At 43.7% G+C, this 60,948-nt stretch overlaps 1 protein-coding gene across 1 annotated transcript; it reads right to left on the reverse strand.

Annotated features, from left to right (window-relative positions):
• Positions 1–16,866: 16,866 nt before the first annotated feature.
• MYL7 (myosin light chain 7) lies at positions 16,867–60,742 on the reverse strand. The gene is made up of 7 exons (XM_078665825.1): positions 60,630–60,742; positions 47,766–47,870; positions 45,347–45,422; positions 42,843–42,947; positions 41,539–41,617; positions 24,321–24,369; positions 16,867–17,056 (listed from the first exon to the last, which is right to left on the reverse strand). Exons 1-7 carry the CDS (start codon positions 60,630–60,632, stop codon positions 16,952–16,954), a joined length of 522 nt encoding a protein of 173 aa, XP_078521951.1. The 5' UTR covers positions 60,633–60,742; the 3' UTR covers positions 16,867–16,951.
• Between the last annotated feature and the right edge of the window lie 206 nt (positions 60,743–60,948).

The following is a 60,948-nucleotide window of genomic DNA, read 5'->3' on the forward strand; positions in this document are numbered from 1 at the left end:
CCTCAACAGCTTCCGTGGTAAGCCTAGGTATAAGGCATTGCCATAATCAAGTCTCGAGATGACTGTGGCGGATACGATGGATTGCAGGGTGGAGGCAGATAGAATGGGGACTAGCTTTCGCAGTTGCCGCAACGCACCTATGCATGATCCGACCACAGCAGAAACTTGAGGGGCCATTGAGAGATCTGCATCGATCCTTAACCCCAAGCTTTTTAATACAGAGCCAGGAGACGGAGTGGTTCCTAGCTCGGGGGGCCAGTACAGGTCACTCCAGGGATCCTTTTTGTTGCTAATCACCAGCACTTCCGTCTTGTCAGCATTCACTTTCAACAGATTGTTAGTCATCCAGTTGACTGTGAATGAGAGCAGGTTCCTCACTGATTCCTGGGCCTCTTTGGTGTTGTCCAGCCGAACTAAGAGCTGAGTATCATCTGCGTAATTAAAAATTTCGCAGTTCATACGCATAAGCTTCTCCACCAATGGTTGAAGATAGATATTAAAAAGCAGGGGGGATAGCGCCGACCCCTGGGGCACTCTCCAGGTCACGTCGCGGATCTCAGACAGTTGGACTCCTAGCTGCACTCTCTGGGTTCGACCTGTCAGGAAGGATTCTAGCCACTTTAGCACCTGGCCTGTGATCCCCAATTTCGCGACACGGTCCAGCAAGATGGTGTGGCTGACCGTGTCGAAGGCCGCCGATAAGTCTAATAGAATCAAGGCGCAGGGCTGTTTGTTGTCTGCCCTGATTCTCAACTCATCGGCGACCGAGGCCATAACTAATTCTGTGCTGTGTTGGGGCCGGAACCCAGCCTGCCTGGTGTGAAGGAGATGGTGTTCTTCCAGATGGCCGGCTAGAGTGTTGAGAACGTGCTTTTCTAGGATCTTGCTTAGAAAAGGTAGCTGCGAGATGGGCCTATAATTTTTTAAGGCTGTCGTGTCCGTTCCTGCTTTCTTCAGAAGTGTGGAAACCCTGGCTTCTTTCATCTGAGTCGGCAGATAGCCTGAATTAAGTGTGTTATTCAGTAGACTCAGTACCTGGGGCTGAATGCCTGGCAGAGCCATTTTATAGATTTTGGGGGGACATGGATCCATGCTAGAGCCTGATTTAGTTTGACCGACCAGTTGCGCTAAGCACTTGTCGTTAATGGGAGGGAAACCATCCAAAGTCATAGATGGCACCTGAACATTCTGGCTAGGCAGCATGGTTGTGACTGGCCGTGCCCTGATGTCAGTAATGATGTCCTGGACCTTCCGGAGTCTGACCCTGTGCCTCATGGGAACAGTCCAGCCCGAACTGCCAAGCCATGCCTTCCCTGGACCGGAAACAAGCTTCCGAGGACCGGTTTCTGGCATTACAGCCGTCTTCAGCCCGGTTTGCTTGAATCCAGTGGCAAAGTGAGCAAGGGACTCATGTCTGAGCATACCCTGCCACACTTATGGCGGCCAAAGCGGTACAAAAGGCGGTGGTAATGGACGGAGCATCTGAACCAATCAAACACTCACACCCAGTCAAAAGATCTGGGTTTGATCCATCACCGTTCTTTAGCCCACTCTGCCACCCCAGTTCAGACATGGCTATATGCAAATCAGTCTGACCCTGTGCCTCATGGGAACAGTCCAGCCCGAACTGCCAAGCCATGCCTTTCCTGGACCGGAAACAAGCTTCCGAGGACCGGTTTCTGGCATTACAGCCGTCTTCAGCCCGGCTTGCTTGAATCCAGTGGCAAAGTGAGCAAGGGACTCACGTCTGAGCATACCCTGCCACACTTATGGTGGCCAAACCGGTACAAAAGGGGGTGGTGATGGACGGAGCATCTGAACCAATCAAACACTCACACCCAGTCAAAAGATCTGGGTTTGATCCATCACCGTTCTTTAGCCCACTCTGCCACCCCAGTTCAGACATGGCTATATGCAAATCAGTCTGACCCTGTGCCTCATGGGAACAGTCCAGCCGAACTGCCAAGCCATGCCTTCCCTGGACTGGAAACAGGCTTCCGAGGACCGGTTTCTGGCATTACAGCCGTCTTCAGCCGGCTTGCTTGAATCCAGTGGCAAAGTGAGCAAAGGACTCATGTCTGAGCATACCCTGCCACACTTATGGCGGCCAAAGCGGTACAAAAGGGGGTGGTGATGGACGGAGTATCTGAACCAATCAAACACTCACACCCAGTCAAAAGATCTGGGTTTGATCCATCACCGTTCTTTAGCCCACTCTGCCACCCCAGTTCAGACATGGCTATATGCAAATCAGTCTGACCCTGTGCCTCATGGGAACAGTCCAGCCCGAACTGCCAAGCCATGCCTTCCCTGGACCGGAAACAAGCTTCCTAGGACCGGTTTCTGGCATTACAGCCGTCTTCAGCCCGGCTTGCTTGAATCCAGTGGCAAAGTGAGCAAGGGACTGGCTTTGTATGCTGGCATATTGTAGCGTCCAATCTGAAATATATGCTACGCTTCAGCCCCCCACCTCCAGACCCCGAGACATCTGGTGTGTTTATCGCACGCATTTGCAGTGAACATTACTTGTTTCGCAGGCTGATACTGCATCCCAAGCCATTGAATGACCAGCATACTGGCTCCCTGTGTCACTCACCTGGGCCAGTATACCTCCTACCCATGTTTCCGCACACAGGATCGATGCACCTCAGACACCTGATGTATCGTATTGTATCACATTGAGGTGTAACCAGCACTTCAAACACTGGAACTCAACCTTCATCCGGCTATATTGTGGTAAATGCTGAATGTGATGAATAATTTTTGTTCTTTGTTGTAGTTTTTGAATTGTATATTTTGAAGTCAGATATCATTTATGTTTTTGTTATGTTTGTTCTGTGCTTACATTTTCAATAAAAAAATATATATACATATCAGGCATGTTATCGGTTTTACTCATCAGAATTTTTTACCACACATATAACCTATGGTGTGGTCTCCTAGTTGCAGCAGCATTTAAAAACATATTTCTTTTAAAAACACAACCGAAGTGCCACTTGCGGGAAAAACACACATATGGATACTTATAAAACAAACATAAGTGACAATACACACATGGAAATTAAGGATCACATGCTCATGTAGAGTATCCCCGTGCAACTTTACTTACCGCCCAGGGGCTATTTTCCTCATGGTCTGTTGCAGGGGGCGTCTCCTATAGTCACACACTGAAATGTTGAAAATTGACAAAGGAAAATCATTATGATGCAAATATAAGGTGTAAAAGCCCCTGTTCCCAGAAGGTTGAATGTGGTCATATCCTTTAGAGGAACCGGTCCTTGGGGTGGTGGGGTTTTTAGGGAGCAGGGGTGGATTGGCACTGCGGGCACTCGGGCATGGGTCGAAGGGCCGGTGTCTCAGTACCTTCTGTGGGCCGTTTTTCCCCCATTCCCAGTCCACAGAGAGCACTGACAGGGAGAAGAAAGCAGCTTCGCTGTGTGGCCGTTCAGCGATGATCAGCTGTGGCTCTCCTCGACCCTCTGCCCTGCCAAGCAATCAGGCTGATGGTGGGCTGGGGATGGGTGATTCTGTGCCAGAATCGGCCTTCCAAGGGGCCAGGTGTTGCTCAGGCCATTGAGCCATTTTCACTTCGGCCCCCCTGGGGCCGACGCAGCCCTGAAACAGTGTTTGCATTAACACCTCGCCCACAGCTTTTCTCATTCAGGGCATAGTGGGTGAGGAAGAATGGGTCTCTCTGTGGGGGCAAAGTGATGTTGGGAACTCGCACTATCTTCATCTTAACCACCCCTCCCACTCCCAGGGATGGCCCAGCAGCTGTGTCTTTTGCTTTATCCCCTCTCCTGCCCCAGGCCAGTGCCCTGAGGCAGTGAAGGGCTGAGGAGGGCGGAGTATTTTACAAATAGCTGGGGAGGGCTGGGTAATAACTTTTTAATAGAAAGGGGCCTCACTGTTTTCAGATGCTCCTGCACTGAAGGGCTGGGGAATAATTTTGCAATAGTAAGGGGCCTCGCTCTTTTTCAGGTGCTCCTGCGCTGGAGGGCTGGGGAATAATTTTGTAATAGAAAGGGGCCTCGCTCTTTTTCAGGTGCTCCTGCCCTGGATGGCTGGGGAATAACTTTTTAATAGAAAGGGGCCTCACTGTTTTCAGATGCTCCTGCTCTGGAGGGCTGGGCAATAATTTTGTAGTAGAAAGGGGCCTCACTGTTTTTCAGGTGCTCCTGCGCTGGAGGGCTGGGGAGTGATTTTATAGTAGAAACGGGCCTCGCTGTTTTTCAGGTGCTCCTGCCCTGGAGGGCTGGGGAAAAACTTTTAAATAGAAAGGGGCCTCACTGTTTTTAGATGCTCCTGCACTGGAGGGATGGGGAATAATTTTGCAATAGTAAGGGGCCTCGCTGTTTTCCAGGTGCTCCTGTGCAAGAGGGCTGGGAGTAATTTTGTTGTAGAAAGGGGCATCACTGTTTACAGACGCTCCTGCCCTGGAGACCTGGGGAATAATTGTTTAATAGAAAGGGGCCTCGTGGTTTTCAGATGCTCCTGCGCTGGAGGGCTGGGGAATAATTCTGTAATAGAAAGGGGCCTCACTGTTTTCAGGTGCTCCTGCCCTTGAGGGCTGGGGAATAACTTTTTAATAGAAAGGGGCCTCACTGTTTTCAGGTGCTCCTGCGCTGGAGGGCTGGGGAATAATTTGGTAATAGAAAGGGAACTCACTGTTTTTCAGGTGCTCCTGCGCTGGAGTACTGGGGAGTAATTTTATAGTAGAAAGGGGCCTCACTGTTATTAGATGCTCCAGCGCTGGAGGGCTGGGGAATAACATTGGAGAAGCGTGGCTCAGTGGTTAGAGGCGGCAGATCCGGAAGCTGAGATCGGCCGTGGACCAGGGTTCGATTCCCGCCCCGGCGGGTCTCGGGCTCAAATTTCCACGGACTCGACAATTCTCGCTCCGGTGCCTACTCGACTCACGGGGTCACACTCTGCGACTCTGGGCAATAGCTTGCTTAATCTCCACTACGGCCCCTCGCGGCGGGATGCCTGGCTTTCACCTTGTGGATACCCTGCCGGGGTATCTCACAGGGGAATACCAGGACGGGTTCCCTAAGCAAGCGCCTTGAGACCCCTGGGTGATTCGTGCGCTATATAAATCGAAATACATTTACATTTACATTTACATTTTAATAGAAAGGAGCCTCACTGTTTTTCAGGTGCTTCTGCACTGGAGGGCTGGGGAATAATTTTGTAATAGAAAGGGGCCTCACTGTTTTCAGATGCTCCTGTGCTTGAGGGCTGGGGAGTAATTTTGTAGTAGAAAGGGCCTCACTGTTTGCAGAAGCTCCTGCGCTGGTGGGCTGGGGAATAATTTTGTAATAGAAAGGGACGTCACTGTTTTTCAGGTGCGCATGCGCTGGAGGGCTGGGGAGTAATTTTATAGTAGAAAGGGGCCTCACTGTTTTCAGATGCTCCTGCGCTGGAGGGCTGGGGAATAACATTTTAATAGAAAGGGGCCTCACTGTTTTCAGATGCTCCTGCGCTAGAGGGCTGTGGAATAACATTTTAATAGAAAGGGGCCTCACTGTTTTCAGATGCTCCTGCGCTGGAGGGCTGGGGAATAACTTTTTAATAGAAAGTGGCCTCGCTGTTTTTCAGGTGCTCCTGCGCTGGAGGGCTGGGGAATAATTTTTTAATAGAAAGGGACTTTGCTGTTTTTCAATTGCTCAGCTTGCAGAACATTGTCACCTTTGGCCTGTGTCCTTCCCAAGAACAATATCCTCCCACTTACATTCCTTGTTCATTTCATTAAAGGGCATGCCCGCAAATGTGGGGCATGCCCCGCGAATATGGGCCATACCCCGCAAATGTGGGCCATGCCCGCGAATGTGGGCCATGCCCCGCGTATGTGGGCCACTTTTTTCGTCGGTGCCCGGGCCAAATTGTGATCCCAATCTGACCCTGTTAGGAAGGTATTCACTTTGTCACGGAAAAATGCCCGCTTTGATCCTACCCATCCTGTTTCAGCAGCTGTATAGTAGAATGGAGTGCATGCGTATTTAACATGTCAGAGGGAAGCCGGCACAGGTGGTCTCATGTGTAACACTTACCAGTCCTTCCGACGTTATTTATACTCAAAATCAGGTGCTTTTCATTGTCTGGGGCAAATGGGCACTAACCCGTTCGCCGCCAACAATGAGAGGCGCCTGTTTTTGTGTATAACGTCGGAAGCACTGGCAGGAGGTGTTACACACAAGACCACCCATGCCAGCTTTCTTTCTGCCTCTTTCTTCTCCCTAGGTGTTTATACAAGCCACTTTTCCAGCCAAGGTTCCTGGCACCTTCCTCTTACTGTTATGCTCCCTTTATACAAAATGTATCCCATGTGGGCATCACATAAAACTATTTACGTGTGACTTAACTAATTTAAATGTATGTTTTTCCATATATGAAAAACTGTTTATTTTAACATTTACTAGCTGCAGCATTTTAGGGTTGCAGTTGCAGTCCTGCCATGCTTTTGAAAGTACACACCTGGGTGGTGTAAGATCCTACTATAGCCCACATGTGACATTTTCTTTCCACTCATGTACATTCTGTTCCAATTTAGTGTGGCCTTGCTACAAGATCCGCTATAGCATCTGGAATTATTGAGTAACAGGGGCTGCTGTTTAGCAGTCTCCCCAGACTTAAAATAGGCCAGTAAACCAGTAGTATTCAGCTGGAGACAAGAGGGGATATAGGTGATTTGGGGGACCTGCCACTTAAACTAGTACAGTCACAACAAAAGCCCAGTCAAGGAGCTGCTATAATCTGAATGTGCTCAACCCAGGGAAGAGGGAACCTCCTTCATTATCTGGTACAACTTATATATCAGTTAGAACTTCTGTCTTGCAGACCAATAATTATACTTTAACAAATCAGCAGTACCAATGAGACAATGGAATGTGTGAGGGAGCTACTCCTTCTGGAAGAGACACCTCAAGGAAGCACAACACTATGAATGCACATATGAAGCAGCTGTGGTCTGGGCTTCTTAGCGGTCTCACTGGCAGGTTGCGGCAGGACAAAGGGGTGAAAGGGCTAATAATCACTTTATAGCATTCTGTGTACACCATCAATGTCGAAAGGTGAGGCTTACAACTGATAACTGTTCCTGAACTGATTCTAATTTTGAAGGCCATGGGGTCAACACTCATTCTTGTGATGCATGCCCTCAGAAAATTGCGTGCGGTTACATAAAGTTAAACATTTATCCAGGGAGTGTGGATTTCTAATAGTGTACTCACTGTACATATTAAAACATATGGACATGTTAAGACCATTTATCAAGGAAAGGTCAACATGTCTCATTGTCTGATAGCATGTGGCCATTTCATCAGGAGATGGGGGCTTATGGAAGAGGTATCTTCAGATAGTAATGGCAGCTGGGCCTAATTGGTGTAATGCATAGCAACAATATAAAAAATATGCAGATGGTGCTTTGAATTAATTAGACTAAATTCCAAGAACCAGTAAATCCAGCCACAATTGTGCATACAATCTAGGGAATTATGCAGAAAAGGGAATTTCCCTAAAGTGGTCTACGGCTGAGATGGTGTCTTTATCCCTTATTGCTGCAGAGTAAAGCACCAATGCAATCCCCGTCCCGCCAAGGGACCCAGCATCTGAGAATGTTACTAGGTAAGATTAGGACATTTTTGGGATCTGTGCTTTCAACTTAGTCCAGATTAAAGTTGGAAGTTTAAGCAGAAATTAAGCCCATGCAGGACAAACCTGACTTCATTTGTCTGGCCATTATCCAGCAGGTTTCCCATTTGGGTTCTCACATTTTATTATCATCCAGTAGATTATTTGGCTCTCAAACCTTTGGATAACAAATAGATTATTGGAGCTTGAAGCTAAGCATGGAATGCTGAAGGTCTTGGTAATGATAATGTGAAGGCAATCTAAAATCAACCCAAAACCATCACCTTTTTGAAAAGGAAACTCACCACCCTTACTCTTTTATAATTTATTCTGTAATTTCCTTCTGCATTACAATTTCTCAAGTCTACAAGCCTGGAACAAAACTCACTTATTGATATGGACAATACCTGCTTGGTATGAAAAAGACTAGATACTTTCTCAGAAGCTTTCTTGATCAGTTGTCGAAATGTGTGATTCCACCAAAGAAATATTCCACCAAAAAAGTATCACATGTCTGGATATTTCCAGTGGAGGAGGACTTGTGGTGTCCACAAGCACTGATGGGACAATAAAAATCTGTCAGACTAACAATAGAGAGCCTAGGGTGTGCATGCTCACAGAAACCTTGTAAATACACACTGACATTGACTCACCTATAAATACCACATGTGCATCATAAACTACGTAGGAGGGGATTTTCACGGTAGGGTACAAGATGTGGGAAGTGCATATTTTTAGCTATCTGATCTTTTAACCTCATTTGAAAGGGCTGGGATGATGTGTAGTCTTGTTGACTGACATGCGTGCAGTATGTAACACGCCCTCACCTACGTAATGAGAGCGTAGACACCCACTTTTAAATGTGAAGGAAAGTAGGGTTGCATAATAGACTCACTGGTTTCATTGATATCCACGTGAATTGAGAAATATATTTGCATATCATGGCAAGACGTGCCATCTTTTGTGCACCAACACCCACTGCTAGAAATTCACGAGTGGATAAGACGTTACTCTTCAGTGACTGATTCCGTCACCTGAACAAATGTGCACAGTATGAAATTGTCTCTTACTTGAGGAGACAGACACTGATAAATGTTTATTCTTCACGCTATCACTATACACAAAATTGGGAGAGCAAGGAGCACTCGACCATCCAGACACTACGTTACAGGCACGTAATTTGTTTGCTTGTGATTGTACTTTTGTCTTTGCAGGTTCTTCCTTTCTAATAATTCGACGAAAGGACACCAACTGTAAGTACACGGTTTGGTTTCTGTGATCAAGGGTTGGGTACACCTTAGCGTGTGTACACTGCCCGGGTCACGCTCACTTGGCCCTGACGAAAATCTGGAAATTCCTTCTACAGGTTGAAACATGTAGACCTTTTTTATTGCCCCATCTTTTTCACTTTATGGATACCAGAGGTCAATTAAACCGAAACAGGTATCGAAGCAATTTATTAACATTGTCGGGATTGCTCCAGAATAAATTCTTCCCAGTGAGTTATATCTGGCCAATTGTTAACCCACTTTTTCACTTTCACATACAAAAAAACAACCCGCTCCACTGTAATCAGGTGTCGCAGCACACCCGGATGGCATTCAGCTGTTCGAGTGAGACCCCGATGATGAAGCATGTCGCCAACTAGGTTGGTGAGTGAGGGGTCTTCTAAAGAAAGAATAATTTTCCTTCTTGTGCAACTTCTCCCAAAATGTTGAGACTTTGGTCTCTTGGTGATACTCCTCCTACTGTTTATTTACATGATGTGTAGCAGAACATGTACTCATCGTATATCTTTTTCATTGAGGCACGTTGGATTATGTGTGCACTGGAGCACCAGTCATTGCAGAACATGAGTCTTTAACTGTGTGAGTGAAGATAGGAGCTGGAGGTTGGTGGTGATGCAAAGCTGTTTCTGTTTCTGAAAGCTTGTGTGAAGATAAATGTTACCAGCTCTTTACAGAAACACAGGTGTCTACTTGGGCCCGCAGTGATGAATCATGGGTGTTCTGAGTTGTCAACCCAGAACCTTGAGGCATATGCATCCAGGTCTTTCCTGGTTAACTCAGACTGGGAAAACAAAGCTGGACCATCACTTCTCAGGTTAGTGGTCTGCTTTCCTTGCTGCTGAGTTAGCTTGGGTGGAGAGTTGAAACAGGGATGCCCATGTTGTTAGCTTTTTATGGTTGGAGGTGACAGAGGTGATTGGCAAGTCTGAAGTGACATCACTGCCTACCACCAGAACTTTGATTTTGGACCCTTCAGGCAATATTACCTCTTTATTTATTCTGGTACTAGGATGTTACCCAGAAGACAAGGAATTGGATAATGTCTCTGTATGCACCTACAACTACAGGCAGCTCATTGCTAGTACTTGTCCAAAGATCTGCAGGTAGTCCTTCTGAAGAAGGAGTGGGACCAAAAGAATATCTTTATGTGCAAACAGTTAAATTAATTCTTGGCTTCGGTTGGAGACGAATGTTCCAGACTCCCTCAGCCAATATGGTAACCTCGCTTTCTAGACTTTTAATACAATTACATTTTAGAGATGGGGTGGTAGTTGGTTAGAGCCTTGGAATCTAAATTTGATTTCTTTGAGAATGGGGGCTGCCACATATTCGGATGGATTCAGGACCGATCCATGCCCGAAGAGTAGGTTGATGATGCTTGGTTCAAAGGTTTTCAAATGCTTGTTGGTTAAGTGGCTGAGTAGCGTGTGTTATGAGTGGTTAGAGCCTTTGAGGTTTCTCTATAATTCAGCGCTTGTCCCTTGATGAGTGGTTGGAAAGTTCAGTATGCCAAATGCATATGGAAGAAGTTCAAATGGTAAGGGAACGGGGCAAAGGTCAGGATTGTTAGAGAATATACTGTTCTTCATTAAGAGAGGTTAAATGAGGCTTTACACTCCATTGATAATGCAGGAAATCTCTCATCAGTGATTTTGTGAAAGCCTTTAAACATTCTTTAATTGCTTTGTCATCGATCTGTGTGGTACAGAGCTGTCACTGTTCTTTAGTATTTACCCTGATATTGTTTCTGAGTTTGGACCAGCTCTTTTAGTTTTTTTTCCTTCCCTGGTTTGCCAAAGTCGAGTCTTTCTTGGTTGCTTTGAGTTCTAATAGCACCTTTCACACACAAGAGAGCCAGACCTTTCAGTGATTTAAAAATGTTTGAATGCCAGAGTTGTTTGGAACTGTGGCGATGTGGACTAAATTAAATATTTGGAGGAATACTCGTATTGGGGACCTGTAGGTAGTCCGGGGTTTTTAATGTAGCCCTACTAGGGCAGACTGGGACTTAGGTCTTGGTTGGAGGAAGAATGTGTATACATTGGCGTGGTGGTTCTAGGTCTTTTCAATGGGTTTATAGTAATAATTGTTGGGTCTACACAATTCGGCATCTAAGGGCTAATATGAGTTCTGCGGCTTGAAGAAGTTGGAAATCTAAGGTGGCGGATATAATCCTTGATAGTGCTGAGGAACACTCCTGTTCATTGGTTTTCCCTTGTAAGTTTGCCATTAAGATCGACTGGAGCATGGCAGGGCTTTTACTTGTAGTCACTGTTCCGCAGTGGCGTTGATTATTGTCTGATGCAAACTCTGGTCTAAAAGTAACTTTCCAATGGATGATGTCTTGGAAACTGATTTGGAAGTGCTCCATTAAAAATGTATTGCGAAATACGAGAGTTGTATGATAGGACAGACGACATCTAATTTTTATTTGTAGCCACTTCTTTATGATCCACAGTTTGACCAGGACCACTGGCCCTATATCGGTTGCAGCACATAAACAATATACATCAAGTATATCACAACGAATCAATGAATATTCCCACAAAGAAAAGAGCAGAAAGTAGGCAAAGCTACCCCTTTGAAGTGACATTTAAAAACACTTCAGCAGTAAAAAGTGGTCGTTCTTGTCCTTCTTGAAGTTTCATATATTGAATCTGAACTGTGTATGTTCTAGCAATTGTAGGAGCCAAACTAAACTTCTTTGTGTACGAATTGTTGTTGGTGCAAGCAGCAGACAATTAGCTTGGTTTACCATGTAATTGTTTTATTCCTATTATTGCCTTCTACTGTGATGTTTGGACTTTGTTTCTGGCTGCTGACTTGAGAAAAGGTGGCTGGAATTCTTTATTTGCTTACTAAGGTTGAAGCTTTTATTCGATATGCAAGATATCTTGAAAGCGTACACAAAATACAGCATTTACAAAACTAGAAAAACGACATTTTAAGAGCAGTATTGAATGTACATTTAAAAAAGATAAAAAGACATTGTATGTCGGAATAAATTAGCTAAAAACGAATAAAACCGCTATTGACAATCTCTTGCAACGAATCAACCAAAAATGTTTTAAAAATTTGGCTACACCACAAACAATAGGAGGGGAAGTGTCCGTCATTAGAATGCGAAGGGCTACCAGATAACTACGCGTACCCATATTGCAGCAAAGGGGTTTGAGCCAGAAACCCCTGGGTTTAGCATAGTCTGGACATTCAAACAGTATATGCGGTATAGACTCTATCCTCGTGGTACAAAGGGCGCAAAAAGGGGACATGTGGACACCCGATTTCCACTTTGACACCAGGGCACCAACTGGAAGGGAGCCCACTCTGAATTTAAAATACAGTGCTCGATCAGCTGCCAGGGTAATTAAGTCCAGGTATGGTTCGTAAACTACAACATCTTTTATTGTTAAAAAGGCAGCTGTAGCTTTACAATGGCTAGAATTTGTCACTAGCTGGTCCGCGACCCAGTTCCAGTATAATCTTTTTAGAACATCTTTTGGTGGAGCCGTTTTTGATGACCAACAGTCCCCTAGCCCAAGATCCTCCAAAAGTTTTTTCGTGTCTCTCAACCACTTGATCTTCGCCCAACTGCCCAAGCTCATTATCTCTGCCAACCCTTCTGCATATGATTTTAGCTCTTCACCCCTCCATATACGTGCCCATAAAAGGAGTGGACGAAGCCGGGCTTGATCTTTTATATTCTTACACCCAGTGTCCAACAACACAGGCACTGTAGGGGTGCTTGGAGGCAGGCCCATTAAGGATTTCAAGAGCTTGCTCTCTGATGTTACTAAGGAATCCAGGCAGCAATGCCCCCACAGCTCTGCCCCATACAGGGCTGATGTTACTCCCTTAGCCTTGTAAACGTCAATTGCTGGGGCAAGCGACCTCCTCCGTGAAGCCCGGAATTCCCTCAGAAGGGCCCCTCCTACTCTCTTGTGAGTCAAGACCATTTTAGCAATATGAGGTGACCAATTCATAGTGTCCGTAATCCGTATTCCGAGATAATCGAATTCGGATACTTTCTCCAAGGGAACAGAGTTAAGAATGGGTGGGCGGCCCAGTTTCCTTGGAGGGTTTAGAATTAGGAACTTGGTTTTATCCACGTTGATTACCAAGCCCCTTGAAGCACAAAAGTTCTGGAAGCGGGTGAGCAACTTCTGGAGGCCTTGCGGAGTCTTAGAAATCAAAAGCGTATCGTCCGCAAAAAGTAGAGTTGGAATCCGCACTCCCCCTAGACAAGGAGCGTCTGCTGGTTCTTGCTGGAGATAATCCACCACCCCATTGACATATAATGAAAAGAGGGTGGGCGCTAGAACGCATCCCTGTCTCACACCCCGAGACACTGGGATCTTCTCAGTTATCTCTCCGTTTCTCCCCCAGCGAACCTGAGCAAAGGTATGGGCGTGTAGGCTAATAAGGAGGGACAAGATGTAGGGAGGTAATCCCAACCCATGGAGCACCCTCCATAGCTCCTCCCGAGGAACTAGGTCAAAAGCAGTCCTTAAATCTATAAAGGCCAAGTATAGACTGCCCTTGCCTAGTTCCACCACCTTCCAGCCAAGGAGTGCCAGCCTAAACACCTGCTCAATCGTCCCTGTACCTGCCCGGAACCCTGCCTGGAAGTCTGATAGTATTTTATTTTCCTCCACCCAGTGAAGAATCCTACCAAGGATAGCTTTACCTGCTATCTTTTGGGTGGAGTCGATGAGGCTTATGGGACGGTAGTTCCCCGGGATTTCTTTAGGGCCCTTTTTATAGATTGGGACCACCACCGCCCCTTTCCAGGAATCGGGCACTGGCCCCCCCTTCATAATATCATTGAGGAGTTCCGCAATAACCCTTCCCCAGGCCACTGGATATGCCCGCATAAGGTCCCCCGGTAAGCCATCTGGGCCTGCTGCCTTCCGTGGGGCTACCCACCCAATCACCTTTTCAATCTCTAAAGCTGAGAAGAGATTGTAGCCATGAGGTTCAGATACTGGTGAGGGGAGCATTCTGACATTTAATGCCCCATCCGCCGGAAGGTATAGAGCCCCAAAGTGTTTTACCCAGCTATGTGGGGGGATATTACTTACATCCAGGAGAACCCCGTCTGGATAACAGCTGTATCTCAAGGTAGGTAGAGCTATAAGAGGAAAAGCAAAGCATCAACAAATGCACAACCATATTGTGCTGTTGTGCCAGTGTTTGCAATGCTGTTGTGTGTTATATGCTGCAGTATTATGCATTCCTATCACCTGCAATTGTATGATGAATCCAGATGGCAGTCATTGCCTTACCCTAGATTTCGACCAGTGCTGATTATGTATACTCTAACTTTTCCTTGCAAGTTACTTAAGTCCTGGGAGGAGGGTCTTCTTCTGTTAATTCAATGTGTCCCTCTTTAATGATTACATAAAGTTATGCAGCAGTACTTGAACTCATTGTTTGGGATGCAAAGCTATCTGTTTCTCTGCACGTTGGAAAGCATGAAATTCTTTTTCAAACTTTATACATTCTCAGAGAATGAGATTTCTTGACTTGAGCTTCCTGAGGAGCAATCGGTGCACTCAAACAATGTATGCATTTGAGGAGAGAAACATTTTGAGAAATCATACGAAGTACCACTGCAATCTCAGAAAGAGGAGTACGTAATTTGTTTATTTAATTATTTGAATTCAATAAAAACAAATGTCAAGGATTATATGTATGCACAAGAAAATATTTACATTAGTTTGTATGGGTAAAATGAATGATTCTTTATATTAAAAAATATTAATCTGAATTTACAGTCTCTGTTCATCCTGTGTAAATAGGATGCAAAAGAGATCACGTGTATAGTTTTCTGCCAGGACCTAAGCTGTAGATTTAAATTGGGACATAGCCTGAATGGCAGTTGGGTTTGGAAGTTTCAAGTACTGGAATGGCTTCTTCTCTAACTGATCGCAGACCACATCTCTTTGGTAAGAATCCAAAGAATCCTTTTTTTCCTCTTCTAATCTTCTATTATCCTTCCGAATCCAAATAACTGACTACCCTACCCACCACTTAAATTACTTTCATATTTCACTATACTAACAACACTAATCATTTATGGGTCCCGGAGTAGCGCGCTACTCGCCGAAAAAGTGATTTGACGCCTCGTCAGGGAATAGGAAGAGCTATATAAATGCAATTACAATACAATTGCAGTCTTGTTCCAAGAGGAAGACTTGCTATTGCTTTTCTTGGGTATCTAAATTCATCAGAAATATGGATGATTCGATCTGAGCACTCTTATGTTTCTCAAATGCAATGTAAAAAGGCAACTTTGATAATCCGTTTCACTCATTCCAAATTGTGGCCATGGCTATATTATTCAACTAACTTTACATGTGGATACACGATTCTGAAATTCTGTTGCCCAAAAAGTCAATATTTTACCCACATAAACAATGTTCAGTATGGAATAGCATTCTTAGGTACACATATTCCTTCAGTCATTTTATCTTATTTCATTTTTATAGCTTATTTGAAGTAAAAAAGCCATTTAACCGGGTAATTCCATAGCAAAAATTCTCAACCAAAAATTACTTTAAAGGATCCCCCTGTATATCACAATATGTACACAATATTAACTGTCTCCACAATGTTATTGTAGGTAGATTAACAGTATAACAACATCAGCATAATTGATGGTAACTTGTTATGTGTCCTATACTTCTAAGCATGAACGTCTGCCAGCCTACTTAGGATCATGTGTAACTGTTTAAAAAGGATGATTATATTTATGTGTACCACTGCCTTACAAAGCATAGCACTAACTGATCGGTGAAGGAGTCTGATGGGACGGAAAATGCCATATTGGAAAATTACTACTTAATAAAAGATATTTGTGGCATTTTGCACATTCCTGCTTTTTTGTAAAATCTATGACGTAGTCTTATTCAATAGCTAGGTTGGTTTGGGAACAGAACAAATTAGTTTGACAAGCATCACCTCTAGCTGAGAACAACTACTTGAAGTATTCGGTGTAAACACAAATGCACCTTTAACTGCAAGTCCTGGTATTGGAACTTCATAGAAAAGTGGCCTTGGCCAACTTCACAAAATAAGGTCATTTTAAAGTTTAAGTTATAGTGTTGTAACTAAGGAGCTCACTTGTTAGTGGCAGATTAATTTTTATATCATATGTTTACTACTTTGAAAAAGGTATCCATCATGAGAGAACCTTTTGAAACTATATTTACATCCTCTATCGAGCTTGTATTCTTCGCTTTCAGATAAGCCCAATATTGTCCCTTTTTTCCTCACCAGTAGAGCATTTAAATTTAAGGTGTGTAAAACAGAGGAATACAGCAAGTGCAGCCTTTCCTGTAATTCTAAGGACATGTTCACGCATTTCAGGAAATTTCCTTTTTTACATTTTCTGTGATTAAAAACTCTCCAAGAACAGGTGCTACCACAGGAAAACAGGAAATGAACTTGCTGCTGTTTTTTTTTTTTACACAAATCAAAATGTAAATACATCCTAGATCATTTAAACATATTTTGGCAAAAAAACGCACAGCTGTGTTGAGACACAATAAGTACAGGAAATTATAAGCTCAATATATTCATAAGTCAAAAGAAATGTAAAATATCTCAAGGAAACATCTGCCTGGGATGCACACCACATTTGCCGGAAGTTTTGAAATAGGAATATTTATTTAAAAAATAACGATGTCGAACACGTCTTCTTATAAAGCTTTTTTTTAATTTAATTTTTTCGTTATTTCATTTTGTGTTCCTGAACATGCCTTGAAAAGACACAATGACCGTTTCCCTCCAAACCTCTAGTGTAAATCCCATACAAACATTTTAAGCAAACATTTTCCTGAATATCTTTAAAAAAATCTTCTGTCTGGTTCAAATGCAGAGTGCTGTGGACTCACACATCCTAAAATCATATGCCATAATTCAAAACGACTATTAAATGATTTTATTCGTCAGTCTTGGCTAGTTAAAATGGAGATTTCCAAAGAATGGTTTATAGTTCTTCACAGATTCAGATTTCTACTTTCTGACTAGGCATCTTCCTTCTCATCTCCATGGGTGATGATGTAACAGAGTGACTTGTAGTCAATATTTCCCGCCACATCAATCGGCGTCACAGCATACATCTGCTCCACCTGTAAACGAAAAGATAATGAATGAGCATGCTAGAGTATAAAGCAGCTTTGGGTTTTTTCAGTTTGTTTTGTGCTGAAAGAAGTACTAAGAGCAGCACTGGAAAAATGTTTAATACCAGCCCCTGTGCCAGTTTATAAGCCTTCACTTACTGGGCATTAAGGCTCACCTCATTCCACGGATTACACTTCTTATCCATATATCTCTGCATCCATAAGATGATAGAAGTGAATTTAGTTTAATGTGAGTAAAAGCACTACATCTGGAATATCCACCAGTGGGCTTCCCGCTAAGCATTTGCTTTCAGGATTGGATAAGCATACATGATATGCTCTGTTCCAGCCACAGCCCGCTACCACCACTCATTCAAGGGGCCTTTGTCAGACACCTGTCTGATGGTTAGGGGGGGCACCGAATAGACAGCAACTAGAGGGTCCAAAATATGGTGGCCGAGGTTGTCTGTCACTGGTGTATTGGGGGTCAAACTGATTGCAGCTTGACAATTGGGCCAACTATACAATTTTTGCAGATGACTCTCAGGGTAATGAGGCCGAGCAGTCCAAAGTTTCTGTGGGAGGTAGTGTGGGTGGCAACAGCTGAGAACTCAACAATTAAAAAATAAACTGCTGCAATAATACGCTTTCCGTCCCAATGCTTATCTTAGCAAAAAAGAAAGTGCTTTATTAGCATGGCAAAATGTAATGCAAAACAATGGTAAGGGTTGCTCACCTACAGAGTTGTGATTCAAATTATAACTCCTAGATTAGCTTTCTCAACTTGTATGGCAACCTCTCCGTGTTCTAGGGGCCTTTCGAGTGTCTAGGGTTCTTCTACACAAGCATAGGCATAGCTTAAGCACAGGTGCGGTTCGTAAGGTCTCAACTCGTGTGGAGTATTTCATTGTTCAGTTCAAACCCGAATTGGGATTACTAAAGTAACAGTCAGTGCTCCCATTACAGAACAAGGCCTATGGGTCGAACTCAATCTTTCGTGTGTGAGTCCCCATTACCTACTCACATTGCTGCGGTCATTCAGCGCTGGCGGACTTTCTCCTGGCCGGCATCTTCAGCAATAACTCCACTGACAACCAGGACATTCACGCAGAATTAGGACCACAGTAGGTGAGCTGCATGGGTGGCCTGCTCAGCAGGGAGCAGTCCTAGCAGATGCTGGGAAACAAGGAGACCCCTCACAACACGGGTTGGATCCAGCTTTGCTCCAAAGAACACCCAGCAGCCTCTGAGTGTCCCGCACCCAGAGAATACAGTTGGTGTTTCCTAAACACTGTCCCCTCTGCCGCGCCAGGCACTCTTTTTTCCTCTCTGCTCAGGCATGGTTCTGGGTGCTAGGCAGACCTTCAGCTTCTCCAGCAACGTGTGCAGATTTCAGGTGCTCGGAGACTTGCCATTGTGGAAACACTAGCTCCGGTCACATGCCACCTCTGCGATTACACTGTGGATCACTACCTTTGTTGGTCAAGAAGATCAAGGAACTGGAACAAAGCGGGTCGTTTATACCCCAGTTTTATACACATTTCCTGACTGAATGTGAATCCACTGTCAAATGTTTCAGACCTGGGCTGGGCTTCTTTGAAATTTAATTTTCAGGCTGCTCCTAAGACACAGCCCTTGTACAAAGTGATGGTGTCACAAGAGGAAGCAATGAGCCTGCCTCCAAGCAGGAGTATCTAAAACAAACAAGGGCACAATGAAGTATGAGGTAGCTGCACCTCTTCAGGAGTCACAAAGCAGTAATCAGGGCAGACAAAGGCGAAGGGCATTTCTAGAAATGTCCTTACTTGAAAGAACAGAAACTGTCGTCCCATGCCTCACCTTTACCTGCAGCCAAAAGGCACCGCTAGTGATGAGTTAATGACTGTTATTTGATAAGAAAATCTTCACGGAATTTGTAAAGGCAACCTGGTCTTCATCCTCCTTCACTTACGTGTCTGGATCTCCACCTTCTAGGCACAGGAATGCAGTTTATATCCTTGAACTGTCTGGTTAAGCTGCATCACCCTCCATCCCGTGCCATGCTAAACCAGTTGAATCCAGTTTGGATCCAACTTGTACCAGTACTCCAACTCATACCACAGACAGACTATTACTGCCATACTTATGCTAAACCCTCATTGCATACACTCAACACACATGAAATGTCAGTGCCTAGTTCCACAGTTCGCAGAACAGTAGAGCTTTACATGTGGGGGGTTAGTACACTCTCCTCTCTCTGACAAAGAGAAAAAGGTATTTTCACACTACTGATTGACACAAACTCAGTATGCTGCTGCCACAGCTTTACATTATCCACCCGGGGCATTGTCAGTAATGGTGCTTATATGAGGGCACACTTTGTGCACCCCTCCAGGTCACAGTACAGGTTCTGGAACTCGCATTACCAGGGAAAGACCTAGGCCTAGCGGGCACAGATGCAGCTGGTGTTCCTCCGGAACAGTTGTGTTCTCTGGAACTCCCCCCGCCTGACGCCATTTCAAGCCATATGAGAGAATAAACTCGTAATGGAGTTCCATGTTGGTGGAATTTCCCTCCACGTGGGTCCCCTCTAATAACCAGACTAAGGTAAGAGGGTAGTGTAGGACTGGGCAGATAGATTGTCCTGAAGAAGACCGACGTGACCATTGACATTAGAGGCACACTGAGACGGTCGAAACATGTTGACCACCGCAGTATAAGGAGGAGTGTTTTAGGATCCTGATTTCCTGCCTAAACACTTATTCATCCTTCACTTATTTTTTAATCCTGACCGTGGAACCACTGACTAAAGGTCGAATAGGTATCCACAAGTCAGTTTTAAAGAGCACTATCTTACTACACATTTTTTGTCTATCACTTACCTAGTCCCGCAGGGCAACACTTTTGATTGTGAACACTGTCTGTCACAGTTTCGTTTGTCTTTGTCTTTTGTTTTATGTTTCCCCCTCCCTATGCCCCATCCCGGCTACGCGGGGGCGTTTTGTAAGCAGACTCGATGAGGAAGCATGTCACACACATTTGTGTGTGAGTGAGGGCAGTATTTTCAACAATTGTTGATTTTCCAAAGTCAATTTTGTCTTTGTGTACACTTGATTGATTAGCTCCCCGCCCCTTTAGGTGTTTATATGTATGATTAGGGGGGTCGGGGTGGTGGAGTGTGCTTATTGACCCTCTCCCCTTCTTTGTGAAGAATGAAAGACCTAGGCCTCCCACATAAGCAATATAAGTGTGATGCAAGGGCCGTCAAAAAGTCAGGATTCCAGCTAAACATACAGCCAAGACACACCCATTTACCAAGCCGGGGATATCCCTGTCCCAACATCTTGTGTTTTATCTAATCCTTGCTGAACGTTTTCACAGGTAGCTTTTTTTCCTTGCTGTGAGAAGAAGCAAGTTGTAAATGGTTCTAAAGTGCAAATGATAGACATGACATAGCATAGAATTATGTCTCATTTGCTGATTGCAAGAGCAGGAACTCTACTCACCCTTTAATCACAAAAAAGAAAAGGGGTCAAAATAGAACATAAAAAGTGTCCAAGGATGAGTGGAGGAAAAAGCAAATTGCTTTTAAAACTGCGCTCACACACAGCAAGCTGTGTCATGCTTCATCATAGGTCATGCTAACACACCTCCGTGTTCACCCAACACTGGAGGTGGAGCAGTAGGGAGGGAAAGACAATACAACACACAGTGAAAGGTTAGTGAGACCTCAAAGGTGAGAAGGTGGTGCAGAATCAGTGATGTTAAAAACTGGTACCAAGGGATCCTTATTACAATTTTAATATTAGGTCCCCGTCCAGAATTTAAAAAGAAATCGTGGATGCTAGGTAGAGGAACTATTTATGAAATTCCACCATCGCTTTGTGAAGGGGAACCGAGTTTATTTTAATACAAAACTCGAAATGGCGGGGGAGGGGGGTAGCTTCCTATTAGCACTCTTGCTTACGAGGTAAACCGCCAGCACACCCAGTCGGCTCTCCTCACCGCCGCGTAGTACCACATGCTAATAGGAAGCTGCCCCCCTCCCCCGCCATTTCGAGTTTTGTATTAAAATAAACTCGGTTCCCCTTCACAAAGCGAAGGGCTCTTATTGTAAGGTGATTTTTCCCTTTTCACTGAAAAAATATTTTTGGGAGAAGGGTTGTCACTCAGGGTCACAGAGGTGAGAGTCCTGAAGAAAGCCGGGGCATTTGTTCATTGCCGGCTGAAACATGTCGACACTTATGCAGTGTGGAGAAGGTGGAATTTCATAAATAGTTCCTCTACCTAGCATCCACGATTTCTTTTTAAATTCTGGACGAGGACCTAATATTATAATTGTAATAAGGATCCCTTGGTACCAGTTTTTAACATCACTGATTCTGCACCACCTTCTCACCTTTGAGGTCTCACTAACCTTTTACTGTATGTTGTATTGTCTTCCCCTCCCTATTGCTCCACCTCCAGTGTTGGGTGAACACGGAGGTGTGTTAGCATGCCCTATGATGAAGCATGACACAGCTTGCTGTGTGTGAGGGCAGTTTTAAAAGCAAGGTGCTTTTTCCTCCACTCATCCTTGGAAACTTTTTATGTTTTATTTTGACTCCTTTTATTTTTTGTGATTAAAGTCTGAACAGGAGGCCGAAGGGGGTCCTTTGTTTCCTCTCACCCCTCTTTTCTAGTGTGTTTACTCTACTCACCCTCCCACCAAGCAAAAATGGAAGAACATTGGTACAAGAAGTAAGCGCAGACCTTTGTCTATGCCGCAGTGTGTAGCCGTTTCGCTCTAGGACCATTCAAATGTGGTAAACTCCTTCAGCACCAAGTGTATGTAGTCCCAGCTCAGCAGCTCCTTGCACCCATTCCAGACCGTGTTCAGATCTACATGCAGGGTGAGTAAGGGAGGACAGTGGGGTTTGGGGTTTGTAGTATGACACTGTTTGTCAACTTATGATAAACCCAAAGTCTGTGCCCTAGCTTTAAGATGTACAGTTACCCACAGCACCCTAACACGCTAAACAGCAGCCTTCGCACACTGTGCGGCCCCCACCCACCCAGCGAGCTGCCCCATTGCAATGATGAGAACTGACTTTTGTCTTTTAACAGGGTTGACCAATTCTGGTATTTTGAGCAATACTCTGGTATACCTCATCACCCCTGTTAGTCTGGCCTATTCTAGGATTTTTCCCACTGCGCCATGTATACTCATGCTTAGGTTGGCAGCCCTCAGGCTGAGGCGTCAGGGCTAGATAGGTACCAGCACTGTCTTATATTTGGTTGGCCTTGGGTACCTAGGAACTCTACAGTCACCTGCCTTGCTTATCGGATTTTTTCACCTGTGTGATGTTCACAGTGTCTTTTGACCAGTATTCTACCTTCAGGTTTATAGTGGTCACTATTGGCACATTCCTTTGTGGCTGTCCCTGCAAACCGAGAACTTACAATTTTCACATCACCAATAGTCCAGTTATATTTTGGGGTCTTATTGTTGCTCACTTATTATTGTGCATTTTCATGTCTAAGATTTCATCATCCTCCATTTAGTGTCTGTATTTTTCATTCCTTCCTGTCCACGTTAATGCTATCTAATAAGGCCGAATTTGTGTTTCAGGTTCTGATGTAACTTGTCCTTTCCCTTCCAGGTGATGCATCAGCAATTCCTATTTACAGGACTCATCCTGAATTCCAATGTGTCTCAAATCATCTGTTTCAGATTAAAAATTCCAAAGGCTTTTAATTTCCTTTGTTTTTTCCTCTGCAGGAACTTTGATTCTACAGGGTCTGTTTCTTCTTATGATTCTTCTTATTTGGCAAGCTCAAGGACTCTAAAGTGGAGGAAAGAAGCATCAGTCCTTTCCTCTGCAAGACCAGCCCTGTGGCTTCATTGAGGCTCGACGAATATTTACTAGCATATTATTAGCAGCACAGTGGAGCAGAAATGATCATTAGGTCCTGAAACAGAATTTAAATATAGAGTTTTCTCTCTTTATTTGCCTAGGTATGTATTCATTTCAGTGTAATGCATCAGATAGGCACTGCATCTACATTGGCACAAATGTTTGCTTATTGTGCATGCAGTTTTTTTATATATCTGGCATATCATTTCTGAATAGGCACAAGAAAGATTTTCGGTTTTAACCCCTTTCGCTGCATCTGTCGGCCAATGCCCGTCACGAACACTACCTCCGTTGTGCTGCGCACGTCCGTTGGCTGACGCGGCCCGGCCCACTCAATCAAACCGCCACACCGTGGCGGGATGGCTGCTGTGGTTAAGCGGTTAAAGAATTTGTACTCCAGGGTGCTGTAACATTTCCTGAAGTGTAATATTTCATTGGTGTACCTTCAGAACGACCTAACAAATGATATTCTTGTTTAAGCAGTATCGATTGCCCGTGTTGTAGAGTGCACAGTTTAGCCTCATATGTTCTAAAACGACCTTGGGTTGACGGCATGCCATGCTCAATCACATGGTGCGATGTGGGAGCAGCGACGCGCCCTCCACAATGGCGGAGGAGTGTCGCCCCACTGCTCAGCCAACAGCTGAAAAATAAAACTATATTGCTTTCTTTTTTGGCTGCTGGCTGAGCCAGCGTGTGTGGGGATGGGCGGGGCTGGGCCATGGGAGGGGGGCGGAGTGATGACCACTACTAACTGTGCATGTCTTTTTGGCCCGCCGTCTTAGGCCGGCCAAATAGACAAGCGCAGTTAGGTTTCTCCAACCCAGCTGTATTGTACAGCCGGGTTAGAGAATAAGCACAGACTCCCTGACCTGAGCGGAGCATCAAAACAGCCTGCTCAGGCCAATCCCTGCGCTGCTCTCATAACATGACAGCAGCGCAGGGATTGCATAGGGAGTCTGCTGCTGTCTCAGTGTCTCCTGGGACCAGTAAGCAGAGGAGGTCCGAGGCATGAGGTGGCAGAAGCAGCATGAGGTTAAAAAAAAACAAAATTTTTATTCTCCCTACCTGCCCTCAGCACTTTTAATATGCATCGGCTGCCACTGTGTGGGAGCTGATTTGAAGGTTTTTGTCAGAGCTCATTGTTTTATCCATCTGACCCACCGCTTAATATGCCGCCGGCATAAAGGTTCCCACAATGGAAGGTGGAGCTGTATTCAAGAGGGTACCATGTGGAAATTGACAATGTACACAGTTCACTGGGGTGGGTCAGGGGCATTTCTGGCCATGCACAGACGAGGTGCCTAAACAATGTGTTCCCCAAGGTCCACCTCAAAGATTTGAGTTATACTTGGCTTTTCCTAAAGTCAGTTCTGTAGTCTTTGACACATGCTCACCTCCTCTTCTGAGAACTTGTCTGCTTGATTCATTAGGAGCAGTTTCAGCCTAGAAACAAAAGAGAAAAGACACAAGTGTTTAGAACTGTCTATTGGTGAAGGAAGTGATCTCAGACTCTACTACACCTGCACTTGGCATCTAGACAAAGTTTTTATTCACATGTCAAACATGTAACGGATATCACCCCGTATCTAATGACTGGTCTGAGGGACCAGCTGGACATGTTATTGTATCTTCCCCAGACTCAACGGACTTTTCGGATGTGTTTGATTTTCCTTTAGGCCACCCATCTTTGAGTGAAGGAGAAATTAACAAGAAGCAAATTAGGAGGAAAGACAGAAGATGACTAAGACGAGAATGAGCTATAAAAAGGAAGGCAAAAGAAATGTAACACAAGAGGTTATGGCTAGACCAAGCAGAAAAGAAAACAGTTCTGTCTTGGCAAAAATGGAGTTCATCGTGTATTCACCTGCCCCGGCACCAACCCATCATAGAAACAGGCTTTCTGTGCATTTTAATACAAATCATGTTTCATGTACTTACTAAAAGTATCTCCCTAGCTAACAGCATTTTGCACAAGCGCTTGTGCACAGGCTAGTACATCTGGGGCTAATGGGCTCAGCCTTAGGCTGGCTGGGTTCTTTTCTTGAGAGACGAGAGCAGGTAGCTTGGATGAAGCATTATTCCTCTGGAGCAAAAATATTGAAGTGGGGGGGGGTCTGACTTTCTTCAACATTTATATGACCCCCTTGGCATATGTGGTTGAATCCTTTGACATCGAGGTCACATCATACAGGGTGATGCTCAGCTCCTGCTCACTTAAGATGGGATTTCTTCAAGTGCAAAGGAGCATTTGCACTTTAAATGAAGGTGTTGCTTCAATGACTCAGAGCCAATAAATTGCAGTGCAACCCAGACAAAACCGAGATTTTATTGTTTGGGTTGAATCCCCTGCCCAGATGGGCAGGAGCATGGACCAACAGCGCCCCCCCTGTACATCCTTCAACAGCAGTGGCCAGAAATCTGGGTGTTCTGGTTGACTCTCAACTGCCTTTCAGTGCCCAGGTGCCAGCAGTTGTGAAATCATGCTTTTGGATTTGTCACTTGATTAGGAAATCTCTCAACTTCCTGCCTCATGACACACAAGTCACTGTACTCGGGGCACTGAATCTCTCTAGTTTGGAATTTGCCAATGTTCTGTACTTGGGTCTTCCTGAATATTTGCTCTAGCGGTTACAGGTAGTTCAGAACATGCGGTCCACGTACTCTAAAAAAAAAAAAATACATGCATACATTGGTTTCTCGGCTATGGGAGAAATTGCATTGGTTTCTGGTTCGGCAATGCATCATGTACAAGGCTCTGACACATCAAGCCCTCCACACCTATTTAAATGCGAGGATCAAGGAATACAGATCAGGGAGGTCCCTGTGCTCCAGTAATGCTGGTCTAATTTTAGTCCTCCACTTTAAAAAAACACAGCATAGAGGGGGCTCCTCTTTTACAGTCAAGGCTGCCAGCATGTGGAATCAGATGCCTAGGTTTCTGAGATCCATCACGGAGAAAACAAAATTCACGAAAGAGTTGAAAACATTTCAACTCAAACTTTAGGGATTATAGGACTCCCGCTGTTCCTTTCTTCGTTTTTCGTCTCTATTGCCTAAGCGCTAGGAAACTCTTGGAGTAGCCACATGCTATCTAAGAACCTCTCATCCATTCATTCATTTACTACTTGATAACAGTGGCAGAAATGTTAGCGCCAGTCAACTTTCAGGCATAAAAGGATTTTTTGCTGACTATTGATGCAGACACAGCACGTGATGTATTACATACTTAGTGTGAAATACATACTAATTCATGGAAAGCGGGTGTGATTGAGTGGGTGCAAACTAAAGGCCAACCCCATATTTACATAAGACACCCAAAGTAGCATCTGCGCACATGGCGCTTGGTAGAAAATTAGTGCCAAATAAAACCAGGACCAAACAAAAGCGGTGATAAATGAAATTGTGTTATTCTTAAACTGTTAATGCATGTGATATTACATAATTTCACGCAGTATACCTTTGGCAGGTCGAATGCTCATAATTTGTACTCCTGATAAACAAAGGTGAGCTTACAGTTGGTAGTAAGTTTACTACTTACTCAATTCACAAACTATGTACGAAGTTTTAATACTCCTATCGCCCTAAACTTATTTGTGCGGAGTTCTCCATACACGGAGACTCCACAGATAGGTTGAGAACTCTAACATAACATCTGTATTTGTAAAGCGCACGTACACCACTACGGGTAACTTGGCGCTGAATAACATATGTTTGTTGTTTCCCAACGGTACTCATTTTATCGACCTCAGTTGGATGAAAGGCTGAGTGGACCCGCCAGGATTTGAACCTGTGACCATGAGGTCGAACACAAGCCCCTGTAGTAGACGTATTAGTCCAGTGAGCCACCAGACCCAGCTACACACATAGTTATGGGGAGTGCGGAGTTGTAAAATTCCACACGTAGTTTGTGAATTGGAATTTGTAATACCTTTTGAATCACTGCAAAAAGTGCTACACAGTGCAGTTTGTAATTCAGTCCCTCGGTGTTTAATCTGGAAAGGAATAAGTGCTGGGGCCAGAGTTATTCCTCAGAAGCCAACCTCTGGTTCTGCTGAATGCCAGGATTTCCAAATACAAAGGCTGCCAAGCCTTAATTTCACCTAATGCCTCTTTAAAGCACAGCTCTAAACTCCCTGAGCCTTTATATCACACTTGGAGGTTCTTTTTCCATCCCTGATTTCTCCCTTTGCCATTGTCTAGCAAGTCTAACAATAAAAAGTAAGTCCCGGGTCTCAAAAATGAGTGCTAGTGGGCCCAGCCTGCAACCACAGTCTCTAATTAAGCACTGTGTACTGTGACGTAAGCCTAGAGTAAAAACATGACCCAATAATAATGCTCAATATTGCTATCCATAAAAGGTACTGAAACACTACTCTATGTTTAGTGTTTTAAATTTGAAGCTGTATATTATGGGTAACAAGGAGCATGGCGATTTTTCAAGTAGCATTAAGTTGTAGGAGGATTAGTACATCTGAACCATAATGTCTAATACTCATAAACTCACTGACAGCAATTATAAACAAGTTCACACTACTTATATACCAACATGCTAGTCATTTGTTTTGTAGCTGAACGCTGTACGTTCTTTTGGCCTCTTGGTCTGGGGGTGCCCGGTGATAATGGTATCCTATGGGAGGTATGGCAGCACCGTAGTAGGTGGCTGTGGAGGCCTGTACATGGCCTTGTGACATAATCATGATTTGACATAACCAGTCCAATTAGTGCTTGCACTTATGGGGGCAGAACATACATGTGAAGATGTGTCTTAGGATTCACGGATGGAAGAAATATCTATTTAGGTATGTATATTTGTGGTATTTTAAAGCACAGACAAAGCTAAAAGGCATCAGAGCACAGTACAGGCTCAAAGACAAGCATGAATTCAACGTGTGATTGGAGTGGGAGCTGGTTTGTGGACTGTCAATGCATTGTAATGTTCTTTAAAGAGGTGCTTTTTCTACTCTTTTCTAAATTGGATCAGTTTTGGGGTGGTCCTGATGGAGATGTGTTTCAGATTCTGATTGGATGGATGGATCTGCTGTTTTCGTTTTTCTTTTTCACACTTCTTAATCTGTAGTCTGATGGTGACTTGCCTGTAGGTCTGCTGGGGAGGGAGAAGTTGTTGGCCTTAATGGCTTTGTAATGATGCAGCTGGTTTTGAAGATGGTGAGGGCTGGCAAGGGGAGCCAATGTAATTCTAGACTCCCGCCTTTCCTCTCCAAACCCACAGAGATCAACTACAGAGTACCACAAGGATCATCGCTCAGTCCCATGCTCTTCAACATCTACATGGCCCCACTCGCCGCCATCGTCAGACAGCATGGACTCCGCATAGTATCCTATGCCGACGACACCCAGCTCATCCTTTCCTTTGCAAAGGACCTTGAAGCCCCCAGACTCAGCTTCGAGGAAGGAATGAAAGCCATCGCAGAGTGGATGAGCAGCAGCTGTCTGAAGCTCAACTCAGAGAAGACAGAAGTCCTAGTCCTCGGATCCTACCCCTCGGCGTGGGACAACTCCTGGTGCCCCCCTCAGCACCCCCCCACCACCACGGACCATGGACGGAACCTCGGCATCATACTCGACTCCTCACTCACCATGACCCGACAGATCAACGCCATCACCTCCACCTGCTTCAACACCCTCCACATCCTCCGCAAGACCTTCAGGTGGATTTCCCTGAAGCCAGAAAGACTGTCACCCTCGCATTCATAACAGGCAGACTGGACTATGGAAATGCCCTCTGCGCTGGAATCAACAAATCCTTGCTACACAAACTCCATACCATCCACAACACCATGGCCAGACTCGTCCTCGGCATCCCACGACATGAGCACATCACCCAATAATTGCGAGACCTCCACTGGCTCCCCGTCCAGAAGAGAGTTACCTTCAAGCTACTCACCCACGCCTCCAAATCCCTCCACAACACCGGACCAAAATACCTCAATAAATAAGTCTCTTTCCACGTACCCAAAACGAAGCTCCGCTGACCTCGCTCTGGCAGAACCCCCCGCGCATCTGCAGAACCAGAACGGGTGGAAGGGCCTTCTCCTACATTGCAGCCCAAGCCTGGAACGAGCTCCCAGTCAAGATCAGCCGCTCCCCTACTCTGCACACCTTCAGGAAGAGCCTCAAGGCCTGGCTCTGCAACTGATCGGAGCTGCTCCCCCTGCCCCCAGCGCCTTGAGACCCTCACGGGTGAGTAACGCATTGTAAACCCTCTGATTAATTGATTGATTGAAGTAAGGATGAAGATAGCACCATGAAGGTAGCACCATAGAGGTAGCCGCAGATAATGATTTTGGTCTTTTTTGTATTGAGTTAAAGTTGTTGGGAATCATCCAGTGATTTATGGAGGCTTCTGTCAAGTGTGCATTATTAGTCACTAAGTGCCAAATATACTAATATATTGATAGCAAAAAGTGCTTACAAATACTTGTGACTTAAGTTTGCTACCTTGGGAGGGAGTGGGTTGCTCGTGTATGTGCCAGCCTGAATGGGAGTTGTAACCGGATTGTGATATCCATGAAAATTTACTGAAATTGGGGCAACTGTAAAGTCAGTAAGGGCCACAAAAGTTAACCTGAATGGGGAGAGCATGACCAGAAATGTCCAGGGATGAGGATTGGAGTAATACCATTTTTTTAGAAAGGCTCTAACCCTGCAAAATAGTCCAATTTAACTTGTTTGTATATCATTCTCATGCGAATGTATAGCTAATTTTATAAGGATCCAGCCCTTGTGGACCAGCACTCATGGTTCTCACTTGGCCTCCCTGTCATCCGCCTCCTTCTGTCCTCTGGATTATAGTTTCTCAGTGATCTTGGACTTTGTTGCTATGTGATGAGCTCGTATCACAGATGTGAAGTTGAGGCATACATCGTACATGCTACATTAGCTAACATTGTGAGAATATAGACTTCCTTTGCTAGATTTTGTGCGCCCCTTCCTCTTTCACAGGGTACAGGTACAGGTACAGAAGATTGGGAAAATAAATGAATGGCTGATTACAACATTGCACTTTCTGACACAGTAGATTGGAAATATTAGGCCACCCGTGCCCCTCAGAGGCAGTGCTTTAAATGGGCCGGTACTCACCGGTGCTGAGTACCAACACTTCCGATTTTTTTTGCGGTCATAACCGGCACTTCTCTGTAGCCAGGGAGAGTACAGGTACCCTTATTAACGGCAGACGCAGGTTACTTTTCTCCTCCAGTCAAGGGCAGAGACCGCTCTGCTTCCGAGGAGCTTGTAATTAATTCGGCTGAAGCAGCCATTTGTAGAGTTGCTGGTTAAGATTCCCGCTGCGCCCATTTGAAAGGCCCCAAACTGCAGGGGGTTGACAGGGTATATGTCACGTTGTGATTAACAGGACAGGGTCTCTAGACAGACCCTGCACTGTCAATCAAGTACGCAGCGACCATTCAGGTGCAAATGTCATCATCATGACTTTCATTTTGTGTTATTAGTAAATCTGTTTTTTTTTTACATAAAAGCATTCTCATGTGTTTTAATATGTGCTGCAACTGGTACAGAAGTCATCATGTATGATTATATTTAGGCCTTAGCCCCGCCCACTTGCCACACCTCTATTTTAATGAGTACCTGCACTTATTTTTCCCCATTTAAAGCACTGCTCAGAGGGCTAGCTTGTCATTGCACCATATTATGGAAATGATAGCCAGGGGTGGATGCTTGGTGGCTACTTCACCTGGCTGACGCCGAATACACCTTTTACTCGCCCATGCATTTCACACACTCACATATAGACATGTGGTTACTGTCCGGTAGCCTGGTGGCCTTAGAGCATGCTGTAGAAATACAGCCCCAGACACTATCTGACCATGCTACAGTCTGAATGATGCTTCATCAGTCTTCTGTATCCTAGACAACTCCTTACATGGAGACTTAGAGGTACAGAACTAAGAGATCAGGTGTTCAGGGTTGAGGTACGGGAAACATTACTAATTTTTTTACGATATACGAAAATGTAGTTACAGAGGTGAGCATCCTGTGGGAAGTGTGTAAGGCCTGCAAAAAAGTAGTCTGTATTTCGAAACACTCGGGTATTATGAAATCACTTTCGCGACACCTAGGTAAATTAGAGGTAGGACTTCAACTTCTTAATTCAGAATACTGCAACACCAAAGATAAGGCTGTTATATTGAGACTGAATGACAAAATGATGGAATTTTAGGTGGCTACTTACAAAGAAATACTATATCTGAATAAACAGGCAAGAGCTTGAGTGTTTAGTGAAGAAGAAAGGCCAGGTAGCACGTTGGCATGTCTAACCAGACTGCAAAATGAAGTGGGCACGATTCTCTGTACTAAAAACAGTGACAGTGAACTAACAACTGAACCAAATGACAAAGTCATATGAGAAGCTATATAACTGGTCTTTGTATAAAAGTGATGTGGAAATAGATGCATATCTTGGATAATCACCTTGGGCTGGGTGGATGGTGCGTTGAGGGAGATATTTCACTCTCCCCTCATACTGGAGGATATCAAGCTAGCTATCATGGTGCTGTTCAGTGGTAAGTCTCCCGGAGGACAATAGATTTTTATACACAATATATGGACTTGCTAGCCCCCATACTGCAGGATGTATAAAGCGAGGCACTGGAAAGGGGAACCCTACCTCACCATCTATGAGGGAGGCAGTAGTGGTGGTATTACTGAAGCAGTGGAGGGATCCCCAGGAATGCTCTTCCTATAAACCGCTGTCCTTACTGATGACAGATTACAAACTTTTTGTCAAGATACTAGTGTAGAAATAGCAGCCTTTGACGCAATTGCTGGTATTACTAGAGCAGACCAGGTTTATTGCACAGATGCCAACAGCTTTAAACCTCCGCACCCGCATGTCAGAAATACTAAGGATCGAACCCTATTTGTCGCGATTGGCGGAATGCCTAGATGCCAAAACGGCATTCGACACCATAGTGTGTCAATATGTGGGTAGAGTGTTCTCGCCAATTGGACTCAGAAAGCACTTCATGAAAACGTTAAATCTGTTATATACTGCCCGAACAGCTAGAGTTAGAATTGACAATGATTACAACATTCCAGGTAAATAGTGGAACCAGACCACTGACTTGCTATATGTGAGAGTGTCAAGGGCAGCATGGGCTCACACCCTGCAATGGATCCCTTATAATCTCCCTTTATGCAGTTGACGTTGTGCTATATGTGAAGGACCCAGCCGTTAATCTGAACCCTATGCTTAGGGAGGTGGTGTTATTTCTCTAGACTCAGAATAAACCGTCCTAAATCAATGATGTTTCCACTGGTAGACAACACAGTTACTTCGACTATGGATTTCCCTTTTTGCAGTGCAAAGATGGGCTGAAATACTTAGGGATACATATAATGCGAGACATAACAGAATTAGTCCGCAGCCGCTTTGGGGTTGTTTTAGAATCCCTTAAAACCAGGGTGGAGAGGTAGGTGAAATTGCCTCTGTCAATAATGAGGGGAGGGGTCTTTATCATTAAAATTATTGTTATGCCACAGTTTTTATATATGTTTTTAGGTCTTGCCTAGGCAGCGCTTGCGCTGTCTCTTCGACACACGCTGTATCTAGGATATAAGCTTGAAAAACCACCCATCTTTTTCATTGGTTCCTGTTGCTGTCCTTTAGAAGTGCTGAATTTTCATTGGTGAATACACTTAGTAGTCCCTTCTTTCGGAATTTTGTATCCTCCCATGAGGACTTCCCATCTTACATGTGTCCTTACTGTTCAGGTTATTTATACTTAGACAGAACTCTTTTTTTAGTTGGCCTGCCTCTTTGCTTGTTAACTGTTCTGTTTACTTGTGTAATAAAACTTTGGTTGCTTCATTTGCTTGCAGTCTCTTTATCTCCCTGTGCCTCCCCCTCACCCCTTCCACAACACTACTTTGGTTGCTCCATATCCCTTAATCTCCCTGTGCCTCTCCCTCATCGCTTCGACAGCACAGCTCGCAGGCCCCCACTACCCCTCTGAGGTCACTCCTGTTTTGCTAGTTTTTAAGTTACTTTATGCATAATGTAGAGTGCAGTGCCCTCATTTAATATACCTTTCTTGTCTACCCCCGGCATGGGTACAGGGGAAATCAAACAATCAGCACATTATCACATGGTTTTGAGCCTACACCAAACTCTAACACTGATCCCCAGCTCACCAGTCGGCAGCTCTCACCGCCGTGCCACAACCTTTGTCTAGCCATGTTTCAGGGTGCAGTACCGTAAGTGGCCAAAAGAGGTCCCAAGGGACACCTAGTGACAATTAGTACTGCACCCTCAGCACTGCTTGATTTAACATGGATTCAGACCCGCCATTTTCACTCCCAGTGCTATGACACCACTGCAGGTGTACTACAGAAAAATACACACATCGGAGTTCTTTTTTTTTTAAGGTGGGGAATGCATATCTATTGCATAGGTCAAAAACATTGGCATTCATAATGCCAATAGCCCCAACTCCAACAAATGCAAGGCCTATGGCATTTCCAATGCTTGTTAAATGTTCCAGTCAGTCTGACGCCACACCTCTCTAAACAACTGAGGCAGTTCTTGCTTGAATTAATATGGTCTGAAGGACAGCCTCGATTACCCTGAGAGATCCCGATGAGACCACGGGGATTGGTGGGGATTGGGGGGGACTGGCGGGTTCTGACTTTACACTGTACTACCTTGTTGCACAGATACACTATATTAAATACTGGGTCGATCATGCTTCCACACTAGAACATGTTAAAGTCAAGCATGCTTTCTGTTGTCCAAAACACCTACTTGGTACAGTTGGGGATCCCTCACGACCTAGAACAGACGACGTAAATACTGTAGGAACTACTGGTTACGCCTGGCGATGGCTATCCACCCTAATGAGGCACGCTATTCCTTACTACCCCTTTTTAACTCTTGTGGATACTGAGCTTCTGCCACTAAGGTCAAACCGTACACAAAAATATTATAGAGTGTAGGATTGCAGAAGGTGGCTGACCTGTTTGTTAGTGGTTAGTTCTTAACACTAGAGGATTACCAGGAAAAGGTGGGCCGCTCAGCACTGGAAATAATTACATAAACCAGACTTTATGCCGAAATCCAGGCTTTGTGGGATGATTTTCCCAACCCTCCAGTTGAGTTTGAAATGTTGACGAAGGTTGGTGGAAGGGACGAGTTTAGGGGCTTGGTATCGTTTTTCTATGCTGGCATGTTGTCGTCCCTGCCAAGTACATTAGACAAAACTCGACGTCAGTGGAAAATGTCTCGGGGAGGGCTGATCTGAACGTACTGTTGTGCACAGGTCAAAGGCGTCCCATTCACATATAAGCACAAATGTACACATTTTGAATACTCACATCAAACTTACTATACTCTGGAACGTATGTCCTGGTTTTGTTCAATGGGTGGAGCGGAATGTAAATGATGTGGGCTTGAATCTGCTTCGTTCATACATATGTTGTGGTAATGCCTCAGACTGCAGAGCTATCATGAACGCATTTTCAAAAAAAAGACTGAAATGACAGAGTTGCAACTGAACCCTGAGCCTCAGACAGCATTGTTGGGAGATGCATCCCAGATACCAGATGTAAACTTGTGTGTTTAATTCTCTTATTGGCCAAATGTAGGGTGGCACTGGTATGGATGTAAAAAAAAACAAGCATTTGTAATGCAATAGGTCTCGCAATTACAAGAGTTTGACCTAATAAAAGGCATTGTCATTTGCAATGTCAATGGCTTAAACTCTCGCAAAAGCGAGACCTATTGCATTGAAAATGCTTGTTAGACTTTGTACTAGTGTACGTTTACAGGAAATGATGCTTATTAGTACTCACTTAGTAATAAATGTCTTTAGCCTGTCACCTTTTCACACTTTTCCCCTGGTACACACCACAGGCGATCTGTGTTTGGACTTGTCAGTGCTCAAACACTGTTGAAGCAACCTACATGTCAGATCATTTGACTTTGTCACTGCTTGTTCTGCTTCCTTAGAGCTTTCCAGGTTGGAGGCTGAACTTAAGAATATGGGGGTACAGGTGCGCGTGCTTCCAGATTGTGCGCCACCTGTCTGACCAACATAGAAGGTAATATGTCTGGGGACATCACACTGCACCTCACAACTCACTTCCGGAAACGAGTAGTGCTGCTTGGCAGAAAGCAACTGCCTTGTTGCTCTCCGCACCTGGTTTCCATTGCTACAGTATTCCCAGCCTGTCCTGCTGCTCCGGAGCACGGAAAGGCGTGCATGCCCAATGCACCAATGGTTTCCCGTGATCGACAGGTCTGCTGAACTGCAATGGTTAGAATATTTATTAGGACTGTCCGAAATCGCCACTATTTCACTGGTCTTCTAGGATAGACATTGAATTCAAAATAAATCCCAGATACCAACAAGCAACTGCTTCAAGGGGAAAAATTATTATTGTCAAATGATAGACAAGGGTGAAACAGTGGCACTGGTGCTTTTAGACCTTTTTTTTTTTTTTTTATATTTTTTTATTATTTTCAGTGGCAGAGGCATACATAACACAGGGATGAGAAAAGAAGAACCGCATAAAAACATAAAAAAAACCTGTAACAGTCGTTCACATAATTGCTAATAGTTGCAAATACATCGTTGACAGAGCCTGATAAAGAATTAAAAGAAAAAAGAAAAAAAAATAAGCCAATAGAATATATGAGATACAGATAGAAAATATCCCTTTTTTTTACAGATGTGACCATCAAAAAGAAAAAAAAAAGAAAATAAATTAGATCCAGTTATCAATAGGTGACCATAATTTCCTGGCAAATATCTTCTTTCTGTGGCCTTTCAATTTATACACTGCTTTGTCCATTCTATATACATTTAGTAGCTTTCCCAACCATTGCTCAAATGATGGTGGGTCAGCATCGAGCCATCTTGAGGTAATACAGAAACGGTAGATAGACATTGCAATAAACAGAAAATGTTCTTGATCAACAGATAGACTCTCGGGAGGAACATATAAACCAAAAATAATCAGAGATGGACATAGCTTGATATTAGCATTAAGCAAATTAGTCAAAAACTTTTCTATCCTATCTATATATACAAATAATTTAAGACAACCAAAAAACATATGACACGAGTCTGCTGCTAAAATACCACATCGACTACAGTTAGAACCTTTCATGGCTTTCCATTTGGCCAGTTTTGCAGGCGTATAATAGAGATCTAAAGATGCCATATAATGTTGGCTTTTAAGGGAACTGTTGACTAATGTTTTATTACTGATATCGAACGCCCTTGCCAGATCTATCCCCTCTATGCCCAATTTCCTTTCCCATTTCTGGGCTTGTTGGTCAAGATCATCATGTAGCCTGTCAGCCATTGACTGATAGATTGTACCAATACGGCTATTCCTCCTACCGCTCTGCATAACAATATTGGTCTCCATTTCGTCACTATGTAAGAGATTTTTTTTTTCCAGAAAACTACGAATTTGTAGATATTTAAAAAATTCGTTTCTCGAGAGACCAAATATATCTTGAAGTTCAGTGAAAGACATTAAAGCCCCATTTTGGTACAATTGTCCAATTGAATGGATCTGTCCTAAACAAAATCGAATCGTAGAGATATCTTGCAGGGTGCCAGATGCCGAGATATGACAACAGATGGGTGTATAAAAATTATATTTTGGAATTATCCGTAAAGCTTTATTAATTTGTCTCCATACCAAAAAAGCAGAAAGTAAAACCTTAAATTTCGTTTTCTTATAGTAGCTGGGCTCCATAAATATTAATAGACATTGGCGCACATGAGCTCCCATAAGCATTTCGAAAATGGATGGTGACAAAAAAATCTCACTGACATGATCATGAAATAATAGAACCTTAATTGATTTAAGAGTTATGGCCCAGTAGTACATTCTAAAATTCGGGACTCCCAGCCCACCACGACCTTGCGGTAAAATACACCATTTTAAAGATCTTCTTGAGCGACGGTACCCCCAAAGGAATCTGGACAACATCCTGTCTATTTTATTAAAGAGAAACATAGAAAAAAAGAGCGGTATGGTTCGAAAAAAATAAAGGAATTTTGGAAAAATCAACATCTTGATAACATTAGCCCGTCCAAATAAGGATAGATGTAAATTATTTATCCTTTCCAGGGTTCTATTAGAAGATATAAGTAATGGATCCAAATTTAATCCGACAATGTCATCGACTTTGGATGATATAGTTACACCAAGGTATGTAGCGGTCTCATTTATCGGAATATCAATCGGAGTCCCAGTTTTAGAATGCACAATTTGGGTTTTTGAAATGTTTAATTTATATCCAGAAAATTTTCCAAATTCACTGGCAGTTTCTATTATTTTAGGTAGGGCAGAAGAAGAATCAGGGGTTACAATAGCCACATCGTCTGCGTAGGCTAGAACTTTGTGGTCAATCTCATGGAGTCGGACAGGTAAAATACCAGGTTCTGTAGTTAATCTGTTCAAATAAGGTTCTAGGTAAAGTGCAAATAAAAGTGGAGAGCAGGGGCACCCTTGCCTAGTCCCCCTAGTGATTGAAAATGGGCTAGAGATATCCGTGCCAACTCTTATTACGCCCTTTGCATTTAAGTAGAGTGACTGTACAGCTTGAATAAATTGTAGTGGAAAGCCCTTCCATTTTAGCACAGACCAGAGGAACCCCCAATCGACTCTGTCAAACGCTTTTTCAGCATCAAGTAGTATAACTCCGATTGGGGATTCCTTTGCCTGAGCCCAGTCCAATAGTGCAATGACGCGTTTGACATGATCTGTGGTGTCCCTGTGTTTAATAAACCCATGTTGGGTATTGGAGACCAAGCCCGGCATCACATCGTTTAGTCTATTTGCGAGAATTTTTGAATAAATTTTGCTGTCAGCTGTGATCAGGGAGATGGGCCGATACGAGCCTAATTCTTTTGGATCCTTATTCTTTTTAACAAAGACGACTATAGTGGCCATAGACCAGGAGTCGGGAGCTTTGTCTTGGAATGCTAAATTAAAGATTTTAAGCAGCTCTGGTTTCAACAAAAATCTAAATGTCCGATAAAATTCAAGAGGGATCTGGTCAGGCCCCATAGCTTTGCCAGCTGCTAAACTTATAATAGCCCCTTCAATCTCTTCCCAGCTTATTGACCTGGCAAACGAGTCTATATCCTCCGTACTCAGAGAAAGTTGATTAGTAGACTTAAAGTAATCTAAGGGATTAAGAGTCTTGTCAACTTCATTATTGATATCGTTATAGAGCATTTTATAGAAACCATGAAATGCCTCTAATATGCCTTCCCTACTTTCGTGAAGGACTCCATTTAGATCCTTAACACACTGTATTTCGTTGTAAGACGATTTTTGTCGTAGACGCTGTGCTAAAATTTTTCCTGTACGTTCGCTAAATTCGTACCGTTCCGTTTTGTGTTGTTTGAATTTTGCAGCTACTTCCTCAGCGATGTGTATACGGAGGCCTGACCGTTCAATAGTTAATCTTGTTTGTACATCTTCTATATTAGCATTATGGTGCTTTTAGACCTTAGTGCCGCATTTGACACTGTATCACATGCGGTACTAATAAAAACCCTTCGTCTAATGGGTATCTGTGGCCCTGCTTTAAATTGGATCACACCCCTACTTGAAAATAGAACTTTTCAAATTTTTTCAAACTCTTCGTACTCTGATACCTATACTTTTAAACATGGCGTCCCTCAGGGCTCAATTTTAAGCCCATTACTTTTTAATTTATACATCAGCCCTCTTGCACAAATTGCTAAAGACTCTGGATTGATAATGTTTTCATATGCTGATGATTCTCAGCTTCTCTTTTCGCTTCCACCAACAGACAATAAAGATCATTCTATTTTGAGAACAGGGCTTACAAAAATTGCTGGATGGATGAAAAATAACCTCTTAAAATTAAACAGTGAAAAAACTGAACTCATAATCCTAGGAAAAAATAAAGAACTATGGGGACCCCAACATTGGCCCCCAGAAATGGGCTCTCCTCCTATTCCAACTAACCAGGCTCGTAACCTTGGCTTTGTGGTTGATGACACTCTTAGTATGCACCAGCAGGCCATAAAAACATCAGCCACCTGTTTTGTCGTCTTGAAGTGGCTAAAGAAAATATGCTGGATGCCACCAGCTCACACTAAAAGAACTGTCATCAACGCCCTTATAACATCTCGATTGGATTATGCCAATGTATTATATTTAGGGGCCAACAAAGCCACAGTCCGTAAACTACAGACTGTGCAGAATGCTGCTGCAAGACTGCTAGGTAAAATCCCTATTCATGCACCCACCACCAAACTCATACGAGAATTACACTGGTTAAAAATTGAGAGCAGAATTAAGTTCAAATCATTATGCTTCATGCATAAAATCTCAGCAAACAAAGCTCCTAAATATCTCCTAAATCTGGTGCAACGTTACCATCCACCCAGAACGCTGAGATCTGCAACAGCGAATAAATTTGCTGTGCCTAAAATAAGATTGTCACGCATGGGAGGCAGATCCTTCGCCTATCTTGGCCCCTCCCTGTGGAACTCCATGCCACAAGTTCTGCGTTCAGAGGCTAACTACACCAGTTTTAGGAAAGCCATAAAAACCTGGCTGTTTAACATCTAAGTCAGCTGTCCAAACTCACTTTACTGAATCACAAGCGCCGGGAAACCCTTTGTTGGGTAGCTGTTTGCGCTATACAAACTAAATAAATAAAATAAATAAATAAAAAAAGCATTCTAGAGGCAAGCATTTCCCGCTTTTAAACATCCATCTGCCGGGGCGAAAATTACCTGTTACAGGATAACAGTGAAAAAAGTCATTAAGCAAGATTCCGCTTGTTCAGTGAAACCTTCAATCAACCCTAAAATGCATGACACGGATCCGCTTTAAAACGCTCACATTTTTGCGCGCACATGGAAATGGCCCCTCATGTGCACAAAAAGCCTCTCTACATCAATGTTCAGCAGCAGGAGATTATCCAGGTAATAGGCCGCACTGGATTTCGGATGGGTATCCTTCTTGGAAGCTGGAGTACAAACTGTTCTGTAATAGTCTTTCAGAGTGCTTGCGCTGGAATAACTTAAGAGCCCCCCACCGTTGCTAGGCAACCTGCGACGTTGGGCCAATCCCAGCGCGGCTCGCGGTGATGTAGGAGCCCACAGCAGATGAAGCTCCCGGCGGTGATCTCTTGTCTTTATGGGGCTGTATGTTTGAAACACATGACCCCATAAAGATATGAAAACGTTTGCGACAGGAGGAAAGCAGGCGAGCCTGTCCAAGTGGGCCATCTGCAAAAGCCAAAAGTACACGTCATGGAAAGCTCTTTTCCAATGGCTGGCCACCGTTTAACATAAACGGTGACACCAGCCAATGGAAAACAGGGGTGGGGCTTAAAGCCCTTTACCAAAACTCCTCAAAATCATTAAATCTCACCGAGCGACCAATGGAAAAGAGGGGTGGGGCTTAAAGCCCTTTACCAAAACTCCTCAAAATCATTAAATCTCGCCGAGCGCGCTGCGCATGTGTGCAGCAACGCTAGCCGAGACCTAAAAACCATCTACCGTAGATCAATGGAACGCGGCTATGCATTGTTGTGAACAGGTATGATTATCAAGTTAGGAGCAGCATCCCAGAGCACGGCCCCGAGATTCCTGGTCACTCTTTTGTGCATATATAATGTCACTGATAGTTGGGGAGAAGGTAGACAATGTAAGCCCAAAGATAGAAAGACCCTCCTCGCAGAGCAAAGAGGATAACACTAAAGAGAAAATGGAATTAAAACATACTCTGTAATATTAGACGTTTGCGATAATGTATCTGCTAGAGGGTAAAAAGGGAAATGAAGCTATATATATTAGATGGAGTAAATGTGTGTGCATCAAAACACGCTCTAGTCGTCCTTAAGATGTATGATAGTATGAAATAATGATGTATAATGGGCTGCTGCAATATATATTGTATTGGTTACGAAAAAAGAAAAACAAACTTAAAAAAATAAATAAATGAACGAATGGCCAATTCCAGATGGCAGAGAATAGACTTCCAAGAATCCCTGGAAGCGTTTTACAGCTAAAGACAACTGCACTAACACCATGTAAAACCCAGTAAGAGAAGATTACAGATTTGGACTCCTTGCCAAGTTCATCTGAAAGAGCTACTGGTCATTCAGGAACAATTCCTAATCCAGTGCAATTATGAGCTAAAAACCCCACAACCAGGTTGTCCATCATACGCATACCCCCACTGTTACACATTGTCTAATAAATGCACTTGGATAGGTAATGATTCAGAAAATAGCCTCCAACTCAAAATCCAGAAAGCAAAAAAGACTGCGAACTAGGTCGTCTTAAGGAAAGCACAAAAAACTGGTACTGTCTCCTTGAAGGACCAAGATGCGACCGGAGTCTGTTCTCCTTCCTGAAGGACTCTAAAACTGACCTATTCTGAATCTGCTTAGAGGACAAGGTTGTTCATCTAGAGTATGACAGACCTTTGATAGGCGATGGAGTCATGAAAGGTAGGTCATAGTTCGCATCCACTACTTTGTAGGTATAGGTTGCGATAAGCACAGACTGTGCCATCTATAATGTTCCTCATTACATGTGATGTGCTCATGTTACTCACTCATCTTTGTGTACGTGACCGGTACCATTGGGGTCCAACAATTTAAATGCATTGACAATGGAGTCTTCAGGGTCTGAGCCTGTGGTATAAAAAACAAAAACGAAAATATGGTATCCAGAGCTTCATTGATACACACCCACCTAACCCATCCAAAGCAGTGCCTTGTTTGCAAACTGCCTCATCTTTAACAGCCCCCCACCAGCCATTACTAATCCAGGAAGATGGTTTGGTTTCTATTTCTTGAGGGTTGTTACATTTGTGGCATCTATAGGCGACATTTGCTGTCAATCTTAATAGGTAGCTGATCTTTACTTCACCCATTTCCTCCATCTGACATTTACTAAGACTGCTTTTCCTGTGTTATACTATCACTTTACCCAAAGAATCAGACACAGTATCTTTTAAGGAAAGTATAAGCCAGTATTTGGTTTATAAAAATATTTCTAAATAACTTACAATAATAGTTCTTGTTTCATTCAGACATCTAATTAATTAATTTAAATTAAAAAAAGGTTTATTAAGTGGATGAATTACAATTAAATGAATATACTCTGATAACATGTATGGTTAAACGTGGTAAAAGTATTAGAAATCGATACATTTAACTTGAAAAATAATATATAAAAGGCTAGGAGTAGTACTGGAATTAGAATAATGTTAAAATAAATGTGATTTCATTTAAAGTTAGGCTGAGAATGAATTACAATTTCTAAAATGTCAAGCTATTTTCATTAAATTATTAAAAGTACCTTGACAGTAGGGTTAGCATTAGAGTTTCAATACAGTAATTAATTATATTGTATTTATTAGCAAAATAAGGATAGCACTTAGGGCTAATATTTATTAAAAAAACATTTAACTGATGGTTGGGGTTAGTGGTGGTGTTATACTAAAGTAACTAGTACATTTAATAAAATAAAAACATTGCTTGGGTGAAATAAAAGAGGGGAAAAACTAAAGGATATGAAGTAAAAGTAGGCAACGTAAGAACATAAGCCCCACTGTGTTTACATCCAGGATATTTGTCGGCTGAGGGCTTTCTCTACAGCATTATCCCAAGTTTCTAAAATCAGTGGAGCCATGTGAATAGCTCTGCTGTCTAAGACATGCACTTGTAAATCAATGTAATATGATAGTTATCTCTGGTGTCTAACATGATTATCTTAACCTATAAATTGTCTGCCTGCTCAAGGATATCTTTGCAGTTTAATCTTAAAATGGTGAGCTATGTGGAACCTAAACACATATAAATGTTTAAAAAAAATCACTCCGCTGTCTGAGACGCGTACAGGTCATTGACTTACCATTGAGCTTCTCGCCAAATAACGTCAGGAAGACAGTGAAGTTGATGGGTCCTTTCCCCTCTTTCAGCATTTCATCCAGCTCCTCATCCTTCACGTTCACTTTACCTGCAAGAAAGAACCAGACAGCAATCACTATATGTTTTATTGAGGTATGTTCAGTCTTTTTACAAGTTTGTTTCTAAAAGAATGCAAAAGCTGCCTAATGTGTTATTAAGGCAGGTCACCACATCTGGCGTTATGCCAACCTGTGAACAGCAAGGAAAAGCTAGGAACAACTACAGAACTTTGGAATGGCCGTAGTTCATGTAATGTAATGTAATGTATACTTGTAAAGCGCACTGTTACCTCGTTACGTGGCGTCCTGGCGCTGTATACCGCTGGGGAACCCGTCCTGGCTTTCCCTGTGAGAGGGCACCCCCAAGGTGAAACCAGGCATCCCCGGCGCTGCTAGGGCCGTTGTGGAGATTAAGCAAGCTATTGCCCAGAGTTGCAGAGTGGGACCCATGGTTAGCGTAGGCACCTAGGCGAGAATTATCGAGTCCGCGGACATTGACCCAAGACCCTGCCGCGTCGGGAATTGAACCCTGGTCCCGGGCCGAACTCTGCTTCAGGGTCTGCCGCTTCTAACCAGTGAGCCACACTTCTCCACTTCTCCTCATCATCCGAGCATTAACAATGTGCACACTTGTTGCTTGAGCTCAACATCAGATAATTATTTCTGTAGGAGCATGTGCTTTGAGTACTTGGTTAGTATTTTTTTGGTACAGTTCAGATGTTGTATACATTACTAATGCACTAAGTGGGTAGGTTCTTGTTCATGCTATCACAATGCTGTCACCTCAGCACTGGCTAATGGAACAGCAACATTAACACAAGTTGTTCACATCACATTCTGCATCATTTGATAATGAATGACAAAAGTAGCCCCAATAATGCTTGATGACCTCATGGTGTACACATCTCTGCACTGACCAATCGGAAGAAAGAACATGCTTAAAATCACACCCCCATTCTTTTCTGCTTGATCATTTTTATTTTCAATGTGAGTCATTCTTTTCCTATAGTGCTTCATTACATCATAGCGGTCGCTCTCCCTGTATTTGCGAATAGATAGACAATAGGTAGGCCGCTTTAACATGTTTGGTGAATTCTAAATGAGAGCTTCTTGTCACTAATCAATAGGGAGGCAGCTTTGTTTACTAATCTTCAATGTTGCAAAAAAGCACCTAAGGTAGAGTGAAATCAATCATTTAAACTGACACCCATGCCAATGTCAACCTGGTTCCTACAAAGACCCTGTAATTAGAGATGAGCTTTGTAAACTATTGAAGTGCATTTGATTGTTAACCCTTGTACTGCTGGTGTGTTACGTTTGAAAAATGTCTGCAAGGTCATTCAGGCATAAATATTTACATATTTTGATGAATAATTTAGCCCTTCTGTTATATGTATATGTGCACATGCCACCTGCTGATAAAACCCACTTTATTATTGCATACAAAAAATAGCCATTCTGTAGGGAAAGGGTTAATGAGGATTAAGTAAGAGAGAAGGTAATGTTATTTACTTGTATTTGTAATACTCTCGTCTCCATGTAATTCATGAACAACCTTCCTCCCTCCTCATTAAAGCCAGGTGAATAAATTAATCACAGAGAAAGTGATTAAGGCTCGATGTACAGGTTGGGTCTCAAGCCAGCCAATGTTTTTGTACACAAACTGGTTTCTAAACCCACCTTTATTTGGTGATGTGATTGTTTTACTAATCGGTCTCATTGCAAAATGCACAATTGTAGGAGTTTGGAAAAACATATGCAGTATGCGTGGAGCAGGAGCCTTTTTTAACCCTTTGTCCATAGCTGTACTGATCTTCTCACCTACTCGATATATTCCTGTTTCTATTTTTAATTTTCTCTTTGTAAAGCACTGTTATTCCCGGGATTAGTCACTGATGTAGTAATCTTGTAAACAAAGGACCACGGTTGAGACAAGCCATCCATGGTGGGGAGATTGATTTTGGGAGCAGCACAGAAGGAAATTGATATTACCCAATTTAGATAAGGGTTTTAACCTAGAATACATTTCTTGGATTCAATATTCAATTTATTGGGCATTGTGTTCCTTTTCTGAAGTCTTTTTGTATACATTTGTTGAAATACTAATATTTGTTAGAGAGTTTACAGATACATCACCTTCAGGGAGCCAATTAACAAGTCAAGGTTAACTCCCTTAAGTTCAGGGTTTTATGGTGACGTTCAAGCCTGCAGCCTTGGCAATTGGTCTAACCACTATAAGATGTTTGAAATACTGACCTGCAGAAATGTTGCCTCCACAATACAAAGCAAAGTAAGTCTATATAAACGGATGTGCGGTTAAGAAGTACTTACCTTGATGTTGTGGTAGGCGATACAGTGGTGGCGATGTTTTTGTATGTCAATATTTCAGCAGCAATATATTGATATATAACCACCCACCCATTAATCCCCAGCCCAATAGTTTACTCACCCAACTGCATGTAGGTCTCTTTGAGGTCTGGCTTAGTGATAATGCCATCACGGTTCTGGTCAATGCAACTGAATGCCTAAGAAAATATTTTAAAGTTCTTGTTATGTGGTTCACTGTACTTCTGCACATTCTCACTCACAAAGATGCAATAAAACAGAGCAAAGGCCAGGGTGATCATGTCAGAAGAGCAATATATGGTCTGTAATATTCAAAAAGTTTCCGGAGCTGGTGAAATGGTTTAATGGGAGAGCAGTTTTCAAACTATTTATGAAATGAAGGATGTGGCTCCTGGTTCTTCTGTAAGCACACTAAAAAGCCATAATATAACAAAGGAGAAGCATTCAATATATGGAAGTCTAAAATGTGAACATTCATATAGTCGTAACATTGAGTAAACAATTTAGAAAGATCCAATCAAAGAAAAAATAGTTTTAGCTAAAAAATCAATGGCAAATAGATTCATCCAATTTATATACTGTAAAGCACTCTAATACCCTCTGTGGTCATGTTCGCGCTATAGAAAACTTTTAAAATAAATAAATCTATGCAAGCCAATCAGACGAATATATTAAAATCATAAAGTTTTGTTACTGCACAAGAATTCTGCCTTTGTTGTTCAAAGTACCACGAACAAATGTATTAAAAAGTTCATTCTTTATTTCTATCTTGAAAAATGCAATATACACATGGACACATCCGACGCAGAACATCCCTTGCACATTGGACTTCTTCAGGGCAAATTATTATGGAATGCTCCAGCACATGGTTCGTATATTTCTTTCACGTTCATGTGGTAATAGCAAAAGTCCAGCATTGTTTCGCAGGAATGCACACAGTTGATTTGACGTGCGTTTTCAAGTCATGAAACGTGCTGGCTGTGTCCATGTCCATTTCTGCATTTTTCAGGACGGAAATAAACAATGAACTTTTTTATATATTTGTCTGTGGTACCTTGATCAACAAATTGGAACTCTTGTGCGGTAAAAAACACAAAGCTTTTGGATGATTTGAATATATTCGGCTGATTGGCTTTCATAGATAAATTGGATTCATCTAATTGCCATCGATTTTGTTAGCTAAAAAATCTTTGATTCATTTGGAACTTTCTGTCGAGTACTCAGAGTAACAATAAAACAAAAGTTCCTATTTTAGACTTTCATATATTGAGTGCTACTCCTATATTATGTTATGAAGTTTGGGGGTGTTTCTGGGATGGTTAGCCCTGGCAGTAGAATACATGTCCTTTGGGAACGATACAGTGTGTGGTGACCTATACCACACCCGTTCTAGAGCTATTACCGCAAACACTAAAAAGCCAGTTCAGGGTGTAAATGGTTATTGTTGGTATTGAATACACTCTGGAGGAAACAGTTAGGACACTCTAACCCATCAAGTATATAGCAACAAAGCACAGTGAGAATTAAGAGTGCCTAGATTCAAAGTGAAAATCACACATATTATTTCTGTTATGCATTCGCACACATAACACAAATATTAAATGTGTTGACTGTAATGTTCTTCACTTTACATTCACAGGGATCTTTATTCCTTTTTCTTCTCTGGTTACAGGGCTTTTCATAGCATATTTCAGCCAACACAAGTCTCGCCCAGGAGCTGTAAAACCTCAGGCTTTTTTAAGGTGGGAATAAATTGTTCTGATCCCTGAGTTTGAAAGAGAATTTTGATTTGGGGTATTTTACAGCAAGTGAAGACATAAGAAGTTTAGAACATGTGAAATTTTGAACATTGGGCATTAAGGATTGATTTGCATCATTTTATGTCTAGCTCACCTTTCTATTGTATCTGCAACCAAATAGGACAATTGAGACAAATGAATAGTTTGCAACCTGCGTCACTTCATGAATATGAAACTGTGTAAACAAATTGTGTCTGAAATTATTCCACATATTTCCCATGTGTGAACAGTGATACGAGGATTTTTTCTTTGATAATCAGTGGAAATTATAAAAGTCTTGCCCACTATAAAATGCAAAAGGCCTAAAAGTCCATTTTTGTTTGTAAATGTCACTTAATGCTGACATTATCTCTTTTGCAAGTTTTCCCAACTTTACCAGATTAGAAAATTGAGGCACAGTGAGGAAAATAGATTTATTCCAGGATCAAACACTTACAGTAAATTGGGGAACCGAGGAATTATTTAATAAACAGTTGTCCTAGTCCTACAGACGCCAGCCTGACTACTAAGCCACCTCATTGTGGATACCATATTATTCCATATTTCTACACTGAGTAATATCTTTCATGTGGTAGTAGTGATTTTGAAGGGACGCTAGCACTCTTGGACACTAGCCTTGTAAGCAACATGGTCTTGCGCTTTTGGTGCAGACTGAGAGTTATCTAACATGCCTCCCTAAGTCCCAAAGCTCACAACTGATTCTTAGTTCTGTGGCCAGTTTACCTCCTTGAATTCCTGGATCTGTGACTGCTCAAACATGGAGAAGACATTGGAAGATCCCCTCTGCTTGGCTGCTGCCTTGCTCCTCGTTCCCGCTTTCCGGCTGGCCTGTTGTAGAGATAAGTAACAGTAAGCATTAAATGTTAGTTGGGCGGGGAGATCGGGAAACATCTTTAAAGGTCTCTCTCTACAAGGTGAATGAGAGCTAGGGGTGACTAGGTCATATTTTTACATGGTAGAGGGCATGTTCCCATGGATCTGTTTAAGCAGTAGTTATAGCCATCTTGTCGGGTGGGATAATTGATATGTGTCCCGTAGCAAAGGGAAAGTAGAGCTACAGTCTGCATGGGCAGGGTCTAATTGCCAATGTGTGATAGGGTAGTTGGGTTTGCCTAAAGCTTTGATGGGCTACAACATTCTGTTGGAATAAACCAATTGGAAACTTAGAAGGGTGGAGGCCTCCAAGGAGAAATGTACTTAGCACTCTGAAAGGATGAACCACTCAGCAATGCTCTATGATGGACCTACCTCACCTCCAACTTAGAACAAAACCTGTGGTGCCTCCTAAGATTAGATCAGGATGATGAGAGGAGCCGTAATTCTGCAAATCTTATGATTTCGCCCAGAGATTTCGACTAAAGGCAGCTGAACTCTCCGGTTGAAATACCATGAAATAATAAGGAACAACCAGGGAAATTGGAACCAAAATTATGGGTTACTCCAGTAATTCCTCATTACTTATGTGGATCCACAAGGTCCATCTTGTAAGCCCCCTTTATGTCTGCCTCTGGGGTACCCAGGTCCACAGGGTTGGGATCAGGGACAGTTCTAAGACTAATGGGGCCCCCGCCAGAAAGGGAATGCAAGGCATTTCTAATTTGCATACAGCATGACATCATAGCAATTGCCATCAATTAAACTATGAGCTATCCGGCCTTCGTTGAAGTGACTTTGCAAGAAGCAACTTTCCTGATATGGCTATCAGTACAACAATAAAAACATAAATAATAACCCTAATAAAATAAGTACATATATTTTAAAGTTCTATTACATTACAATCAGTCATGCTGGGAGGAAAGGTTTAGCTAGTTGTCCAAAACCTATATCTTTAATCAAATGTTAACAAATTGTCCCCATATTGGTTCTCTATTATGTATGTATGTGGTATTTAAGTGGCATGGGTTGTTTTGAAAGTAAGGCAAATGGGAAACTTTCACTCCCCCGTCCACGGACTGGACGTAAAGTACATCCATAATTTGGGTGTATTGGATCCATGACCTGACAGGGCCACCACACTTGCTACACTATTGATATCTATGCTTCTCAGAGGGGCCTCTTGCCCTGGGCCATGCAGCCATGGTCCATAACTGCGAGGCCCAGAGGAAGAGGCTCCATACCCAGGGACTCTCAGCAGTGGGCATTGGCTGCAAGGACCAGGGGAGGATGGGATTTTACTGGGCTTCACTCTTCTGGATAATGGCTGCACAATGCATTGGATATTGATGTAGTGGCATAGCGAGGGCATCATAGGCCATGATGCAAGTAAATGACGCTGGACAGTAAAACACATCCCCATTTTGGGTGCATTGGGTCCCTAACATCTCTGAGTCCTAATGCCACTGCACGTGCTGTACTATTAATAGTTATACCTCTGAGAGAGGCCCCATCCCATGAGCTTCGAACCACAATTCAATGTGGCAAGACCTCTTGGTGGGCGCCATCTCTCTGAACCCAAGCCATGGCGGCAAGACCCAGTGGAACAATGGCCTCTCCTGTACCTGACAGTTCTGAAATAGGGCATAGAGGCCTACGGAAGAGAAGCAAGTAGCATAGCAACAGTGCCATGGACCCTGGTGCACATTACAAGTATTCACAATAAAATATAGGCATAATTTGGGTATATTGGGCAACTAATACCCCTGGGGCCCTCTGCCATTGCACCTTCTGCACTACGGATGGCTATGCCTCTGACATGGACTCGTTCACATAGTGGTATTACAGCACGGTGAGGCAATTGCAAGTGGGCATAGGAAAGGGTCCTCCTCTCCAGGTCTTCACAGTCATGGTGTAGTGCTGCAAAGAATTGGGAAGGGCCCAAGGCGCAGGGGAAGGTGGTACTCTTTAATTGGGCTGTGAGCCATGGTTTAACACTTTAAGGCCCAAGCAGCTGGCCAACTTCCCATCATCACTTTACAGGACACTTTGTACCGGTGGCAACACGTTGCCTGTGCAGACACACACTGGCAGGGCAACATCAGCAGAGTGTTTTTTGGAGAGCAAGAGGGCTATGAGTTGCGTTGCACATTTTTGGGGTTTCTTTCTAAATCTCCTAAACCTAAAGCAGTCCATCTTAAAAGACAATTTTACTTCAGATAGAGTTTATCAAGTGTGATTACTGTTCATACCATGTTTGAGTTCTAATCGGTTTACCATATCCTAGAATTAGCTGTGACAGCTCAATATTGCACTTTTTGATGGACACGTTTATAAAATTAACATTTCAGGTTTCCAAATGAAGTGAAATAGCCTTAAACTTTGAAACACTAATGGTAAATATCAGTATCTTCCAAGCATACTGCCCAGTACCTTCCCACGGTCACAGAACCTGGTCCAGTGTGTATGTTTTAGCCATGGAACTAGGATCCATTAATCTCTGCTTTACCACTTTGTCTAAATATAGTGGAAATAAACATTGCATTCTAAAGTGCTGCAGGGCCCAGAAAACAGTGACATTTCAGTGGTAAGGCTAGCCCCTTGCTATTAGATCCACTGCCACCCCAATTGTGGTCTAGTGGATTAGCTGGTATGTGGAACCAGGAGACATGGTTTTTAATCCTCGCCTCTCATTTTGTCAAATTGTATGCTCTTGTGCAATCACTTTTCCTAACTTAGGGCCCTATTAGGATGGCGGACACCCCAGAGGTGGAGGGACCGTCCGCAGGGGCAGCGGCGGTCCCTCCGTGCGAATTAGGATGTGACCGCCACCCTGGTGGTCACATTCTGTATTTTTAACATTGCGGTGGGTGCTGCTTGAAGCAGCGCCCGCCGCAATGTTAAAACTGCATGCAGTGCATTTGCATGCACAAAGCGGCAGGCACCGCGCGGTGCCTGCCGCTTTGTGCATGCAAATACAGGTGCACCCCCCCCCCATCAGCCTGGGGGCCCGCAATGGGCATTGCCGCCGCGGAAAGGCATATCCCAATGCGAATCCTAATATGGCTGGCGGTGTCTGATAGACACCGCCACCATATTAGAGCTTTTCCGCCGTGGTCTCGCGGCGGAAAAGCGGCAAACGGTCTCCCCGTCCGCAGATGACCCCCCTGCCATCCTAATCTGGCGGGGGGTCTTTCCTCTCACCTCAGCGGTGAATCCGCATCCTCCGGGCCGGCGGTGGCTTCCGCGGCCCGGAGGATGCGGATTCACCGCAATCCTAATCGGGCCCATAGTCCTCTGCTCCCTTTTTGGCAACATTGGGAGTATTTAGATTCAATACAAAAGCTTCTAGTAAGTGTGTGGTTAGAAATTGGCTGGGTAATGCCTGGGGAGGAGGTGCTATATTCACCTAAATGCAATACAGTGGTAACTCTAGAGTCTTTGCGGCAAGTAAGCAGTATGCTGCATTCTCTGGTCTACTAATTTAAGAAACTGTTTGATCCTGGGAATCTCATAGTCTCTCCATGCCTACTGTCCACTGATCTGAAAATATGTCAGCACTTTGAAACAGGCTTAATTGAAGAAATAAACAACAAGAAATTACTATGAAAGACAGGTCCCCAGCACTGTTTTCATTCACACAAAGAGGGTTGTTTACAGGCAGGAGGCTGTATATACAGCTCAAAAGCTGAACTTGGTCCTGATGCAGCATGGTGCTGGATCCCACCTGTGGTGCAGCTCTTCCTTCTATGCCACTGACAGGCACTTTTTTTTTTTACAACTCGGTAGGGTCGAAAGAGTGAGATTTGCGTGTCCTTTTAGAAGGTTAAAAGTGGCATAGAACCAAAATTTGGAACAATGGGCTTCTTGCATTGCCTCTTTGTGGGCAGCTGGAGAGAAGCAAGGATTGCAGGACAAACCTGCACAATGGAGGATGGTTGGCCACCCCAGGCCCACAGGAAACCCATATTGGTGGGCTGAGTGCAGGCCCTGGGCAGTTGCCCACCCCGCCCATGCTTAGTGCCGGTCCTGATTAGTATCTTCAGGTGGGTGGAATGGACTTATGAAGCCAACAACTAGGCACTTGCAATGGGTACCTCCATGGGCCAGAGTGTAATTCACCAGTAGGGTCACCAACCATGTTGGTTGGTTGTGCACTGGGTCCGCTACCTACGATTTGCCCGGGGTGAGTGCTGCCCCCTGTCTTGGCAATTTCCCAGGTGCAACCCTAAGTAGTCGTTTGCCGGACATCTGCTTCTGTTGTTCCATACCTCGCGTAGTGTATACCCTGGAGATGAGCAACTGTGTATGTGGCGCCCTATATGACAAGGGCTGGAAATGTGGGGATGATACTCTTAACGTGTTCCCTATGTGAGATGTTGACCACATCCCCATAATGCAACACCTAATTAGGGAGATATGGCACTCATTATAGTGGGACTTTACCAGAGGGGAGTGTGTACTATGTTTCTGGAGTGGTAAAGCATCATCACACTGCGGTACTTCGTTTTGCTAACAGGGCATGTGGGCGCTGTACTTGGGAAACCATTACAGACCCAAACTCCAGGCCGCCCATCCTTGTTTGGCACCTTAGGTTAAGCTGCCCCAGGCCCTATTACATCCTGCCCTGTGACCCTTATTCCACTCAGGGCATGCTGTGTCTGCAATGCTAATTTTTGTTGCCTCGTCCTCCATAGGACTGTAGGGCACAGTCCTATTGTCTTGTTCATCTACTGCAGCTCTCATCTGCACAGTAACACAGCCTCCTTGCACAGCCATGGTTCTATGGCCAACAGTTCCATATTCATAGTAGAATAATGGAAACTCCTTGTGACTATAAGGGTGGAAAAGCATGTGCTGTTTACTGGCTGGCCATTGTGTTACAGCTACGTTCCTCCCTGTTATAAAGAAGACATTCGCAACAGCGACGCCTGTGGCTGAGAGAGACACTGAAGGCAGTTTCCAGACCTCGGTGGATATCATAATTTAACTGTCCATTGAGTATCAATTCTGCACCAGTGGTTCTTTGCTACTTCCTGGGTCTTCACCAATGCGATAACGTGTTTGGCCACCAGGTGTCACTCCTGCGTTGGTTTCTTTCTGCTCCCGTCAAGATTTTACCAATGCCATATTGTGTCTGAGCACCTCTTATTGTAGATGTTCCGGAGCAGCCCACACCTTCAGTAGTTCATTCAGTGTTGTACTTCTACACGGAGCAGTGTGTTTCAGAGGAGCTGAACCTGTATTTGTTTCTTGGTAGAGGACCTAATTAATTGTAAAATCTGAGTAGCTACCTCAGCCAATCAGAGGCGTTTTAAGGCATGGGCAAAGTGGGCTCGGGCCCAGGGCACCAGCTTTTCAGGGGGGCCCCCGATAAAGCCAGCTCTGTTCTGCAGAGGCTTGCCCCGATGACCCTGAATAATTCTTCAACAGATTGTTTTAAATGCTGTTTCTCTTTAATTTATTTTTGATGATGTGAGTGGTGTGTGAATGGCAATTACAGGCATTTTGCTGAGAAATGTATTGATGTTTCATGCAACATCCATAAATAAAGTTTCTTTTAAAATCAAAGTAAGACCTCCTATGTGAGAAATGGGAGGGGTCACAGAGATTATTTGCAGTAATATTAGTGAGCTTCTGCTGTGTTACAATATTGAAAACACGCATCACTATTCATGAATATTAGATGTAACAAGTTTAGAATTTGGACGAGTGTGCCTGTGCACTGTCAGTGACCTGAAGGCATAAAGGAGCTTAAACTGGATCACTAATTAAAAACTGTTCCGAACAGAGCTCCCCAAAATACAATCGCTCCGGGCCCCTAAAATCCTTAAGATGTCTCTGCAGCCAATGGTCTACTGGGATTGTGCACCACTGCTGAGTGAGCCCTGTGCCTGCTCTGCTGCACCAATTGAATTCGTCCCTATCTCGAGACCGAAGGTCCCGACCCCCACGCACTGTAGCTTTAGGTTATTTCGACACCAGAATGCAAACTTTTGAATGTTATAAACATATATTATATATTTCAATGCTCATAATACCAAGTGGTATTATGAGCATTGAAATATATACTTCATGTTTATAACATTCAAAAGTTTGTCATAAATTCTCCAATCTGGAGAGGTTGCTGATGGATGTGTTGCATTGTTTTTTTTAGATAAAACCGGCTCCTGATGAAGGGTCAAACATGGCCCGAAATGCATTGAGCATCTAAAAAGGAATCACAGAAGAATTTGTGGAAATTAATTTCTTTATGTATAAATTGTGAGAAATGCAATGTAAATACATGTTTTCATTTTTGTGATTATTTTGTGATAATAGTTTGCATTCTGGTGTCGAAATAAAACATTAAGAATGTGAGTAGTAAAAAGACTATATTTGGAAAAATAAATTTTTTTTGTGCTAATTAAAAAGGTATAACCAGAAGCTACAGTGCGTGGGGGTCGGGACCTTCGGTCTCGAGATAGGGAGGTTTACAGTAGAGGCACGGGAGAGACAACCGTGCTTCCCTCGCAGCACGCTGAGAACAGTATTTCAGATACTTGAGGAGTTGGAAAAACATAGTAGAATTATATTTCAAAAAAAGTGAGTGCATCTCCGTTCATTTTCAAATACCAATTGAATTCGTGCCATATTGTGACTGACCAATGGTGTCCCTATTGTCCCTAAAATGTCTGCTCCATCTTGGCCTCAGCAGTCAGGGGTCTTCTGTAACCCCTCCACTGTGTCTGTAATTTAGTTTTGTCGGACTATCCTTTCTATTACTGTTGCTAATGCTGTTCTGTGACTGGCCACGGGGTGTCAGCGCTGTGTCGTTATCACTCTGCTCCCCAAAACCCAGACAATGCCATCCATACACAGGCTGGCTACGGGGTGGCACTCAAGCAGTCAATGTTTGTATCAAGAATTGACTCTAGGTGTCGCTGCTCTACTATTACTTTTATACAAGGCAGAGACGTATGAGTCACAATTATGACTAAGGTGACTGTCTTTACATTACGACATCATTATGAAATTGTGCTTGAAACTTTCGCAGCAGAAAAAGCTGGTGGTCCCCAGTGAGACTTTGTGTATGCCCACCTTCTGTTACCTGGAGTTTTAGCTGAAATTAAAATGCATCTTTACATTTACAGAGGGAAACCTTGGGGTAAATATTCAATGAATATACAGATGTTGAACGAGTGTTGGGGAGAGTAAAAAATAAATGTAAAGCCAGCATTTGTAAAGCGCACAGCTACCTCCGGAGAGGTGTTCCGGTGCTGAGGGCCGCCGGGAAGATTAAGCAAGCTATTGCCCAGAGTCACATGGTGCTTGGGCTAACCTGCCCCCAGAGCTGGAGATCGAACCGTGAACCCCGTGGTCCAGAGTAAGGCACCCTGGCCTCTGTGCCGCACCTCTTACAGAGGGTAGTCCGGCCTTAGATCTCTTCTTCAGCATCGTAGAAGGCTTCTAGGATGTATTATTTTTTTACGCAAAGGAGGCAGCAGCTAAGTCTTGCGGAGGGGGTGTGGTGGTGGTGGGGGGGGGGGGGTTGCAGAGCAATCTCTGCTAAGATTATTCTGCTGCTGCTGTCATGCTGTGTGCTGGTGCAAGGCACAGCCTTGCACCTTGGTACAGATGTGATCTTGCACTGTCTGTCATAGGATTTGTACTGGAGACATACCCTTTCAGTACAAATGCCTATTCTTGGAAGAACTCTTAAGGTCCCATGTGTGCTGTGCACTGCAGTACACATGCAATGCATATGTTTTGGGAGAAATTGGCACATTTCCCATAGTTTTACACCTCCTCCAAGTAATGTAGACAAGGAGAATGGGTTTGCATTAATGGACAGGAAGATATGGCGCTCATGCGTGTATGACTAGTAAGTAAATCTGTAAGTACAACTGTTTCACGGTGCAAACAGGTCAGGGGAAAACAAACCCAAACAACTAACAACCCCTGCACTGGTATAGGAGACCTATACCAAACAGATAAGAATAAAGTCCTGTGCACACGTTTATGGAAAGATAGGTTCTGGTGTCAGAACCCCACCATAAGGACAATGTTCATTTGAATAAATGAGGGTCAAACTCCGGGTTTTGCATATGAAGAAGATTTATCATTCAATCTTGATCAGTACATTTGACAATTGCCAGACGACACATGTTTCGTCACACCGTGTACTTGATGTGACTCATCAGGGCTGTAAATTCTTTTAATGTGATGGTGATCGCAACGGCGGTGTGTTCATTCAAACCGGCTGCGTGCACCGTGTGAAAAGTTTGGCGTTGGCCATACCCTGCTTGAGGTGTAGGGGTTGTTCAGGACGGGTAAGTCCCAAATCAGAAGCAGGGATCTGTTATCTGGACAGAGGACCGAACGGATGTGTGCGGAGAGTGATCGGTCGTGGCTCCAGGTTACGGAACACTGAATGTTCAGAACCTATCTTTCCATAAACATAAACGTGTGCACAGGACTTTGTTCTTACCTCCTCCAAGTAGATGTTAATTTTTTTCACAAAGTCCGGTCTGGCTGTATTAGCAGATCAGACTTTGCATCTAAATGCATGGGTACTTGCGTTGATCCTCCCCAGTTACGCCTGCTTCACACAAAATATAGCACAGCAGGGCAAAATGTTCTGAGAAAAGACACATTTCAGTGCAAAACACCTTTTGCGCTGAATAGTGAATACCATGTGTCACTTTGCAGCAGCAAAAACCTCAGTAAATCTGGGCTTTAACCTCCAGCTCTGTCTTTGCTCCTACACCATTACTGAATCTAGTTCCTGATGTTTGCACTCACTATTTCTGTTATAGGCAGTTCCCAAAAATGTGCAGCTGCACTGCGAGGACCGCATGGTGTTACTTGTAAGGCATCTTACTTTCCCTCCGCTCCACAGCGCCTAAGTATCACAAAACCCCACACAACCAGTGGTCGAAGAGGATAAAAAAAAGTTGGGAAACTGTGGGCAGAGACTCCGAGGGTGGGAATAACCCAAGGATTGGATCAGTGGGTGGAGCTAGAGGTGTGGTCAGAATGTGCAAAACTTCCCAATTTTTAGTATTTGTTTGGCATTTCACTGACCAGTTACGGCTTATTGTGTTATTTAATTCAACCAATGGATACACTTGTTTATTTAAGGTTTAATATGAGTTATTGGCTTTTAAAAACATCTACAAAGTGGGATATGTTTCCAATCACAGGATGTCCTCAATACGCTTAAAAGTGGAATCATAAGCCATTTGTCACCGAGCCATACAGTTTCTGTCATCGGCACTTCTCCCTTCTTCCACAAGGTAAGATCAAACATGAAAGGCAAAATATCCTAGTTTGCAAATGTTTTCTATATAATTATGGCTCTGCCATATTTGCCACATAATATATCATCCACTGCATAATCTTGCAGTTTTAACTAATAATTTTTGTAGCCCCAAACGGATAAAAAGTTACTACAAAACGTGACTTGTGTTGCTGCAAATTGCACAGCCCTTTGCAAAGGTTGACTGATCACCTTTCTCACTGCTGCATTTGTATGTTACACTGGTACTAATGAGGCAAAATCTTTGGCAGAGACTTAACATGTGTAAAAATGTCAAAAGAATAAAGTATAAGAAAAAATATTGCATTATACTGCTGCCTTTTTTTGCTGCATAATTTAGTCAACACTGCTGCATAATTTCAGTGGCCCCAGTGCAGATAGCACATGTGCTTGTGCATGAAGGAGAGAGACTGTGAAGTTTGCAAACTTAGTTTGGTGTGCTTGCAAATCCTGCATTGCCGATCCATGGTGAGTTGCAGTTACTACTGCTGGAACAAGGCCAATGGAGGTACCAGTGGGTGAGGCGGACTGGCCTTGAGGGCAGAGCCGGCATTAGTGCTCGTGGTGCCCTGTGCAACAATGTTTGTTGGTGCCCCTCAATGACCACTAGATTTACCTCTGAGGTACGTAGATTTCTCCTTCATATTTCCCATGTCCTTATACCATGGGCATGCCACTCAGGTATGTAAATGTCCCTTTCGGTTGCTCTCTTGTCCAAATACTGCAGATGTATGTAAATGTCACGTCACCAATCTCCACATAGTGTAATTATACCTAGGTCTGAATATGTCTTCTTCCCGTACCTTTAGTTAATAATACGTTTACACATGTGAATGCCGGAGTCCCATACCCGCTCCTCATCTTCTAGATTTTACAGACTGTCATTTTCCTCAGCCATTTCTGTCATGTGATATCACTCACTCCAAACCCACCAAAAGTGAATATAGTACTCCGGATATGGCGTCCAGAACTGGGCACAGCCTTCCTCCATGTGAGGTCTACAGAACTGCGTAGAGTTCTCCAGACATGGCCTCCAAAGCTGGACAGGGCCTTCTTCCATGTGAGGTCTCCAGAACTGAATACAGCACTCCAGGTGTATATGACGTTCAGAACTGGACACAGCCACCCTCCATGTGAGGTCCCCAGAACTCAATACAGTGCTCCAGACATGGCATCTAGAACTAGACACAGCCACCCTCCATGTGAGGTCTCTACAGGTTAATACAGTACCCCAGACATGCGTCCGGAACAAGACACATCCACCCTCCATGTGAGGTCTCCAGAACTCAATACAGTGCTCCAGACATGGTGTTCAGAACTGGACATAGCCACCCTCCATGTACTTTTAGCTCAATTCATTGGATTTAAGTCTATTCACACAAGTGTTGGAAAGCTCTTTTCAAATACCAGCACAATACAATCTATTCCATCCAGCACACCTCAATTTACATGGCTGCTTTGCTCGTCCACTACAATAGCCTTAATAAATACTCATGCGGACATGCATTTAACATGTATTTGTAAAGCTCATGTTCACCGCAAAGGGTATCCTGGCACTGAATAACAGATGTCGATGTTACCCAACTCAATGGTACACATTTAATTTTATGAAAGGCTGAGTACTTGCGAGGATTAGAACCTGTGACCATGAGGTCGAACACACACCCCTTCAGTTGGAGCATTAATCCACTAAGCCACCAGATCCGGCAATTTCTGACGCAAAATAAAGTAGTCCGCCCTGTTTCGAAGATTGCTGGATAACTCTTGACTTTGTCTTATACAACCCTGTACTCGTTTCAAATTGAGATCTTGAAGTTGGGCTAAGTTTTCAGATTTCACAGTTTGCACAGGATCAGTTTGTGGAGGAAGATTCTTACGTCAAAAAAGGGAACATTTTTTATCGCACAAGCCTATTGTGATTGAGATTTTCTCCTGTAATCATTCTACCATCAGATGCTTTCTTTTCTATTTTCTATTTGGTTTCTTTATAACTTACAAAACATTCTGAAGTCCTTTAAAGTTGTAAATGTTTAAATAAAACTTTGAGCTGCGTAACGTTGCGCGAATGAGGAAATCACTGCGCATCTCCGTATTACGCGAGTTTTACCTGGTTTTGGGGGGGGGAGGGGGAGTCACTGTCCACTGTGGCACCAACAATCTGTTTTAGCATGACTCTAAAGCAGTGCTTTAAATGGGCCGGTACTCACCGGTATTGAGTACCGGCACTTCTCCGTATTCTCCCACTGAGTACCAGGACTTCTCCTAAGGGTTAAGAGAGTACCGGTACTCCCAGTGGTTGGCATGCGGTGGTCAGTCTCTGTGTTATGGGCGCGTGACAAGGTTGTTATACCCTGCCCGTTTCGATGATATTACGCATCATATGGCTTATGCTTGGTATTATTCACACGAAACCAGGATACGCTATTTTAGTTGACCTTGGTTTATGTGTCCTTAAGGTAGATTGTGTGGAGAAAGTCAGCAGAGGACGCAGTGGCACCATCGGTTGTTACTTTCTTAAATGAGTGGTCGACTGTCCAGCAGCATTTTTCACTCATTCGTGCACAGGTGCATCTCAACACGTGGGATGCATAGCTTGTTTGAGAGGCCAGCTCTGGCCTCAATAGAGGACACTAAGATGACGCAGCAGTTGTGATCTCACCAGAAGCCCGATGCCACACACAGGGACAACCTGAAGGGCCTCTGGCGCCCGAGTCTAATAATCCCCAGTCTCCGAGTGGGCAGGACATAGGGTGGGTGAGATGGGAAGAGTCTGCACAGTGCTGCGAGGGCCCCGGGACAAAATCGCGCTATATATAAAACGACATATATTGATAATAACTAGAAGCTAGTTAGCTCCTGCGACAACGAGAAGCCAGCTTACCTGTCCCCGCCACAGACTACATATCCCTTCCTTCCATCAACACTTCAGCGCAAATATATTGTGGGCCCGAAAGTTGAGCCTTGCTGCCATTACACTGATTTGCACCGGTGAGCGAGATCTTTTAGGGTTCCGCGTTTGTCTTGCTCTAGTAATGGTGCGAGGTCACGTTCACAACCAGTAATAGAGCTTATTGTGTTACGAGTTCGCTGCACATGTCTGTGTACAACTTCTGCGTTAGAGAGTAGCATAAAAATATTAAAATACGTTATCGAGTTAAGGCACCGACTGCACAGATGAGCGTCACCGAAGGAGCAGCTTCTAAATGCTGATCTGGACTCGTCCTGGCGGAGCTGAGCTGTCGCGCGCTCTTCCGCTAGTTAAACAGCAACGCCGATTGTTTGAAATTCGGTTACATATTGGCATTTCTTTATATGTGCAATCATAAAGGTACCCCCGGCTATCCTCCCCGCCCCAATCCTGAACCTGGCCCCACTAGCAGTTCTCAGGAAGCCTCCTCGGCTCTGGTACTCACCATTTCTCCGTCCGTCCGGGGTCACCTCAGAAATGCGGGCGCTCTTTGGGGGGGCCGGGTTATATACCGTCTCTTATCTGTTTCCGAGTTAAAATAGCCCGGGAACCAGGCGGCATCGCCAAACATGGCAGTCTGGAGCCAGAGAGGCCCGAGGAAGATAAGCCCACTCCAGAGGCCGGATTCCAGCGCAGGCCCGCGAGATAGAGTCCCCCCGACGGTGCAGCCCCCCCCCCCCTCCCCCCACCCCACCCCACTCTCACATGACGGATACTTGTCTGTCCATCTATACATGGCTGCCTCGGTGGGCCATTTACTCATG

This window comes from Lissotriton helveticus, chromosome 11 (assembly GCF_964261635.1).
Source record: "Lissotriton helveticus chromosome 11, aLisHel1.1, whole genome shotgun sequence".
In the NCBI taxonomy this organism is placed as follows: Eukaryota; Metazoa; Chordata; class Amphibia; order Caudata; family Salamandridae; genus Lissotriton; species Lissotriton helveticus.

What these genes read in the sequence shown, in the direction of transcription:
- MYL7 (XM_078665825.1), bottom strand. An exon ending in AGATCCAGGAATTCAAGGAG is followed by an intron (nt 45,423 to 47,765) that starts GTAAACTGGCCA and finishes ATATTTTCTTAG; the next exon opens with GCATTCAGTTGCATTGACCA. An exon ending in AGAGACCTACATGCAGTTGG is followed by an intron (nt 42,948 to 45,346) that starts GTGAGTAAACTA and finishes TCTTTCTTGCAG; the next exon opens with GTAAAGTGAACGTGAAGGAT.